The following is a 61,221-nucleotide window of genomic DNA, read 5'->3' on the forward strand; positions in this document are numbered from 1 at the left end:
TCAAATGAAGGACCACTCATAGCACTCTGCTGTCTGAGCATCTTGCGCTCCTGTCGCATTCGTCTTCGCTTCTGCAAGTCTTCAAACACTTCAAGGAATGTACGAAGCAACCAATATGTGATCTCACTGGCTTCCTTTTTTCGTTCACAGTGAAAGGCATGACATTCGAATAAGCTGTTCTCTGGATTGGAGTCAGTCCTGGTAATGATAGCGAACACTTTCGGATGCTGTTCATCAGCTACTCCATAGCAGATATGATGAATTGGGATCAAAACGTGTTTCTCCTTACCGAATGCTCCGTTCAAGTCCAGGAAATGGAACCCCTTTTCCGAGATCTGCAGGGCCGATTTCTTGGGCGACTTCTGTCGGTCTTTTAGCTTCATAAGGGCCTCGACAGGCTCAGAAATGTATTCTCTTCCGTACTCGCCCCTGGCTGGCATCTTACCCAGATAGTGAACGGGAAATACGGGGCACTTCTGCTCTACGGGACCTCTTCCGCTTCGGGGCAATCCGCCGCGATCCTTCTCCAAACTTTTTCGCATAATCAGATTCTTCGACGCCATTCTCCTTCGTTTAATCAACAAGAAGCTAGTGTCTAGTTCCAATGAAGTACCGTTAGTATTCCAAATGAATATGGTCCAACAAGTGTTTTCCGGAGCTGCATATTACCATTATTAAGATGGTATATCCTTTCAACATATAACTATCACCCCTCGATCGCATGGCAGAGGGCTAGAGGAGTGTGTCCTTCTAAAGCGGGAAGTCTATCGACCACAACAGGTTCATTCGGTCGATGGGTAAACTAAATCGTCACGAAACACAATGGCAAACAATTCTTTGACGTAGGCTTTATTCTTCGCTCTCACGATCCTATATGAAAGTCGTCTGACGGAGAGAAAAGGAAAATAAAGTTGAGAAGAGAAGAGAGATTGAATCCTATTGTGACGATTCACTGGTTCGTGTCCTGAACGAAATCATTTCGGGTCGTGCTATAGACAGATAAGATTATTTATATTCCAGAGGGTGGGAGGAATAAAGAATGTCATAATACCAGTAGTCATTTCATATCATAATCAACTGGACAGGAAATGGAGTGATTAAAATCAAAATATTCCTGATACACTGTCATTTAGATTTAGTTATGCTTAGTTAATTTGAAAACCCGTGATGACGGCACAATACCTAACCATTCTGCACGGTATCAGATCTGATATAAACAAATTGCGAAATCATATCAGTTCAAACATGCATGGTGTAGTAAGTCCATAGTTCTGTTTGCCATCGGGTCAAAATGATGCCTCTTTATTATCGCCTTTTACATGCAGACAACAAAATGGACCGTGTAAATACAATTGTATTTCCAATCGCCAATGGGTTGAAATCGTTGGACCTTTGCTCGAGGTACGTGTGTATTAAGTACCATCGACTTTTGAAATAAATAGACACCGACTTTAAGATCCAAGCTATATGCTGAAATTTGCTAGAATTCGTAAATGATAGCCTAACTTCGAATAACAGAAATATAGTTACTTCTATCAATTCAATCTTGCCAACTGAGAACTCCACGATTTTACTCAATGTTCATAGAAAAAGGCCTATATATATACCACTGTCTTAAGGTCTTGTAATAATAGTTTAATATGTGCGTCCAAATTGTACAGTAACAAGCTCAATGATAGGCATATCCATGTCGAACTTTGGTCTCTATCTTGGCATCTTGTTGACTCCAATATGCATAAGGCTTTTGATTGACTTACGACTTATCGAGCTCGCTTGTGATTGAGTTTGTAAAGAGACTGTGATCACAGACGTTTTGCGAAATATTTGGGTACTGAGGGTATATTATACGTCATGTATATAGTCTCTATCATAATGAATAGACCTATTATAAAAAAAAAAGTTTAATATACACACTACCCATTTTACGCGTTAACGTCATCAGTAGTTTTGATCATTATACTGCTTGCTTCACGTCAGGTACCGTATATATACGCTGGGACATACTGAATAGCTTGAGATTTTACCACCTAGCCCATTGACGAGAATCTTTCCTCCCTTAATGATTCGCTTTCTTCTTTGAGTTTCTTTTTTTACTGATTCAACTGGGGGTGGGGGACACAAAATTGATGTTAACGTAGGGGCGCCAATTCGATTTCAAACTCGGGGGATCTTAAAATAAGGGGCACCACATTGATCTTGAATTTGAGGGGCGCCAAATTGATCCAAATTTAGATATCTTGTTTTGAGGTCCTAATCTCCAATTATTTAAGCGCGCTCTTCGCTCTCGTATTGGCATACGTATCCTCTTTACATTTTTTACATATCAAACACACCTTAAAATATTGTTTTCTTTCGGGGGGGGGGCTAGATCAGCCACCGTTTGGTATACCTATATATACTCTGTGTTTTGTACGATGTTGATTTCATTTCGGCGATCGAGCAAAGAAGCACTTCGGTTTTTGTAATATTGTAGTTCGTAGCGGACAAAATAAGGATATACGATTCAAAGCTTTTTATAATTATTGTCAGAACAATTCACATTCAAACAATTACAACACCATATTTTTCTGCTTGATCGTTCTGCTGGATCTTTCCTTTCATCTTGAACTCATAGCTTTATGTTTCAATGTAGTTTTACATGCAGGCCTATAAATGTGGAAAGTACAATATATACCTTCTTTCATTTTGAAATAACCATAGTGCCCCAGTGACTGTACTATTATTGTTTTTAAGGAAATACACTACATTTAATTGAATTGTATTTTAAGCGGATCTTGCTGCATGGGTATAGATGCACGCTAGACACCGGGCCATATATTGTCATGTTGGTGGGAAGAGAGCAAATCACTTTTATTTTATTCACACTAGGTATACACAACCTTATTTCTTTCGAATTTCCTTCCCTTTCTCACGTAATCTTGCTTGAATTCATGGCCCTGGGAAGCGGGGCTGCTGGGGGTGCTGAAGCACCCCCAATATTTTCCTGCATTGCTGCATGTTTTATTTTTCATAGGCAGAACCCCCTATTGGAAATCTATTAGGTATGGTAAATGGCCGAAATGTTCTAAAAAATGACCAACATTTTTTTTTGAAATCCCCCTTTTTTTGCTTGTCAAATTCTTCCTAAAAAAAAACAAAACCGCCTTCTTTTTGTATTGAGCCCCTTCCCAGTTTGTTTCAACTTTTTTGATAAGCAGTGGCGGCGGAGCGAAGTTGAAAGTGGGGGGGGGGGGGCACAGGGTAAAAAAGGCACACTTTCTTTCGAAAAGGGCACTTAAAAAGGGCACATCATAAAACATAATCAAACCGATGCTGTTTTAATACTAATTGGCGTTGTATATAAACACCTATCTGGTGTTAGAAAACGAAACTGGTGTTGTTCAACACTTCTCTGGTGTGGACATATAGATTCCGGGCTGGTGTTAAATCAACACCGGAGTTTTTGCAGTGTATAAAAGGGGCACAAAACATGTTAATGAAGGGCACTTTTCTTGGGCAAAAGGGGGCACTGATTCGAGAAGGCTAAGGGCATGTACTTACAAGAATGCAAGGGGCATTCGTTAACATATAAAACGGGTCCTTAATTCTCAGGTGAAAGAGGCACAGAACACGTTCGTGAGGGGGCATATCTTTCTTGCGTAAAAAGGGCACTATTTCAGTCCTTCAAAAAGTGTGGGGGTGGCACTGTGCCCCCTGCCCCCTGGATCGCCGCCCCTGCTTATAAGAGGTTAACAAAAAATAAATAATTATGATTTTATCTAGTAAGAAAAAGGAAAGTGGGCAAATGAAATCATCAGCTACCCAACTAATTAATCTTCTTGACGGCTAGCGCACGCATAAATGTTTTCACAAAATGTTGCTAAAATTTAAAATCATTTTTGTTTAGTTTGTTTTCTGATTTTGATGAACTTTTCAGCATTTTACTCAGTGAATTTTCCTCTATGTATACTTATTTAGAAGTAACTATTTTCAGGCTTGGCCACCCTTAAATATCAAGTATGACATCTAAGCCTACTCATTTATCTGAACATGAAATTAAAGAAAATCATGGAATAATAATTCCATCTCACGATCGAGCAACCGCAATCATCACCCCCCCCCCCCTCCTACCAATCCATCCCGGCTGAAAATTGCGACGGGCGGTATTCCGTATCTTTCTTTTCCTGTTTTTAGTTTTCATTTCCCCTTCGTCCAGTCGATAGCCACCGGCCCATGGGCCCCCTTCATATCTTAATTTCTTTTTCTCCCCTTTTCATAATTCCCTCCTTCTGTTTTCAATCTTATCCTCGCACAATTGATCTAGTGTTATTCAGTCTCCTTTTATGTTTTAGTTTCGTGCATGAATATTCTTCAGACCAGCTAAAAATTATCTCATTTTAATTGATTTTAATGCACTTTTGCCATTCATTGCGATGACTACATGAATTGCAATGCCTTATAATGAATGAATGAATATATTGTATAAAGAATAAATAAATGAATGAATGAATAAATAAATAAATAAATATAAATTTATAAGATAAATGAATAAATAAATAGTAGAAGATAAGAATAAATATGTAAATAATGGATTAAATGAATGAATAGATTCCCTTGTTTGAGATTTTGATTGATCGATCACTTCAGCATGTTTTTATGTTAACTTAAAAAATATACGAAAACAAGAGAAAACATATTGTTTCTTATTATTGATAACGTTGCCTTAAATTATCTTGTAGTATTTGCTACTGGGCGTTGTGGCGTGCGCCTGTAATCCAAGCTGTGGGGAAGTTACAAATTGATGCAGAGGTTCGAGGTTCGAGCCCGCGCCTGGTCACGTACGTCCTTCGGATGGTGACGTTAAAGGTCGGTCCCAGACGTAAATAATATCTGATTGATCATGGACCTATTATGGATTGATACACGTCTGACAAAAACTCAAATACACACACACACGCTAATTTCAGATCAAACATTAATTCTTTTCAGTACAGAGATTTATATATCATCATCATCATCATCATCATCATCTGGTACGGGATGAAGGCGCAAGCCTGTAATTCCCGGTCGTTTCTTGTATGATTGGTCACTGATCCAGTTCATCAAAGCATAGTATAGGGTCCATGAATACTGTTATATTAATTATATGTTTGTTACGTCACAGGTCATTGCATGCGCATATATGAGGCGATACTCATTTGCATATTCTTGCTCTAGGAATTGTTGGAAAGGGTGAAGAAATTATGTTTAAAATGTCTCACATATAAACATATTATGAGCTGAACAATAATTGTGTGCGGTCGGATTAAAAAGGAAGTTGTTAAAATGAGCGGTTTTGTTGGAGATTTAAGTGAGAAGCAATCAAAAGCTTTGGATGAGGTAAGTGATCAGACGACAGCTTCAGTCCCATAGTATGTTTGTTTGTGTAGTGTAGTGTATCAACGTTTTGACTTGAGATAATTAAAGTCAAGCAAAGTGAAGACGTTTCTCATTCTAGGGGGCATAGTAAGCCAGGGGGCTCCTAGAGAGTAAAAATCATTTTACTAACGTGTGCCTTCTCTCCATATTTTTACCATGTTTAATTTTATGCACATGATAGGTCCAGGGGCACAATCCCTGGCTCTGTGAATGAGTAGACACGTCTAAAAAAGTGAATGATTTTTATGATGGTGGGCCCCAAGTCTGCGCACCTAACAATTTGAGTTAAGATTTAACATGAATTTCTTCTTATTTCACAAAATCTTTCAGTTAATAATGTTCCTTATATTATTAAGAGTAAGTGTACCAAATTTCTCATTTAAAAAAATGAAAGAAAATATAGCCTATATAGCCTAGGATTTTCTTGAAAAAAACCTCGGGCAGTCATTTTCAGACAACCAACAGGTTTCTTGCAATGTCCCATTAGTCTTACTTTATAGTCTAGCTCACTCACACATGCGAGGTTAGTATGCTGTACTTACCTCGCACAACGCATGTCGTTTGACAATGAATTTTGACGTTATCCTTCATCCCACGAATGTAGGGGAATAAAACACACAAAAAATTTCTACTGTATTACTATTACTAACTCCATCCATTTTAACATATTTGATAACTTAATGATGAAAACATATTAAAATTGTTTTTAAAAATGATTTTTTTTTTTTTAATGCTTCCAAATCTCTGCCAAGAACCTCCGAAGATCCTTTCATACTGCGGTAGAACTCACGCAAACAACAATCGAAATGTGAATTTTTCCGATCTAACCATCTCGATTCAAGTCGTCGGCGCATAATAGGAAATTGTACAAAAAAAAATCAATGGGCTGCATCTCATGTAAAAACTTATAAGTGAAGTACGCCATCTTTTGACCAGCGAAAAAAAACATGAGGAAAAAATACTTAGTGCCTAGAATGCAACCAGCAATACAAGCTTCAGATGTAAACAATCAAGCATATAAATAATATTGCGTGCCCTCTCGCAGCTCTCTACATACATTATATCATACGCGAAAAATCCGGATGTGTGATTCAACCTTCTTCGGCATCAAGAGTTATTTATATCATTTTTATAGAAAGACAAAGGGGAAAGTGTGGCTTCATATCGTTTGGTAGAAAAAAGTGATGTAAATACCAATTTAAGATCTAGTGTCTAAATAATAAAAAATTCTATGGAAGTTTTGTGGGTGTTGTGCCTTGTACTTTCCTGTGCACTACGCCCAAGTTGGAACCTTGAGTGAGTCTAGCCTCTAGGAGCCTCCTGGCTACATATAGGGGCCTCAATAAGGTGTAAAAAAGCTGCCATAGGAGACGGACTTTCAAGCACCATTGTGTAAAATCCACAGACTCTAATCAATTCAGACTAATTTCACTCAAAAAGTTCATAACTAGATCTAGTTAGGCCAGCCCTAGACCCTAGTCTAGGTCTAGATCTTGTAGATTTTCAGTAAAATTGATGTAGATTCTCTAATTATAATTATTTTGTTAATACGAAATTGAATTAACTGTTTTTATGATCAAATATTTTAAACAAAAGAGGGCTTCGCAAACCTTGAACCTTGAAGAAGTACTCTCCCAAAAAGTGTACACGCTGTCCTGGAGAGGGTTGTGCTGTGTCAGGTGCTGCCAGTGCTTCAGGTGATGTAGTGATCCTGTGGTGGTATTCTTGATGCACTATATACAGTGTGCTCTAAGGCTACAAACACTAGAGTTAAGCTTCAAATAAAGATTTTGACCACTTGGGTGAAAAAAAAATCACAAAGTTACATGTATACTATATAATGAAGGAATGATCAAAGATGAATGCTGTGATGTGACTTTTCGGTTTTTAGACATTTACCATGTTTTAAAGAATGTGTATTGATCAGCTCTAAGCTGTGATAGAGCCCGAATGATTACAGAAAAGAGAATCCAAGTATCAAATATTTTACATAAATTTCATGTTGACATTTGTACAATATTATAAAAAAAAGTTGTACAATATTAAAAGATATTAAAAGTTTAATCTCGAGTGCCATTTTTTTAATGTATCTATTTCAGCTTCAATCTAGACTGAATGGAGTTGAATTTCCAGGACCAGAAAATGACGATCGTGATGCCTACCTCTTAAAATGGCTCAGGGGTAAGATTTACTGTTCCATGTCCTCTGTTTAAAGGGTCTTCCACAATTGGTAATGCAACTGTTTGCAACCATTTTGGTTATGATATATTTTGCACACATCAATCACAACCAATAATGTATTCATGATATTCTCAGGCTCCCATGGACAGATTTGCACCAAAATATGGTATCAAAATGCTGAAATGCAAAAAAAGTTTTTTTGTGATGTCATCACTTCGGTACTTTATTGTTTCCAGTGTACTTCTTTAAGATCAAGCAATAGGTTATAAAATAATTGAAAAAGATATACGGTACTCAACACAAATGTATTGTGCTAGCTGCATATCGTAAATACCCTTGAGGGCATGTAATCATCTCTTACACTCACAATTTGCATCATTTGTATTGTATAATGTACATAAAATGCCTGTCTTTGAACTTTATTACGGTATTGTTAATTTCATAAGATAAAGCCCTGCATCCCAAATGATATTGATCATTGTGAGTTTCTGAGAGAAGGCAGACCTTCAAACAGAGTAGAGACCTACAAATAAACAAAACAATCAGTTTATTGATAAAAAGAGGATGTAGATGAAAAAAAAGATATTGTTTCTTCTGAAGGTTTCCATGGCAAAGAATGAATCAGTATGGAAGCATCTTGATACACCATGTTTTCTTTTGTAGGCAAAGGTTATGTTTTGACGTGAACCACAAAAAAGCATGGTGTACTGTGGGAGCCTTCATAGTGATGCTAATACCTCGGTCACATTTGCTCTTCGGCGGCCGTACGGCGAGTCGAAAACAGCCGTTTTATTCATTTTTATACAAACCACCTTTATGTAGCTCGTACATAAAATGTTAAAACAGCTGTTTGCGACCCGCCGTGCGGCCGCTGTAGAGCAAATGTGACCGAGGTATGATTCTGAGGGGCATTTAGAATCAGAAGATGTGTGGGATTAAAAATAAGTAAAACAGTGTGTGCAAAACATAATTGAGATAAGTTGTGTTGAATTAGCGGTATTAGCCTAAATCCATGTGTTTTTTCAGTCTAGAGATTAGGAAATAATAAAATGGGAAGAAGTAAATTACGATCATGCTAAATTGTTACCTTTTTTTCTTGTTCATTTGTTTACAGCTCGACAATTTGATGTTGGTAAAGCTGAATTTATGTTAAAAAATGTAAGTATCAAGAAGTCATATTGAAATATGATAGTCTGGATTATAATTCGAATGCGATTAGAATTCTTTGAATGCTAATAAAATGTCATACAAAAATCCAAAAGGGGAGCCCAGATATAAATCAACACCGTTTTTATGAATGGTGCCAATAAAGCATTAGACATTTTTTAGATTTTGTTTTTATGTCTAAATTTGAAATTTCAGGGCTGACTTTATACAATTTGATTATACTTCATACTAGGATAATCATGAAACTGTTGGAAGATTCTAACATTTTTTGAGATTATAGACATATTACAGTCAAATCCAATATTAACAATTAAAAAATGTATATCAATTTGGGCCTCTTGGGACACTTTGTGAAAACTGAATCAAAATATGTACTTCAATTGCCATTGGATATCTTTATTCCCATATTCATTATACATGAATCTGTTTTGAGTATGAGCAAATCCCTTTTTAGCAAGCTGCACCAATAGGCCTGCATTTAGAAGTTTTGGATGGTATTTGGACAGTCATTGAATGGACTTTGAATAGACTGGATTAGACAATTAATTTTGTCCAGTCTTCTGTGTATTAAGTAAGGCTTAATATTAAGATAAGAGATTACAATTTGGTATATCAGCAATTCAGTTGATAATTGGCAGACATTAAAAAAAAACATTCAGGCTATTTTATAGGGCATTACATATTTGGGGTCCCCAAATCATTTATAAGCCTTGTAATTGATTTATTGCCATTCTTCCTCTTGCAATAAGGAGTGTAAACTGGTCAATCAGTTGTAAGATTTGAGAATAGAAATTAGTGATTGATGGCAAATATTTTCTTGCAATACTCCAGGTTAGCAAATAAAACAGCAAGTGTTGTTTATTTCTCTCTTATTTTGTTTCTTATTTCTCTCTCTCTCTTTTATACAGCATCTGTCTTTCAGGGAAAAATGGAATGTGCAATCATTGATAGACAACTGGCATCCACCCGAGGTACTATATTCTTTTTCAAATATTTTAATCAGAATTCTATCCTTATTTTGACGATTTATGTGAAATTTAGCTCTGAAAACCTATGTTTAGAGCCAGAAGGGCATAAGTTCCTGACATACTGCCGCTTCAGTCCAAAAGATGTTAAAAAATGGGAGTTGCTGCTACCCTGTTTGGTGTTCAACGATTAAAGGGATAGAGCCTCGTCGATCTGGCGTTGCACAGCGGCTGCCGGGCCAACGATCAATTGGGCAAAGCTAATTTTCGGAGTCTTTAATTTCATGTCTATTTCGAACAATAAAATATGGATGGATTTTTTTTTAATGTTTTAAAACAAGAGTCCTCTTTATGGACAAAATGTAGATTACATTGTTAACAGGGATATCTAGATGTTGTTCGCCTGTTGTCAAATAATCCTCCTGATTGTCCTCGACCATGATTTGAACCTTCAAATTTCGATTTCGGCACCCATGTCTATTGTTCAGCTATGATCATGAGGTTCCACAACTTTGTTGACCGATTCCCAGGACGCTCCCAGAACAATCTGCGGACAATCCACGGACATTCCTAGGAATGTACTGGGAAACCAAAATTTTCTGCTTCTCGTGCAAACGAAACGCTGAAATGACATATTCTGCTTCCACAGCAATTCCAAGTCTTGTCCGCACTCTAGTGGATGGGTTAGGGTTTACATTTATAAAGTTCAAAATGGAGCCGATTACGAATAAGACACATTTTTTTGTAAATCTCCCAATATTAACAATTTTAACTTAACTCCTTTTGAAATTCATGGTGTGAGGTTACTAAAGAGGCCATTACCATTACCAGCACCTACAGCACCTGAACCTCTATGGATGTCTTGTCTTATTATCTTTGTTAATATAAACTAAAAAGCTGATCTTGATGTGACGGTGATGATGGGAGAGGCCAGGGACAGTTGTAGCTAGCAGAACACTGCATAAACTCCTTGACATCATTACAGTACAATGTTCGAATAGCAAGTCGTGACCCAGGGCATTTCCCAAAACCAAATAATCTCATTTAAGTACATTTTTTTCACATATAGATTGATTTTTTTATTACAGGTGCTGGACAAATACATGGTCGGTGGCTTGTGTGGCTTTGACAAAGATGGTGCACCTGTTTGGTATGAACCATTTGGTTACTTTGACCCGAAGGGTTTGGTTCTGTCAACTACAGGAAATGACCTCATGAAGATGAAGATAAAAATATGTGAAGAAATCCTCTCTCAGCTCAGGGCGCAGACAAAGAAGGTAGGATTAAACAATATCTTGATAGTTTAAATAATTGTTACTTCTACATTATTTGGTTCTCAATAGTTCATTCCTTCACTTAAAAAATTCATCTTAAGCCTGAGACACACTGTATGATCCAAATGCACACCAATATGTCAAGAAAATAATCTTATTTTGCATTAAACTTAAAAGGAGGACGGGGGACAATATCTCAGCCATGGTTCGTTGTGCAACTGCTGCAAAATTTGGCATGCATAATACATAAACTACACTACAAAAATGGTCATATAATTTTGCAGTGTTGTCTTTTTGCTTCCCAGAGAAATTGTGGGAAACGTTGAAGAGGGGGGGGGGGCATCATGGCCCCATAAGTCCTTTTTTAGTGTTATTAATACATCAGCTATTCAGCTTTAATTCACAGCTGATTGGCGTGTCGTCACTACAATTTGAAAATTACTTTGCTTGTGTTCTCAAGGGAGACTCTCAACAGACGGGAATTTCAATTCCAATATTCCCACCACTGTTCCGAACTTGAATCATTGGAATTGGATGGAATGTTCCTACTAAATGCTCGTAACAAAAAAAATACAAAACTGAAACCACAAATGATTTGTTTAATTTGTGCTTGGGTTATCATGAGCCTATGTGTTCTTGGTTCTTTCTCTCTTGAACAAAATAAAATCATATATTTCTGATGACTAAAACAAAATGTTGCATTATGAAAACATTCTCAGAGTCGACAATTATAGACTTGTTCAAGTGATCACGATGAAAGGTGCATTTAATTGGCTTGTTTCCATTGAGAGAAGTCAATCTGCATAGTTTACAGAATTGTGGAATCCGAATATAACATGAACTTATTGTTATAGAATGCTATTCTTTATTAGAGAAGTTATATCTACTCTCTTTCTATCTCCATCTTTATTGATCCTGATTGTTTTACACAGTTAGGCAAAAGGATAGACAGATTTGTGATTGTGTTTGACTTGGAGAAAGCTGGTCTTTCTCACATCTGGAAGCCATTCATCGACCGGTACAACCTCATTTTGCAAGTATTTGAAGCCCATTATCCGGAAATGCTTAAAAAGACCTTTGTTATAAATGGTAAGTTGTAAGGCTTCATCCATTCCATTTTAGAAGTACTGTATATTCAAGCTCCTTCTTTAATATGATGTATTACTTTTAACTTCCTAACAAATATCACATGATGTTATTTTGGGGTTATGTTATTGTTTTATTGTGTAGACTACACTCAATATGTAATGCAGTTTGGTGAGGTAAATGTACATGCTTTTGAGCTGATTCTCACAAAGTGATTAGTTATGAATTGAGATAACAATGAATAATCATTCCATAATTTAAAACATTCGTTTCTTTAAAAACAATGTCTGTCATATGAGTGTAATGTTCAAAATATGTCTAAAGAATTTCTTGGTTTCAATGAATTTTAAGAAATGTTTTTATTCTGGTTGTTTTCCATCCTAGCTCCAGCCTTCTTTTCAATCGGATTCAACTTGATCAAGAAGTTCCTTAGTGAGGAAACCAAGAATAAAGTCTCTGTACTGGGAGGTGAGACATATTAGCCCTAATTCACAGAGGTGGTTTAGTTATATCACACTACAGAAACATCACATTCCTCATTCAACCATGAATTTTAATGCCCTTTGCCAAAAGGGCCCATTTATGATTGGACTTGCTTAGTTTACGCAATTACATAAGCGTATTTATGCCCACAAAATCTGCAAAGTTCATGGTTTTGTACCATTGTATAATTGAAACTATCTTTACGAATTTGGGCTATTATTGAAATTACCCAAAGGCCTTATCTCACTGGGCTTGAACCAAGTTTGTGAGCAGTATCTAACTCCAGAGGAGTGTCTTGGAGACTTATATGCAACCAAATAATTGGGATGTCGCTGTGCTCTATAGTTTGGTGAGATGTGATCTTTACCACCATTCATGGCCGTGATTTTCATGCCGGAAACGCACAGGTGGCCTTTCATTTCAAATTCTCACTTTTCATCATAGACAGAAAAGTGGGAAATGTGGAAAATCATCTATGAAAAGATGCGGAAAGAAGTAGGATCGATGTTTGTTGTATAGATCCATTCAGTGTCTCTTCACATGACATAGCGAAACATAAAGTTAACTGACGCCAAAACATATTGTATATATGCAGTGCTTTAAAAAGTTGTAATCGATATAAATTTTGCGAACAATTCTCCTATCTCATCTAAAATCATGCATTACAGGGATGGCCCTATAAAAATCAAGTGTTTGTTTTATGATAGCCTGTTGTTTGCAAGTAGTCTGGAAAGATATCATGTTGGTCTCTGGCTAGACCTATTGGTTGCTATTATCAGTATTTTCATTTTAAATCAGGATTTAAGTCCAGACTTGATAGGTAGAATATTGGTTCATACTTCTCTAAGGAAGTTCCTGCTGTGCTTTTTGGTAAAGGGTGCTTAACCCACACTTGTTGGTGTGGGTAATCCCTGGGTTTTGTTACATAAAAGTATTATGGTAATTCTGCCATCCATATATAACTTACATGGAATCATTAGATATTGATTGGTTGTAGAGCAATGCAACTATGGTATATTGTTACATTGGGAGGGAAAGTTATTACAATATGGCACTGGCTTATTTAGGCTTGTTATTGAGATCATTAGGTTTTGGTAGTGAATGAGTAAGTTTAATTTGATTATCTGTGTGTTTTTTTTTTCTAGGGAACTACAAGGATGTATTGATAGAGGCCATAGGTAAAGACTTGCCAGCTCATTTTGGGGGAACGGCGTGTGACCCTGATGGTGACCCTCGCTGTGTGTCAAAGGTGAGAGGTCATGTTTACAATTGTGGTCAGTCTCATCTTAGTTGGTCACTTAATCATATTGAAAGTGGTTAATCAAAGCATTAGAAGTATTACAGTTTACAAGCTATTTTTTCCATAAACAATATACATTCTATGTAGAGTGTATTCATGAAGTTGAATAGAAAAGATTTTGAGTCATGCTTGCAAGTTATGTGTCTAAATCTAATTGACAGTTCCATTCAAAATGTTTTATAAAATAATTTCATTGTGGCAAAAATTGAAAAGAAAATTTTAAGAAGACATTTCAATGAACAATACCAGAATTACAAACACAGTAGAGCATGCATATAGAACATCAAGGCATGGTATATAATAATTTGAATAATTAGAATCATTACCAAATTCATAGAAAATTGTGATTAAGATATATTGTATTGATATAAACTGGACTTAGTGGACTACAGTTTTTAATTCTATGACACAGATATGTAGACTGTTGTTCTTTCAATATTAATGGGTGAATTCATATGCATGATTTTATTTTCTAGATCCGATTTGGTGGTAAGGTGCCTGAATCATACTACCTCAAGAATGAATTCATGCATGAAGGCAGACTGACAGAGGTCTTCATAGGTCATGGGTCAAAGTTAGAACTTACGTATGAGGTCAAGGAAAAAGACCATGTACTCAAGTAAGAATGCGGTCATGTTGTGCCATCCGTTGGGTGATTTGAAGACTGTTACTGTTGGTGCCGATGTTGTATTGGAAGCACCATTTGGATCGTGTTTCCTAGCTCCAAAACCTATTCTGAGTTAAACAAACGATCCAGATCACAATATCAATGGCTCAACACCTAGCGAGTGACTTTTCAGGACCAAATTCATTTTACGTTTGGTGCTATGCTCATGTAAATATTGACCTAACACCAACCTCAAAAGGTCAACACTGAACTTGAAATCACCCATTGATTTGTAATGATGTTACTTGAATCATTTTATTCTGAGAGATGCCTCTGAAAACCTGCTGGTAATAAATAGGAGTAAAACGAAGACGATGAGCGACAGGTCATTCGAATATGCCCCACCAACCCTATGGAACTGTCTCCCCTATTTGAAATAACAGTATAGTGAAATTAGTAATTGATCTATACTGTTCACAATGTACTATAAGAAAATTGAAGTTTTCTCCTTAAGAAATCTATATGAGCTACATGTATGAGCTCTACATGTAAACATGTAAACCATTTTTTTTATGTGAAGCTAGATTATTTTTATGCATGAGAGTAGAAAGGAAAAACAGACACATATCCATTCAGTTGGTGATAATTTGCATTTTTCTTTTACAGAAATAGAAAGAAATATAATGCTAATTATTTTTGTATTTTTTTACAATCAGGTGGGAGTTTATGACAAGGCATAACAACATTGGTTTTGGAGTATTCTACAAGCCATCTCCTGATACCAGCAGAGATCAATGGGAAGAGGTGGTCGAGAAGACGAGATGCTCCTGCCATCTTGTACCAGAGATTGGAGGATATTCATGCGATAAGCTAGGAACATGTAAGTATTTGTGTTTTGTACGCCATTGGTGTGGTGCTATGGATCCACAAATAGAAGTTAGGAGCTGATGTTCTTGGACTTACACTCACTAATGCTTTACAGAACGATAGCTTAGTGAAACTTCATGTAATCTACTGTATTCTGGGTATTTTGAGTGTTCTGTAATACCACCTTGTGTCGCATGATGTCTGTGACCTTGCACACAAAATGCATAATAACTCAATCGAAATGCTATTTTAGATTGCTATTCATCTGAACTTTGAAAAGGCATATCCTGAGGTTTTAAATCATATGTTATTGACAGTTTAGTCAGTCAAACCCACAGTTCTACCTAATTCAATGTATAAGAATTTGAGGAAGAAATCATAAACAAGGGGAAAAGGTGGTTCTCAGTTGAGGTTCATTCAAGTATGAGATACATAGTGTGAACTGAGCACAATCTGTTGAAATTTTCAGCAGTTGAAATAAGGGTCTTTGATTAATTTCATACTTGGGTTGAATTTCATGCTCTTATATTTTGAGGTGAGGCGAAAGCAGAGTCAGCCCTCACAAAGGGCCTTTTCACACTTGAATCATCATCGTAGTGATGATTGCATTTTGTCTTTAGAATCATCGGACCTTTCACATGCTCACTTGAACACTGTGATTTGAATTTGAATTCCAGAGTGAAGGCAGTATGTGTCCTTGGTGACTTGTTAAAGCACTGCATCGCAAATACAAACTACGATGAGTGCATGACAATTGTATTATCTAAGGAAGTGCTTAAAAGGTTACGTAAACTCTGCCCCCAAAAGACGTTTTGGAGTTCAAGCCTTTCACACAGAAAATTTGTACCGTAAATTGGAGTGAAACTTAACTGGAATTCACCTCCGGAGTAGAATTTGAATTCGTGATTTTGATTAGCGTTCGCGATTCTAGTTTGGTTTCACACATGCTAAAAATTTGTCATTAGTCTTACTTTTCACTGGAATCATCATTCAAATTACAATTATTTTACAGTGTGAAAGGGCGGAAAGTAAAGCTAATTTTCTACATTTTGATTTTTTTTAAAGTGTGAATGACTGTTTTTGCTCATTACAGAGAACCCTCTCATTTTACTCTAATCTTTCAGATATTGTCCACTTTGACAACAGCTTCAGCTGGGTGAGGGGCAAGAAGGTCTTTTACCTCATTGAGTTGCAGAAGGAAGAAGATCATGAGAGCTAGAACATCTCAAGTCCATGTATTTCCCATGTACATCAAAAGAGAGAGGATTATGTTTAAATCCATTAGAACATCATCTCAGGAGTGTAATAAGGTCTCATGTCCATTTTTTGACCACTATGTGATGAGAGTAATACCTCTAAACTACTGATATTTAAAGAGGAAGTTCACACAGACAGGAAGTTGGTTTTCAAAGGCATAAATAGGAGAGAAAGGTGTCATGAATCTTCATAAAACAAATTTAGAAAAAATATGAATGTTTCAAGTTATGATTTGTAAAGTCATATGCAAGGACTCACTGTAAACATATGTCATGTAATGCAAATTCCATAAAATCTAATTGTTGATTGTTCGTAATTACTGATAATAATTTTCTTATAGTTGCGAGAAGGGTATAATGAGTCTGATGATAAAATTAATGCACAGGTAAAAGCATTTTCAATTTTCATAGAAATTCACATTTTATTGAATTTATATCACATGATTTTAGCTGATGAGGTAAAAAAGTAAAAACTATTTTAAACATTCCATAATTTAGCTATTCTTTTATGATCACCGTTCTCCTTACCTTCATTATTGTGGTTTTTTTTTTTCTTTAACCAACTTTTAAAACTTTGGTGCATTAAATCTGTAGAATACAAATGTTGTGTGACAGTCCAACAGTGAATGTATTTTATGATATATATTATTCCCTTTTCCTTGCACAAATATTTGTTTCCAACATGACATTAATGTTATTAGTCAAGACCTAGATATGACTATTCTATACTCTTCATGTTTTTTGCAATTTCATAATTTGTTTTCATCCAAGTACAATGTACCTTCTATATTCACTTTTCCTTGGACATGGTTTTTTTATGTGATATTTACAACAGAGAAGCTAACTTTTTAAAAATGGTTCATATTTAAAAAAAAATTATGTGTGATACATCTATATATTCGCTTCCTGGTATCGATACATGTATGTGGTATTCCACTTTCCTAGCACAAAAATGTTTTTCTTTCAATATGAACATACAGTGGTCATGCTGAACTTTTTTTTCGATTCCATGTAATTTATGTATATTTTTTGCTGCCAAATTAATTCCACTGTTTCTGATTGCTGTGTTATGCGATTGCTATGAGCCAAACTATGACAACTCTTCATTGATTTAAGCTTTGTATATTCATCTAATTTATAAGATGAAACTAGTGGTCATTCCAGTTCTGCTCCATTGTGAGTTTTGGTAGTCTGATATTGCAAACTTCTCTGTGTTTAAAGTGTTTGTGGAGGTTGACTATATTGTCAGAAATGCTGAGAAAGAACACAGACTTGCAATTTAATCGTTTTTCATAGTACTCTTGCGGTGTCTATAAGAGGTTCCACAGTACTACATGTAGCTAGTTCCTAATCGTGGTTTGATGCAGAGAGTATCCTCTGATTGCTTTTGGAAAAAAGAAGTCATCGGGTGTAAGGAGAGCAATACTTGTCCACTTGGTCTAAACACCACTTACATGTAGTGTATATGGTTAGATATAGGCCTACTGTTCATGAACCAAATGTTCATTTGACAACATAATAAATAGTAATAAGTAGATGAAGTAGAAATTAGACCAACATGACACAAGATTAAATGAGATTTAGACTAATTATGTATGAAATGAAATGTAGTGTCTACACCAAACGATAATGAGACAGAGTTGGTTGTGGACCGAATAGGTTATTAAAGGGAAATCCAACCCAAATGAAAACTTGTTTTTAAAAGGAAAAGAAAAATCAGACAAGTTGATAGGCGAAAGTTTGAACAATATAGGACAAACAACAAGAAAGTTATGAATTTTTAAAAATTGTAAATCTTGGTAATCACTATACCCAAGGAGACTTCAAATTGGCCGCATATGGGATGTCATAGTGATGTAAGGCAAGGACTACTCTTTCATGTACTCCAATACATATTATGGCTAAAATGTCATTTTTCCTAAAAGTTTTATTTCAAATCATATTTTTCTTTCATGAGGACATAAAAGAATATACTACTTGGGTTATATGTAGATTACTGCCCCAGGGGGAATGGGTACTTATGAGAAAACCACAAATCCCTGATAATAAAGTACATGGCCTATGGGAAAGTTGTCCTTGCCCCTTGTCATAATTTACTTCCCCAGTTGCCAATTTGAAATCTACATAGTATTAGTGATCTCAATTTTAAAACAGCTATAACTTTCTTATTGCTTGTCCGATTTCTTTCAAACTTTCACCATTCTGTTTAATTCATTTTTCTCCTTCCCAACACAACATTTTATGACCAAGGCTGGATTCCCCTTTAAGCCCGTGTGGAACTAGTCTAGCTGAGTAGACCAACTGCTTGTAGGTGAATTGAATGAACCGTCTAAATCACTAATCTGGTAATACTTAACTGTGCCATATTTATAGAATACTGTCCATCATGCTAGCCTTGTAACTTGATGGGTTTTTCGTGATTTCCTTTTTACATGAAAAGAAACAGCTAGAAAGTAAATCAGATATCTTGATGGGCCTCTAATCTCTTTACTTCCTTTCTATTTTGGGTATGAGATCATATTGAGCTGTGAGAATATGTACATAAATCGGTTCTACCTCAAAAGCTTAGTTGCAGAGAATTTTCACAGGTGGTCTATTGATGATAAAACATGCTAATACTATGTATTTCATGTGAAATCAGCCAAAGTTTAGAGAGGTTATGAAAGTATGAATCAATTGAGTATATCTACAGATATCTACATGTATGTATATCCCTATCTGTAATCCTAACATGCCTACATGTATGTCCTTGATATGTATTATGTCATTCAGGTCATTTTCAGGACTTATTTTGATCCATGAAATTAATTTTTATTCATGTCCTTAATAAAAATTTGGATGCACTTTCAAAATAAAACTGTAATAGGGTCAAGGGTCATGAAATTAATTTTTATTCATGTCCTTAATAGAAAATTTTATGCACTTTAAAATAAAACTGTAAAAGGGTCAAGAATTATCTGCACATGTAGCTAATCTGTAATCAAAATTGAAAACTTCTTCCCAAACTTTCATATACAAAACCAGTTGTGACTTAGTTGCATCTTATATAAAATTGCCCATTTATGAACTTGTTTTTTTTTCATAATCATAAATTTTCAAGTACTATATTGACTTACATCAGACAGACAAGTTGTATGGATTGTTAATATGTATAGTTTTATTACATCTGGATGATTTTTTAAAAAATATTTTAATGTTATATATCCTCAGTCTTTGGTTGTTTTTATGTGGACATTCTCTTGCCCAATGTTAGTGTTTGATGTCTTCTGTGGTGGTCATTTTGCTTATGGTACAGCTATAATTCTCTATGATGTTATAGTGTGATATGAGATACAACTACATTTCAGGTGATATGAATGTGTATAATTTTCTTTTTTTGAATTCCCATCACAGACAGTACACTATATGAATTTTAATAATGTGCATATGTCAGGTAAAGTTTGGACAATCAGAATTTATTTGTGCATATTTAATGTTTGTATTCATGTATAAATGTCTGTGCACTTTTCAATTGTAAAATCCCTCCCCATTTATTTTTTAATGTAGTTTGTTGTTTTGTTTTGTTTTATTTTTCATTAGTTTTATATATATATATAGCGGCATTAAAACATGACTTTTCATTTCTTACTTTTTTATATACTTGATGCAACAAAATACTTCAGATTTGTGGGGACCACCTCACCAAAGTGCGACATCACAATTTTTTGTGCATTTCATCCTTTTCATAACCATCTCATGATAGAGCATGATGAGAAATTTGTATCAATCGGTTCTTGTAGTTCAAGGCATGATATGGCCACATGAATGCCAAATTTACCCTTTTGATTTCATTGTATATTGGTTCATAACTATTTGGAACCAGGCGTATATTAAACGGGGCTGAGTAGTTATTAATCGGGATACCTCACAAGCCCCCGTGAACCGATTCCCACCACTAAGTTTGAGATTTTGATATTTATAGCAGAATCCCTTGAGAACTATTATCCAAAATACTGAAATGCACAAAAACTGTGATGTCATTGCTTTGGTCCTCAAATATACATGTACATGGTCTTTATATCTAAAAATGTGTTGAATGAAGTCTTTCTGTAATAGGCTTTATTCAGGGACCACAAGATTTGTAGTAGGCTAAAGTTTAAAATGGTTATGAGTGTGTGGTATATTTTATTTTATCCATATTGATATGCAGGTGAATGATATTCAAATTACTTTTCTAAAGCTGCAATTAATCTAAAACTGAATGTATATAAAATCAAATTAAATGGAAATCAGATGAACTTTGAATAATTTGCTGCTAAAATTAGTTATATAGCAGCTTATATTGGATGTGCAGATGTAATTCAAATTATAGTACTTTTAATCTTAATACGTGGTATAAATGTGGTTTAAATGCGATGTGGCAGTAGCAATGATGATCATACACAAGATGATTTACATGCTCACAAGATGGTCGCCATTCACTACCCATTTCAGTCAATATTTATTTGTGATTGGTCAAGCCCACCCCCCCCCCCCTGCATACTGAGCATGGTCCAGGCTGCAGAACTGATCTGTTCTGGTACAGTGTGTCAAATTACTGTGGAACAAAATTGTGCTTTGTACTATTCTAAAGGAACTATTCACATTAAACATGCACCATGTAATGTATCCGAAATGGTAACAGGGACAGCTTTTATGTCGTTGGGTGACGAAATGCTGTTTGTGGCATGTTCCCCGGGATCAGGATTCGGTGTGATGAGTCCTTTACTGTGGTAATTGTCAGTGAATGACAAGTTATTGTTAAACTTCAATGAAACAGTGCCCAATGGGAGTGTTTTATATTTTTTAAAGCATGTTGTCAGTGATAAGCTACTGAAGTCCGTACATCTGATTGGCAGAGAGAAATTTTGTCAGTGGATATCACAGGCGAGGCCCTCTGTGAATATCTCCCATGTGGAAAGAGCTAGTCTGCAGGCACAGACTGTTATTGGCACTTAGCCATAAAGTGGGTCTGAAAATAAAGCCTAGCACAGGTTTTAACTTGCTGTGCAAAATCTGGTTAGGAAGCCATACATTACTTGATTCTATCCAGTTCCCTTTGATATTAAAGGGTTTACATTCAGACCACTATTAGTGTGTTTGATATACAGAGGGCTTGTGCCTTCAAGTTATATAAAGAAATGTAATTGATTTACACTATGCACAATCAGACAATGCTATCAACTACATTCAATATCAATATTGCTTTTAGTTTGGTCTGGATCAATCACAAGTATTTGTATATGACCCTAGTCACCAGCAAATACAGGCTAAAAATGTGTAGTAATAAATAATGTCTTACTAGTATAAAGTGGATGCACTGATGATATATAAATTTCAAAATTTTCTAAGGAAGTGGCACTTCATGGAATTCATGTTACTTGAATGGTATGAAAATCGTGCAATACACAGATAATACCGGGTTATATTTTGATTGCCATCCAGCTAAATGTACATTTGTTATATCACCATCTGTGAAATGGTTTGTATACTCAAAGGGTATGAGGGAAAATAAATATTTAGTCATCTATGACATAATTGTGTCGGAAGTTGTAATGCTTTGTTGAGTCCACCAACTGAAGGTAACTGTTTTGAAGGAGAATGGAACCATTGAAACCGGTTGAATTGCAGAAAACAGAAAAATCAAAGAAATATTTCAATGAGAGGAGTTTTTTTTATAGATAAAAATTGAATGATTTAAAAGTTATGGTATTTGAGATCTCTATTAAATGCTTTGAATATCCTTCCATTGGCAATGCTACCAAGATCTCTGTAGTATTGACAAATAATTGTTGTAAATTACCATTAAAAAATAAACTAAAAAAAAAGTTTGGAAATCTAACTTTGATCGATTATCCCTCCTCGGTTTTAGTGAATATTAATATGCGATTGATACCAATGAATAGATCATTTAATTCTCTTTAAAATGATACCCTACAACGATATGATTACGGTTATAAAATGTGGGGCAAGGTCAAAATTCAAAAGTTGCAAAATGACACAATATTGAAAATCCCTGTTCTTTTTTTCCATGGTGATGAGTGAGTTTCTCAGCGTTTTCTTTTGTTTTCATGCACCTAAACATCAACATTAACATTGAACTCAAACACACCTGCGCAAGCAAACACATAACAAACAAACATGCATGGGTATTTCAAACCACGACTCAAAGTTTAAACATCACCACATAAACTACAACAAAACATAAAAAATGAAGAAGCAGGGGCTTGATTTGAATGGATTTTCATCTCTATTGACACAGACAAAAGAATCATGTTCTTTATTGACCCTTCATGACTATTTCTGCTCATTTTGCAGCTTTTCAATTCAGACCCCGTCCAACACTTTTGAATCCCGCTCTTTTCGTGATGGCATGATCATGACAAGCATGGTACAGTATCATTTTAAACAGAATTAAATGATCTTTTGAATGATATCAAATAAGCATCGTGTAATATTGGCAGTTGAGAGAAATTAATGGCCAAACTCAGATTTCCAAACTTTTTTTTGAGGGGTTATATTAGTGTAGGTTAAGGAATATCCAAAGATTTAGCAAGAAAGTTTTTAGAATGTTAAGTTTTTGATTCGTGACATCATATACAAGCAGCTGCCCATATGTTATATAATGTGAAATTCATAGATTTCAACATTTTGGAGTTCATGCCTAAAAATGTTCTTCTTTCAGGAGTGGATGTGAAAATTGTTCTGAAGTTACAATGAAACCCATTTTCCTTTTTTTTGTGAAAATGACATTTGATCGATTTTTCAAAATACATTCACAATACATGGGAAGCTGCTCGCATTTGATGTCACAATTCAAAATATCAATAACTTTTAAAATCTTGGATAGATTTTCCTTAAACCTTTACCAATATTTTTAAAATTATTTTCAGTGAACTTGCCCTCTTCAGCTCACAATCGCATCTTACCAGGCAGTTTCAAATGCAAAAAGTTAAGAATTTTTTTTTTATAGGATTTCAAGTTTTTATTGAAGATATATATGTTTTTTTTCCATCAATAATAAAGTACTTTACACAAACAGTTTGTACAGAAGGTATCATCCAAAAACACAGAGTACAATAAAATATGATTTGGTCTTCAATGAATACATAGCAGACAAATTTATGAAAACAGATTAATAAAGTAAGTGAATTATTCAGTACCTAATTGTACATGAATGCTACACCCTAGGGGCACTGTCAGTGCAAGATAGCTAACATGCTCATAAAAGGACCCTTAACAAGTAAACACCCTCTGATATCAGAGTACCCGAAACAAATACTTTGTAATGTCTTCCTAACCCTCAATTATACCTCTAAAATTTTGTTTGCAAGATAGGGTTGTAAAACACCCATTTTGTCTCATTTTGCAATTTTGTTATCCTGTCACGTATACAAACGCACATTGTCCGGCCGTGAAAAAAACACCTTTTACATGCTTCTGTGTATATAAGCTCCTGTAACTTGCACTAATACAAAGTTTGTATGCTAATATTAACCTTGCACAACATAATGTGTTACACCCAGGGATTACTATGCAACGGAGCAAGTTGAATTCATCCCCATTGGACACGTGTGCATAAAAAAATCACATTATTTTATTAGCCAATCAGCAGTAACCATTCTTAATTTGTAAAATTTACTATCCCCTTTGATAATGCTTTCATACATTTTCTTGAATTTTGATGTTTTGGAGAGAATGACCTAACTACACTCGGTACATTCAAGGTGCATTCCTAAACCAAATACTGACATAGCAATACATCCTTCACAGCATTTGTACCATCCCATTTGTAGACTTTAGAGCATTTGGCCCGTATACTTAAGTCAGGTTTAGCTTAGACCACAGTCTAACTCTATGCTAAATTTATGGAGAGCCAAAAATTCAAAAATCTTGTTTATATTGTATATTTCTTATGTTTACTATTTTGCTTCCTTTTGCTTTTATAATGAATAGATATACTTCAAAATACTTCAGTTATCATTCACAGACAATTTGGGTGTCGTGTACATGTGAGTTAACAAATTGGATGTGTACTGTTAAAGAATTGTGCCCCGATTGGCTCTCCATAGTTAAACCACAACTTTAAACCAAACCCCGTGTTCAGAAAACAGGCCTTTATGTTTTAACAGACAAACTTTTATTACAAATGGTGGAAAAGACTGGCTACTACAGAAAGGAAATGCAAATCACAAAATTTCATTGTCAACGAAGTTAACTACACTAAAACAGAATACAAACGACTGATATATACCATGCTTAATCTAATCATAATAATGCCAAATGTAAAGTTAAACATAAAATACATGTGTAACATATTATCATTTACTTTGAATACTATAAAAATCAGAAAGAGTTTTCTGATTTTACACAAACATTGCTTGACAAACAAATGCCTATAAAAACATCAGTATCAATGTGCAGCGTTTTTAGATACTGTATAAAATGGAGTCGAAAATAAGATGGTAATTTTCTGTTCCAATTCATCAAATATTAAGAATGTACTAGGTCATATGGAAGTAGTTTCTTTCTAACAATATGACCGGAAGATAAATTTATAAAGATGTGAGATAAGGAAGAGAAGTGAAGAATGAGAGACAGATATTGACCATGGGGGGGGGGGTGGAAAAGAAGTATGATATTATCAACTAATCAATTGATAATTACGATATGAGTGGAAGAAATGGAAGATAAATAAAGATGTGAGATATGGAAGAGAAGTGAAGAATGAGAGACAGATATTGAGGGGGGGGGGAAGAAGTGTAATATTATCAACTAATCATCACCAAGGTATCAGGGGGAAAAAATATTTTATTTTCGGGGGCTACTTTTCACAATCTACTGCCTAAATCTGCAACATTGGATGAGCTTTAACATTGCAGTGAATGGGGATTTTCCAGGGCTATTTTGAGGATTTCAGGGGCAAAATTGCCCCGAGCCCCCGTGTAATTTTTTCCCTGCAAGGTATACATGTTTTGAAATTAATCAGTGAATACATTTTTTTTTTCACAAAGCTGTAATCATGATTCATCAATGATTTCTCATTACTTTCAAATTTCAGTCCTGACTTGTATATAAAAATCAACCAATCAATTCACTTCTACATGAAAACTTTGGCAAATCAATGTTTCAACTCTCGGTTTTGATAACAGTATTGAAAACTACATAAAAAAAATAAGAATGAAATAAGTACACATTTTCAATTACATCGTAAGTGTCACCACTGACAAAACCTCAAGGCTGAAAGATTGAATGCAGAAAACTCTAGTTTAGAATAATTTACACAATAAATGTATATTTAATATCAAATGAATTACACCATAACCAAGGGCAGATTCATGATTGACATTTCAAAACAAGTATTAGAAATAATAAAAATATGTTTATAAAGGACATCAAAGCAATTTTGACAAAAATAAATTTGATAAGAGAATCAGAAACAAAAAAGGGTGAAATGTCAGCACAATATGAGAAAAATTGTTAAATTTCTTTTGACAAGCAAAAAATGGGAGCGTAAGGAGGGGGGGGGGGGGGTCTGCCCCTGACTATTACCACCCCACAAAAATGTAACAATGCCTTAGATTCATGAAACTGCATCAACTAAATTATGCATATCTTTTTTTTCAACGTTTTGCATCATTTGAGCAACAGATAAATCACAATACATGCATGTATTTCTCTAAGAATAATGGTGCTTTCAAAGATTCAAAGTCCATTTCAACCCTTCATATTTTAGACTGATTAAACTGCAAAATCACAATGAAAAATGGTTCAAGTAAAATAGGAAGTACATGCAGTAGTAATAGTATTATTTGGCATAATTTCTTTGGTATTCCCCGTGACCATGAAGAGTTTTCTATTTGTTCTACATCATGTTCATTTTTGTAGGGGTAGAGAACTGAATGATTTTCACTCATTTCAGGGACATTTTGAGAGTTCTGTAACAAAAACTTAAGTAACACATACCGATTCTGAATACCATTAAGCCTCGACTCGATTCAAATTCATATTGCTTACATCTCAATAGATTCATAGAAAAGAATTCATTAAACATTGACACTGTCCTCAGAATCACTGTTTCTTCTGGTAATTATTTCTCAACTCTCAAAGTTTACCAGTCATGTGCCAATAAATGACACTTCATAATACAATCAATTTATACACATAGTATACGTCGAAACAACAAGCAAGGTGGCAATCACATATTTCAATTACTCACAGAAGTACTTGGATTTGAATACAATTCAAGGCACAGCAGTAGATCACATGCCCCAATTTAATCATCACAATTTATCATATTGCCAAATATACATGTAGTAATCTTAGAATGAGTTGTAAAAGGGAGCATAATAGAAAACAAATGAATGGAATGAATATTAGAATACAACAAAGTAGAGAGTACTGACACAACAAAAAGTTAAAAACCCTATGTAGGTTTGAACATTATATAAAGAGCATAAATATTTTTTTTTAATTGAGGATATAACAAAAGGTACATTGTTTGACCTGGTTACACAAAGCTAACAAATTGATCACATAAGTAGGTTTGCACAGTATTTTATACATGGTGATCCAAGCAATCAATCATAGAAAACAGCCAAGTGATCAATTGCTTTATAATATAGGGTTGTGTTATAAAACACTGGTCACATGATACGATAAAAATAAATTTTCTACATGATCAAACCTTGATGGGATCCCTGACACAATAAGGTTTTTACTGACGTTTGATGTAACACACCTGGGCCCTGTTTCACAAATGAAACTCTAAATATCAAACGCAACTAGATTTTCAACCAATCAGAAGTGTACATCTTTGACATGCGTTTTTCAAACACAACTGGGGCGCTGTGGTCTAGTGGTTAAGACTCACGTCTTTCAATCTGAAGGACATAGGTTCGATTCAAAGCCATGGCATGTTTTCCTTCAGCATGACATTTACCCACATTGTGCTGCACTCAACCCAGGTGAGGTAGATGGGGACAGGCAGGAAGTAATTCCTCAAATAGCTGTGCGCACCACAATTGGTAGACTTGCTAAGCCAGGGTAATAGCACAGTGGATACGTGTGATAAACAAATCCTTTATTAATCATTATTTATTCATTTTTTGCAGTGGGCTCCTGGATGATCAGGAGAAACTTTATTATTGAATACTACCAATACTTATTGATTACAAATTTAATGAGACAAGGCCTTCTTTTGTCCCATGACTACTGTAAAAAGCTAATGATATAGTACTGTAGCATATGATTGGCCGAAAGCAGATTCTTTAAAAGAATTGTCAGGTTTATGAGACAGCTCCTGAAGGTCTTTTTTTGGCGGGAAGTCACTTGATATCCCTTCCTGCTTTTCAAAGAAAACAAATATTCATATACATTTACATGTGATAAAAAACACTTGAAATTACATACTGTTTTACAGTACTGTCAAATAAACTATGACTTTGGTCGCCGTGGAAAATTTACCTCTTTAAAGAAAACATACAAATTATCCCACTCCTATTACACAAAATATAGCAATCACCAGAATGCCTAATTTTTGTATTGGCTTGTGCATAATAATCAATGCAATCAATTATAAAAATCAGTTTTGCAACCAATACTAAGATCTATGTTATGGGGGCCTGATTCAACAGAAGGTACATGTAGGACTGACAATCGTAGCCATGATTTTGATGCATTATAATGTTCAATGTTGTTGGTAATTAGTTGTGGCTCAACGAAATTGCAGCGGGATATGCTTTTATGCTATTGAGATTTTCGAAAGCTTCAGAAGTTCAAACAAAAATAATGTTTTCATCTATCTCATACAGCAAGCTGATGCATCCAATATAATAAAATCCACAGTAATTATCCACCATGAATTTTCTTTTGGAGAGAATGTTACATTCATGTGATGCTCTCAATTTTCAAGTGCTATGGCCATGGCCACGAGGGAATTTCATTAACATATTTGTCATCGAACAAGTCGCCAGAACTGCCAAATTTCCCTTGATTTGATTGACTGAGAAGTACAGATATCAGACTTGTTACTATGGTAACTATCAGATCAAACATACTTTGCCGGATAAAACATCTGACAAGTCCATTCCTAAAACACTCGAGGGGGGGGGCCCTCGAGGTACAGGATCCTCCGCTTTTGTGGCGCGATTTAAACTTTGTTGAAAAACAACAAATTTGGCCAATTTAGGGATACCCTATGCTTTGCATACTTTTTCAATTATGCAAGAACTTATTATGCCCCCTGGAACCAATGACTGTGGGGAGAAGCATAAATAGTCTCTCTTGAAATATATCATTTACATTAGAAAACAAATGTGATATTTGGTTGTTGGTTGTCTACGAAAAAAAATACAAGTAGAAATCTTGGTGCTGTAGCAAAACACACCGACAATATCAAATGTCTGATTCCTACCTGCAACATACACATGTATGAGGTCATTCTGGTTGGTTGCTAGGCCTTACAACTATCAAAGGCAGTACGGGTTAATTAGGAATCACATGTAAAAACCTGTGTCACATGCTATACCTCAGGACTTCTTGATTACAGGACAACCTTGTACAATCCCTCTGATGATCCTGAAGATACATGTAGCCTTTTGTTTTCTGCAGTGTTTGAATTCACTTGGCCTACTATCAGGTCGTAATTGTGTAATACATCTTCTAATACCATCGTCATGGCTAAACCCACTTGGTCTACTAGTAGATGGTCTAACACTCAGATCATCTAATGTCATCATCATGGCTAAACCAACTTGGTCTACCATCAACAGGGGCTGCGGAACGGTTTTCAAAGTGGGGGACTGACCATGCAAAAAATTACAATCATATGGTCATTTTTAGGTTTTTGTACACGGTTTTGGAAAAAATAGGGGGGGCCTGAAGCCCCCAGCCCCCCCCCCTCCCCCGCTTCCGTGGCCCCAGATCAATCGGTCCAATTTTCACCTTGTCTAACCATCACGCATGTCGCGTCACAATAACGAATTCACCATTTCTATAACAAGTTTGCAATCAACCAATCATATTGAATGACTTTAGTAGCTTTTAACTATTATTGCAAATTTGTTATCATAACAAGTTTTATGACACAGGTCCCAGGTATAATATTCCCTTACTGTCATCTAGTCGAATGCCCAGATGGATGAATCTTGACTTTGTCTATATTTTTACACTTTGTCAAATGAAAATGTGGTTCTTAAACACTTCATCTTTTCATATAGACCAAGTTGTGTAAAACCAGGGGGCCGTTTCATAAAGCTGTTGGTAAGTTAAGAGCGACTTTAAGAACGACTGGTGATCCTTTCTTACGCGCTAAACCATCGCCAATGAATATACCATTTACCACAAGGAAGGATCACCAGTCGTTCTTAAAGTCGCTATTAACTTACGAACAGCTTTATGAAACACCCACCAGGTCAATAGATGAAGTGGGTATAGCCGAACTGGAAAAAAGAGGCAAAATGGTAAAATTACCTTAGTGGCAATCATAAAATGGTCAAATAGTTGAACTGGTAAAAGACGAAGTAAGACCATGTGGGATAGGACCAAATGGAAAGTGGATGAATCGGATGTGGACCAAGTGGCAATTTACCTTTGTGTGAATAAAATTAAGACCAAAGTGGTTTTAGGAGTCACCTGCTTGAGATTTAGAACACCTAGGTATACTTCAAATGTGTTGCCTCAAGATCACAGCCTTATACCTCGTGGAAATGTCTGGGGGGAAACAGAATAAATAAGAAATATATATAAATGCCAGTTGTGGTTACAATCTCAAAATGACTTTTTACAGAACCCAATATAATGACCACCCAAGTGCCTGTTTGTATGAATAAAAAATATGTGCCAAAGGATTTTGGAAGAAATTGTGTAATTGCTGAGTAATAAGCAAAATAAGCGCGGATTCGGGCACTTCCGTCGGGTCTTTATTCCAGCAATAGTAATATGCACTGTCCCACGTGTGCCTATCTGTGTTGGCGATCTTCAATGTGATCGTTTTTCAGCTTAGATTGTATGATTTCACAAAGTTCAGTTTATGTAACTGTACCAGATCTATATCCACGATGATACAGTTATACTTAACCTTGGTTTTACTGCAACTACTTTCATTTAGCTTTAAGATGCATGTTTTTCCTGCTGTCCAAGAAATACAGCAGATTGAGATTTAACAATAAAGGAGAAAAAAAATTGTTAAATTTATTAAAATCGCCCAGAGTCAAGTACAAATTCAAGTGATTTACATGTAGATCTGCAGTATAAAAGTACATTATACTATGTACCCATACCAACATTTGACATAATTCAGAATAAGGAAAATATTTTATAATTAGATGCTTTTCAAGACTTAAAGACAAAATTAGTGAATGAATACATAGATGAGTGACCTAATAGACAAATAAATATCAATAATGATGAAGATGATGATAACAAATAACAACAATGTAAACAACCCAGAAAAATTTAGACAAAATATGAAGGTCAAATTTTATGAGAAAACTAATTATTACTACAAGATTGAAATTAATTGTACACATAATAATAGGCATTTGTATAGCGCCATCTATCTAGAAAATCTATTCCGAGGCGCATTATTATTATTATTACCCCAGCTTTAGCTCGAGCTGCCTTTCAGCGCGTGTGCATTCAAGGAATTAATCCTGCTAGGTACCCATTCACCTCACCTGGGTCGAGTGCAGCACAATGTGGATAAATTTCTTGCTGAAGGAAAACACACCATGGCTAAGATTCGAACGCACAACCCTCTGGTTGAAAGGCGAGAGTCAGAACCACTAGACCACGACGCGCCCACGCCCACACATATCCAGCTATTTACTAGCAATTTATAGCAGGACAACTGAGTAAAACGAGCATGACAAGTACACATCACCAATAAGCAAGTTTATTACATGTACATTGACAGTATTTTCTGTCATAGCACCGTCATCATGTTCCAAAAAAAAATCAACAACCATAGAATATTATTATTAATAGCAATTAATGTGCAATGAGTGCAATGTTTACTATGATTTCATCACCGAGTGCATTATGAGATGCTATTAAAATGAACATGAAAGAAGCAACAGATGAGCAGAAGAGGAAAATTGTTAGAATGTACATGTTCAACTATTTTTACCGTTAAATTCCCAATATCTATGCAATAAACAAACATCAGAGCATTGTTTTCACACACTGAAATTTCTAAAAAATTTTTAAGTTCCACTTCAATCTGAAAAAATATCAACTTCCTCATTTGGAGAGCAGATCGAAAACAAGTGACAAATTAATGTACATGTGCAATTCTGCATTAAAGAAACGGTGTGGGGCAAAGACATAAATCAAAACAAAATTGGTTAATAGAGAGCACCTGGCTTTTATACCAAATTAACGATCTTTCAGGAGAGGGGATACTTATGTGTGAAAAAGTATTTCAAAAATAATAAAAAGAAACTTTCAAATTAAATCATTTGAAATTACATGTAATGCTGCAGCTATGTGATCATTATTGGATAATATTGAAGACTTCGTCATGTCGATTATATACTGCAGCTTGACTGAACAAGACCAGTTAATAATTGTTACTGTAAAGGTAAGTAAGCCACAAAGAACAGACTTTTCTGTTATTATTATTATCATTATTAAACGTTCATGGACATAACCACACATTGATGCCTAACACAAAATGGTTTACCCATTTTCATCTGGAGAAGAAGTAAGGATCGGAATCTTCATGATTTAACAAGGAATCCTGCTTGCCACTAAGCAATTGTCTCTTCTTGGATGATCGTTTCCTAACCTTCAATAAATGCTGGCAGAAGGAAAAGCAAGAATCATGGTGTGTGATGAACGGTGATGCGACATTTGCCCCTGCGACATTTGCTCCAGGCTTTAATTCGTCAATGGTATAGGGTTAGGGTTGCAATAGGTTATATGTTATGTTCAGGGTAGAGTATACATGTAGTATGTAACCCAGGGTTTAAGTTAGTCGTTCGATTAGTGTGTGGAATTAATAGTAGAGCAATTGTCGCCAGAGCGATGTAATGGAATCGTGATGAAAAGCATGCACAATGAAAGCAAAGCCAAATATTCTACAGAATGAGATACTGCAACTGATATTGCTTTGAACAATGTATGGTAGAAGTATACCATCACAAACTACTTTCTCTTTGGTCTATTGTCTAAAATAAAAAATCTGATCAGGTTCTTGTGCATTGAATGGATTTCTTATTCCCTGCTGATACATGTAGGTCTTCCATGCAGCATTTCTCAAACAGAAATAAATAGCTTGAACGGATGTAACCCAAGTCTGCAGAGAAACTTTTTAAAACTTTGTATCCAAAGTCAAGGGCGATAGTTAAAACTTATACCTCTTTCTCATTTTGGGAATACTGTATTTAAACTCTGACAGCAACTCCTCCCTTCTGCCCTAGAAATACAGGTACAGCAGAAGTCAAGAATCATTAAAATAAAAACCTCACCAATATTTGAAAGTGATATTTCTCAATTCTAAGCAAAATGTGGCCCTCCATTTTCAAACTAGTACAGTCCAATTTCTAAGGTTTGTTAAATATAATTTGCAATATCTCATAAAAATTATGTAATAATCAATTCTTAGAAACGTAACGAGAGAAGCACTGCATGGTCAATATATAATGTCCTACAGGAAGGAAGAATGAATGTAACTAACTGTGGCACCAGTTGAAAGAAAAAGGAAAGCTACCCAAACTAGGCAGGGATTCAAGTATTTGAAAATGAAAATCGGCAAATCAATATCGGAATTCAGGAAAAAGAATGTACAAGGACAAGAAGAAATTGTCTTCTTTAACAATCAATCAATTACTACATCCTTTAAATCATATGTATTTACACAGGGACCACTAGATTCCTAAAATGAATATGAGTCAAAATCATCCACGAGGCATTAATTAAGAACCATTGAAGTGTCCATGTGCGAGCAAAAAAGTAAAGTTTTAACTGAACTTCCAATTACTTCATTCAATTTGTGTCAAATTACATAATTTTGCACTAAAACGGAAGTTTCCAATACACTTTATAGCATAGTCTACATTTGGGCATATTTATACATTTTTAACTTCAGCTGAAAATAAACAAATAATAATGAATAATCAGAAAATAAAATACTTTGACTTTTGACACTTTTCATGAAATATACCCCAGGATATTTAAAAAAAAATTACATTCTACTCCAAGTGTCCAAGCCACAAATCCCCCTCCCTCTAACAGTGAATAAAGACAAATTTTGAAATGGAATTCATGAATGGAATGGGTATGATCAGGGTACCCTGCTTTCAGCATAATATGTACATGTAAACGGGGGAGCATTTCATGAAAGGACTTGTCGGACGTTTTATCCGACAAGTCCTGTTTTATCCGACAGTTACCATAGTAACAGTGCCTCACAGCCAATCAAAATCAAGGAAAGATGTCAGATCTGACAACTTGTCGGACAAAAATCTTGATGAAACGCTCCCCAGGGATGTACGTTATAAATGCTGAAGGGGCCTACAGAAAGGATTTTTTTCCCTCCACCTCATATATTCTTACAAAGCCATGAGAAGTTGGAAAGTAAATATTTATCTTGCCATAATATCATGAAAAAAATGAAAAGAAAGTAAATGCCCCTTTCAAAAACAATGAATGGAAAAGAAGGATTTACAGTTGATGTTTGCTGTAAACTTGCTATGCATCATCTACAAGGAAAGAATTACTTGCATTCAATGACCATATATATATATATATAGAAATAAGTACATGTGTAAGTTCTCCTTCCACATAAGAAAATAAATTATTATCTTTACCAGCGATGATTTTCTTGGTGCCGTCAATCACGTTAAACCCGTTGGAAATCCAATCTTGTCATGTACTAGAAAATTATGATCGAGCATGATTTAAATTGTTTTATTTAATGAAGAATTTCAGTGAGTGAAAGGCATGTTTTCTTATGCAGACTTTTAGAAAAATCTTGAATAAAAAAAATTGAATCCTTGATATCAATTTGGAAAAAAATTATACACACAAAATTAATCTAATTATAAAGAATATTGCATAACAATTATAGAAAAGAGAACAAATATCACGATGAAGTCATTTCTTGGATGCATGGATATTTATGATGCAATTTCAAGTGAAAATTGTTTCTAAAAATGTAACTTGTTTAAAATAATTAGAAATCTATATCACCAAAAATTACACAGAAATAATTGTCAAATGGATTTGATGAATGGAGTTCAAATAATGAAATTCAAATGAATGATAAATCAAATATAAACATAAATCAACAGATCTCTATGTTTTACAAATGGACCCCAGCAAAATAAATAGATTTATTATTTTGTTACCATCAAATGATTTTTTTAAACTGAATGTGTAGTACCAAGTGAGCTAGTGCAAAATTGCATGGATAACATTCATTACAATCTCCCACATATAAACTGATGTCAATTGATTTTGAACAAAGAAAAAAAATGGTACTGTGCAAAAGTTGTAAAAATAATAAGGCAAGAATCTCATCTTCATTGTCATACTGCAAAAGCTGTGGTAAGTGGTAAAGTATCAAGGAAAAGACTTATCATTATTATGATGATTTAATTTAATGTATGTGAAAAATACAAAATACTTTTAACACCATTAATGTGAAAAGGGATTTAAAAAAAAACGTCACGGAATAGTAAAATAACTTCAGCGGCCGTTTCATTTTCAACAACATTGCAAAATGGTGAGAATATGTTTGGTCACATAATGCTACTATTTAGGATATAAAAGAAAAACTATCCTATACTTACTTCATGAGCTGGCTCATTATCGATCAATTCTTCATAAAGACTTTCACCCCCTAGCAAAGCATCATTAGCACCACTATCGCCTGTTTCATATCTGATACGACTCGGTCAAGGACAAAACCTATCTTAGAAGATATACAACCAATTCATCATATCAAATTATGCTTTCAGGTAATATCTAAAGATTAAACTCTTTTGGCAATCTCATAGTGTGGATAAAATCAACCCTTCCTTGAATAAGACCATAATTGTATGGAGTGCAACTATCAACTCCATTCATTGATTAGAATTTTTTTTTAATTCTGCACAGAAAGGTTGCCAAAAAAATCTTATAAAAAATGAGAAGAAAAGGATAATAACATGAATGAAAAAAATGAATTTTCCAGAACATTATTCTTTGTTTTTTCAAAATGAATATTGAATAAGAAGTATATAGAAGTGGGCAGTAAATTTCTTATTTAAGGTGAGATTAAGCCCTTGTTTAATAATCAGAATTCCTCTCTTTGCCTCCAACAACACATCATTAAATGTACCAACTATAAAGGGCTATGATAAATAATAATTTGCAAAATCATCTGCAACCATGATGCAACTGTGCAATGCTTTCCTTAATTCTGATGCAATGAAAAAGTAACTTCAAAGGCCCTTAACCTGTTGGAGAGTGGCTGATTAAGAAAGAATATGCGCATATTCCAGACCCTCCCCCCTATATGTACATGTAGCCTCTGTTTCTAACAATTGAATATGCATTCTATTAAACTTAAAAAAAAACGTTTTAAAAAAACAAAACAAAAACGGAAAATGAAGGAGACAGTCTCTGACTAAATTTGTTTCAATCTTATCTGATATGGCATTATAATCAAATTGAAGACATGATATTATGGGCCGACTAGTAAGCTCTGTAATTGTGATCTTATTTCTCAACGTCATTAAAGTTATCTATAACTTTGCATGCAGGGGCTCATATCAAAGCGTACAGATGAGCAGTAATCAACAGATACTATAACAAGGATTGATATCATTTGCAACTGTAAAACTGAAATAGGAAATAAATGTACTTTGCGGTTGTGCCTCATAAATAAGTTTCATATAAGCCAACATAAATTTCACAAAGGATACTTCCTCGAGGGCTTCTTTTTCTTCTGAAATCTTCCGGCCAGCAGAGATAATTTTGTCTTGGAAGCTAAAAAAGAGTACATTAAAATTAGATGAAATTAAAATTTGTTTATAATAGATTTCATAGACAATAACCATTGAATAGGTTAATTCATGGCATAATCTGAGCCCTCCTGAATGAATTATTTTTGTCCTACTCATAGTAATAAGTATACAAGGTTGGCATATAAGTCGGTTCTATCAGACAGCATACTGTTTGCTGAAATATTCCTTGAGCCCACAAGAAATGTTTTAATAATGACAATGATAAAGTAATCAAATTTAGGGATTTTAGTTGAAGTTGTGTGTTGACAAGGACTCACATTTGCCCATATGGTTGAGTTTGTTCCTGAACTCAATATCTTCCATGGAGAGTCCTCCAGAGGCACTTGTTGCTCCATTGGTCATCCCGCCCCCTGAGACACCAGATGAAGGAAAAGAAGACCCACTATTTTCTCTCCTCATGCCAGGCGGTCTAGACGGGAGCTCTGGAGCTGGTGTTGCAGGGAGGGGGCGATTGGCAAGGTCTGGAGGCTGCCGGTGAAGAGGGGATTGCGATGGGCGTGGAGGAGGAGTAGGTGTGGGAGTGGACATAGATGATGATCCAGATGTTGAACTGCTGGTGGTCCTCCCCTCCCGTAATGCATCATGGTAATCTGCATGAGGCAAAATACAGATATAATTTAAAATGATGGCTTTCTTGATTACTGCGCTTGCTGAAAAATTGAGAAATCAATCTGGACAAAGTCGGATGGTTGAAAAAGACATGAGAATATATGCATAACATAATGTTTATATTTGCTAATTAGTACTGAATATAGAGTCCATAAGCACCCAAAATAATGCAGTTTAATCCTGACTGGAGCAGAAGAGCTTTTATGCCCTATACTTCAATGAATAAAGTCCTGTTTAAGAGCTACTGTATTTTGCAGCTGATTCCTAGAACGTATGTTATTTTCCCAGCTATAGCTTGCTGCTTGAAACCACAGCACTTCTAGGAGTCAAGGAACAAAGCAAAAAATTACCCATTAATTTCACCTGGAGAGCGTTTCATGAAAGGAGTTGTCAGACGCCTTTATCCGACAACTCCCGTTTTATTTGACAGTTACCAAAGTAACAGAGCCTCTCAGCCAATAAGAATCAAGGAAAGTTGTCCGATCTGACTTGTCAAGACAAAACAATATTGATGAAATGTTCCCTAGTAGTGTGTACATGTACATAATTAGGGTAAATTTTGAGAGGTAACAAAAAAAAAAAACAAGTGGAGCGCCTCTGGCAGTCTCACCTGCATCACGCGATTCAATATAGCAGCAGTGCTGACTTTGAAAACTACTATAACATAATTATTCACAAAAAAACACAATTCATATTAATGATACAATACTATGTTCATTGACAATAAATGACAATTGACCTTGATCATGAGACCTAAGACTTGTCAGTGATACTTGATTACCACTATATCCATATTTTATAAACTATATCTATAAACTTTGAAAGTTATGATGGTAATTCAACAAATACCCCCTACATGGCCAAAGTTCATCTACCTTTGACCTTGGTCATGTGACCTGAAACTCGCACAGGATGTTCAGTGATAGTTGATTACTCTTATGTCCAAGTTTTATGAATCAGATCAATAAACTATCAAAGTTATGATGGTAATTCAACAAATACCCCCAACTTGGCCAAAGTTCATTGACCCTAAATGACCTTTGACCTTGGTCATGTGCCTCAAAACTCGGTCAGGATGTTCAGTAATACTTGTTTACACTTATGGCCAAGATTCATCAACTAGGTCCATATACTTTCAAAGTTATGACGAAATTTCAAAAACTTAACCTTAGGTTAAGATTTTGATGTTGATTCCCCCAACATGGTCTAAGTTCATTGACCCTAAATGCCCTTTGACCTTGGTTATGTGACCTGAAACTCAGGCAGGATGTTCAGTAATACTTGATTAACCTTATGTCCAAGTTTCATGAACTAGGTCCATATAATTTCAAATTATGCTGTCATTTCAAAAACTTGATCTTCGGTAAAGATTTGATGTTGACGCCGCCGCCGCCGTCGGAAAAGCGGCGTCTCACTCTGCTACATATGCAGGTGAGACAAAAAACACTTCCAAGAGGAAAGATTCAGCCCTCCCTTTTTACCTCTCTCAAGAGCTGACAGGAATTCAGGATCCTGCTGAAGCTGATGAAGGAACTCCTCATTCTGGAGCATCAGCGCTAGCTTTTCATCCTCCAGCATCTGGTTTGACTCTGCATCGTGCTGACCCACGGATCTCCGTCTACTGGTGTTCTCATCTAATCTCTGCTGAATGCCTGGTGTCATCCGAGGCTGCGACTGTATTGCCAAAACATGAATCACAACTGATACACCTGCATCTTTGTAGCTTCTTGTAATTAAACTTAAAAATTTAGGGACCCCTCTGTAAATCAGCGTTGAAATGTTATCAATGCTTAATAGGACAACCCCTCAGTGATAAATACAATACAACCAATATGGACAGGATCAGGGTCACTGTGACCAATGTGTTTCTGTATGCTGGCGTTTTCAATCTTAAGACTAATCTCTGCTGGATGGAGGTTGTGTCTGTGTAAAAACAACCTAATACACCATCAGTATACTGTTCATAAATCTAGGTTGCCAATGCCGCCCTGATCAGTTGGTCAACTGAGATCAAGTTCTTTTGTTCAGGTCAGTGTTGTTCTGACCAATGGATCTCTGTCTGCTCTGCTTGCCAGGACCTACCTGGGGATGACTGTCGTAAAAAACAAGTCACTATTACAAATACAGCGTCTATATATTATTTTGCACATTTCAGCTGGAATCTGTTCAGCATCGTTCCCCCAATAAACCTCCAATTTCAGGAAAGACAAACAAACATGAGATTGGGAAAGTGTATGTCAAATATGGCATGCAGCAAAACTTAAAGGTGCACCTGACTTCTATTATGCTCCCTATGTTCAATAAATTTGGCTTCATGAAGATTAAGAACATACACTAAAAATTAATCATATCTCTACAACTTGACTCATAACTTACACGAATGACCATTTCCTAACTTAATACAAGCATTGTCCTCAAATTCAAAATAACTTTCCCACACTCCTGATAAAAATATCTGATCAAATCAAATCCTCAATCCCTTCAATTTGTGGCAAGGAAATACCAAATCTGAAGCAACTCACTGTTTGAGATGATGGCGAAACAGCCGTGCCCGTCGGCGAGTCTCCCGAGACCGATAACCTCAAGAAATCCGATGGTAGATTGCCGACCATCGGAGGATTCCATTGCCTTGAGGTCTGCATCTCCCCCATTCTCTGCATTACGTTCCTGTAGTTATCCCTCGTAGCGCTGCTCACACTCTCCTCTCCACCCATGCTGCGGGTCCTACGAGGGGGAGGGAGCTGGGGGGCTGTCCGCGGTAGGCTGCTGGAATCGCGACTGCTTGGCACGGGAGGGGTTCCTCTGGCAGTGTTGGACTGGGCATTCGTGTTACTGTTGAACTGTGAAGCATATTCCAATATATTAATGAATGATTATGATATACATGTACAGAGAAAAACTTGTAAAATGTACACTGAAATTTTCAATTGGACCAAACGTCAGTTTTAACCATTCACTGTCAGGACATGAAATGAAAAAAGTGTTCCAAGTTTCCTTTCCTTGACATACATGTATCAGTTTCCAAAGATTATAAGCCAATCATATGAGGGATATCAGTAAAAAGATCAAGGAATAACTACTTTTCAGTGTTGGCAACATGGCCCTAATCCCCCCTGCGGCCCCATTATTTTTCAAGAGGTGAACAGAAAAAGAGAGGGAGAAAAAAAAAAGGAATAAACAGGGGATATTCATTGTTTATTCCTTTTTTTTTCCATCTCTCTCTTTTTCAAATAAAAAAGAGTATAATAAAGAGGAGTCCAAGTCCCATGACTCCATATCACCCACTATTCAATTGAGAAAAAAGAAGATGTCATCTATGGGACCGATCTTGCCCCCTCTACCATAAAACATGGCACCGCAACTGAACATACATGTAAACGGTGCCAAGGTATGAACATGTTCTACAATGTAAAATGTAGCCAGACAGGTAGTGGTGAATTGACCTCCTGTGTCAAAACAAACAGATAGTATGGAAAGTGTTCTTGAGAATAATACAATAACATACTCACTCTTGAGAAAGGACTATCTGGTTCCGGAGGAGAGTACGGAGGCGGCTGATCAGGGAAATTATCAGGGGGAATCATCTGAAAGATAAGGGATTCGGTCACTTCAGGAGTCACATACATGTATCTCTCAAACATGGATTACATGTACATTCTATATGGTGGAGCAGTTTATACCCATGACAATAAATTCACCTATTCCCTGTATCTCATTTTATGTGTGAGTTGAACAGTTCATGAGTCCAATACAATCAGAAACATTCGTGCCCTTCAACATGTAAGACACAATCAAAGATACATAGACATGTAATTTTGCAACCACCTATCTATATTAAACACAACAGATTTGTCTTCACTTGAATATACAGGGGTAAATACATTTCACATTAAAACATGTCTTACAGGAGTCTGTGCATAAGATTAAGACTGCATATTCATATGTTTTTGTGTCTCCCTTGGGTTATCTTGTTATAAACATGGGTTTCAATGTACCATCAATCTACATGATTGTATGATAGATAGTAGCTAACCGATATGTTCTTGATCATAATGATATCTTGTACAGTTTATCATCAAATTATAGTTGTTAGGCAGAGACGTACACATTCATGTACACATACATGTACAAGTACCTTGAAAAGAGGGAAATCTTTCAGACTGTATTTCGGAGCAACCTAAAAACAGCAAGTACAACATTCAACTCCCTCCAAGGCATATTGCTGAAAGATTTGTTCAAAATCGAACACAACTTTAGAGATCATACACAACTTGATCTTCAACCAATTACAACCGTGTATGTGTGACTTGTGTCTGATTTTTTTTTTTTTTTTTGCATTTGAATGCAAATCTTCCTGCAAAAGGACCTATAAAACACACTTTACATAGGAGGACTTGTAATTTCCAAAACCAAAACAGGTATCAACAAGCTCAGCTTTCTCTCAGATCAGCCACTAAACACAAAAGCCCGTATTCTGAAGTCGGGTTTGACTTAGACCATGGTCTAACACTGTGCTAAAATTATGGGAAGCCAAACGTTTCAAAATTTTGTTTACAGTGAATGCTTCTCATGTTAACAATTGTCATACTCATCCTTCCCAGGCAGTTAATAATGTTTTGGGAGTAAAATGAGCTGATACATTGAACATATACTGTTAGAGATTTATGTAACAACTGGCATTCCATAGTTAAACCACAACTTTAAACCGAATTAAACCCGAGTTCAAAATACAGGCCAAAGAGTGATTCATTGAAAGGGTAATAAAGGTTGTCAGCTTACCTGTGGTGGGAGGTGTGATGGGGGTACAGGTATAGCCGCTGACGACGGGGGCATGGCAGGTGGTGGTGCCCTGTCGGGGATGTCGGCGTTCAATTTTAAAAGCTGATCAATGGTCTCATCTACCTTACCATTGTTGGATCTCAGAACAGTCTCGATCACATCCCGGTCCATCTCAGGGAACATACCCTACATGGTGGGAGAAAGAGAAAGACTTTATTTTAATATTCATGTGCTTGATCACAGATTCAATAAACCTTTTCTATTAAATAGACTCTGTCATTACTATAAATACAGGTATTGTACATTGACCAAAATATTTTAGTCTGTACTAGCAAAAGGTGTATGTAGATAATTGACTGTATGTTATACCGTCAGGTATTACAATGTAATTATCATGACTCATGAATATTAAAAGAGAAAGTCTACCCTAACAGTAACATCAAGTTGGTTTTACAAATTAGTTAAAAATATTGGTGACAGTTTGATGGAATTCTATAAAATAATGAAATTTGATCTGGTGATATCACATGCAAGCAGGATGAACTGTGAAACATGTGATGCCACCAATTCAAAATTTTGACAAATCGTTTGTTGGATTTATGCCAAACAGTATTTCCATGAACTTACTAGTAATATTGGGTGAATAAAACAATATGAAATATTGCAGGACCTAATTTTTTATGCGATTTACAGTTAAATCTATTTGAATTGGAAAAAAAGAAGAAAAATTATACACAGCCCCCATCCCCCATACATGTACACTACACAGTACCCCATGTTTAGCTTGTAATAAAAAAAAATCGAGTTCATACTGATTTGAGCACAAATAACTTGCAAAATTCATATCATGTACATGTGCATGACCAACAAAACTAAAGCCTGCTTGAGATTTTTTTTTTCCTTTTAGCACAAAACCAAAAACAAATAGAACCAACCTTGAAATCAGACATTGCCTGCTCAAAGTCTAGTTGCCCCTGTGGGGGCTGCTGTGGCATCTGTTGTTGTGGCATCACAGGAATGGCTGGGACCGCCATCCTAGGAGCACCCGCTGCTGGTGCAGGGGCAAGGAACCCCCCAGGCGGCTGTACTGGGTACCCGGCAGGGGCATAGAATGAAGGTTGCATGGGGTAGCCCGGACGTTGCACCGGCACTGCAGGATAGGCACCTGCCTGGGGAGGTGGAGGTCCGTATGTGATGGTGTTGGGGGACGAGACTACGGGGGCGCTGTTCCTCTTTTTCTTGTTCTTCTTGCTGCTTGACGATCCTCCAGGGGTGGCCATTTTGAAATTTGTCAATAATCTAGACTTACAGAACAAGAACTTGCTGCACTGCTTCAGTTACTCTAGTGGGTGGGGTTTTTTTTCAACCGATTTGATAAGGTATCGAATCATAAAAACACTCCATTATAATCATGGTTGTCATTTATTGTGTGGATACATACATGTACATGTATTGTCCAAAATTATAAATCTTTTTAAAAGCTATAAAAAGCTGCCGCTTGATGTCTCTTTAACTTCTGGTGCCCTTGGAAAATGGTGCATCTGGTGTAGAATAGGATACGTACTTCACTGTAGATGGAACTTCTTCTTGTTTCAGAGCAAAATATTACCACTGATTCATTGACGAAACAACAGTCAAGTCAATCCATCCTATTGAATGGCAAAGAAAAAGAAAAGAAATAAAATCTCCATGAATCATAATATTGCATTGTCAATATTCATGATTTACAATCTACTAATAGATGTTAATCAGAAACTTACATGCAAATGCAATCCTATGTACATGTATGTCACTCAACCATCTTTTAAAAGCAAATTCAAATCAATACTTTGTTACATGGTTCACAGGGCAAGCTGCTTGTACATGTAGGTCCAGAGTACAGCATAGCCAGTCCTACCATTAAAAAAGTCAATAAAGGGTATTGCATGGATTCTTAATATAGGATTGGATAAGTGGCCGATAAGGACAATACACAAGTATCTTTATGTAAGTTCTTGTACATGGCTTTATACATGTACATGCAGTGGTGCTAAAAAGTAGGTGAACCTCACCAGAAAATGAGCATACTGGTATTTAAAGTGTTCAAGTTTTGCCATGTTTGAGATGTATTTAATTATGAAGTCAGGCGATAAAATAAATTTAATGAAGTTTGCTTCTCTGGGTTCGCTCAACATTATAGTGTTGTTGCCTAAATAAAACACTCAGCCTGAAGTAGTGCATTTTGTGGTGGGGTTCACTAAACTTTTGAGCACAACTGTAGTGCATACATAGAGTTAGTATTCAAAATATTAAACAACTGGTGCAATGAACCGACACAAGGAAAGGCCAAAATAACAATTCATAGAAAGAAAATTACCTCAGGGTTGAAGAAATATATAATAATTGAAGGTATTAGTCACTGGCGGATCCAGAGCGGCCATTACATGGCAAAACGATGTATCTGCAAACTCCACATTCGGAGAAGAACCACTTTGAAGTTACAGCTTTTGTCTTTCTTCAAAAGAAAATTTCCCAGTCTTGAATTTAGTTAGATTTATTAGAATGAAATTGAAATCATCTTCCTTGAAAGTTTTTATGACATTCAATTTTTCATCAAAATAAGTGTTTTTATGTAGATACAGCATTTACCCAAAATATCCAACTGTCCATATTAGTCATACGATAATGGCAAAATGATGATCTGCAGATACATCATACTATTCATACAGTTCCTACGGCAATATCAAGGTAAAAAGTGTATCTGAAGATACATCAATTAGTTTCTATGGTTGAATCATGGCAAAATGATGTATCTGCATATATATACATAATTTTGTGTTTTTTGGTCAAATCAATTTAGCCAAAGTTACAAGCCTTTAAAACTAAAGACATGACAATTGGTAAAAGGGTGTAATTGGAACATGTACAGCTTTAGTACCATAAACTTCTCTGTGACTTTTGGGGGCACAATTTGTGGAAAAAGATTAATGTTGCAGATACACTATTTTGCCAAAAACTAGTCTCTGAATATCGTGGCACACAATTTGTATGTTGTGCACAGATACATTTTGTATCAACTAGTCTTTGATGTTCGTGGCTCACCGATTAAGGTAAAAAGATGTATGTTGCAGATACATCATTTTGCCATATACTGTATCACGAAGATGGGTGCGCTCACTCATATGAAAAGTGTAACTAACAGAAACACTTTTTTACCGAAAAACATTGCACTCTACTGCGGCATTTTATGAGTGTATCTGTAAGATACATCCTTTTACCATAAAACAAGTTGGCAAATTTGTAAAAAGTACTGCAGATAGCCCAAGCTACATGTATCTTGAAAATTAAAATACATGTACCTGTAATTATGAGAGTAAGATAAATGAAAACAGCTCCCTGAAAAACCCTCCCCAATGTAAAGACCTGAAAAAGTCAAAATTTTCAGATACACCGTTTTGCCATATGACGGCCACCGGGGGATGGGGGGAGTTTGGGGGTGGGATGGGAGATGCAAAGCTGGCCCGTGCCCCCCCTTTGAGAGGCATAATTAAAAAATGTAATGTAAAAATGCTGTTAAAACAGAACTGTCCCCCCCCCCCTTTGAAAGTGAACACCTTTTTCTTTTTTTTTTGCTTGCCAAATTTTTTTGTGGACGAAATGTCCTTATTTTTTTGTTGAAAAACTTTTTTAATTCATTTTTGTTTGCTTGTCTAATATTTTCTTGGGGAAAATGAGCCCCCCCCCCCCCTTTGGAAAATCCTAGATCCTTCCCTGTATCATTCATAATTCTGTTTTTCCAAAAATAAAAAAGTATCAGCCAAGCCTACACCTAAATGCAGTGTAGGGAATTTTAAATTCATAACAAAAATATCATGCAAACATGATTGGTACTATGGAAGCAAGATTGGAATTCAATTAGTCGAAAATATGCTACTTTTACAAATCAAATAATATTATAAAATCATCTGCAAACTTCTGTCAATTTTGTAAGAGAATGGTTAGGTTTCCTGAAAGTGGAAATATGGAAGCATCGTGGTCTAGTTTCTGACTCTCGCCTTTCAATCAGAGGATTGTGGGTTCAAATCCAAGCCACATCTTTGGGCCTTGATATTGATGAGGGATTGCACTGGAAACTAACGCTGTTTTTTTAATGGGTTCATTGTGTGTGAAAAGATGGGCAGGTACAACAGAGATATGACAGTAAACAATCAATGTTCAGAATACCAATTTATGACAATCAGCTCAGTCTCTTATCTTGTGCAAAGTTATGACAAGATCAGAGCGCTGTTCCCCCCCCCCCCCTCCCATTCCTCAACACTTTTGAAATTTAAAGAAAGAAAGAATTGGAAAATTCCATTTTATCTCTTAAAATGGTTCCATGTGCTATACAAAACTAGCACAAATATTTAAGACTCTAAAATCTTTGCACATACCTTGGCTTGTTTATTATTTGATGTCAAATGATTTAATATCGTATCAAGTTGGTGCCAAAGTACATGTACAGTACATTGCATTCAATTCTCTTTCTCGACTTTGAACTACCTAATAACAACAAATATTTTGCTACATCATGGAATCATGCATCCTTGAAGGTTATACACATACAGCCTACCGGTATTAATAAAGTAAAGAGCCTTTGTATTTCTGAATTGACAAAAAAATCTCACAAACAAATCTAGCTCCTCATAAAAAGTATGCCAGCTAGTAAACAATGTAAAATTTTGAGCATACTGATGGAAACTGAATGCAATAAAAGACTACACATGTATTGTACAGGACTGAAACATTTTTTTTAAGAAATCATCATTCAGCAGGCCAAAATAGGGGTCTAGTACTCCAGCCTGAGGCTGAAATTAGTAACAATAGGGTAAAATTAATCTAATAAAATCCTGAAAATTACATTAAAATCTGTTTTGAAAACCATGTTCATTCTTAGCAGTAAATAAAACGTTATTTTGACTGCAATGAAATCTTTTCATAATTTCTTTGTAATTTTGAAGTATATGTATACTATGTACTAAATGAACGATGATTTCTTCAGTTTGTATGAATTTAAATGATGGAAATTGAATGCTTATATAATATATTCACAAGTTTTTTTAATTTTAAAGTTATAGCTTGATCAATTTTACATGTACATCCGCACAAAGAGTATATCTTTTAGGAACATTTTTCTTTGTTTTTCTCTTAGATTGTCTTGTCTTTACAAATCTAGGAAAAAACATTCTGTATTTTGATCTTTAGGAATGTTTAAATTCACAAAACAAGTAAGTTATATTTAAACTTTTTATTTATTTGACATCTACATGTATAAATTTGCCAAAATCCATTTTAGCATGTGGGATTAATAGGGGTTGACTTTAGTTTCCATGCCAAATTTGCTCACAATCTTAACTTATAATCAATAATATCCTAGTTTCTCTCCACAGATTTTTTTCCTGATTACTTTTATCTCTGATTATTCATGTTACATTTTATTATGGATTGTAATGTTATGCCTGTTATCATAACCAGGTTTCATTTTTTTTTTTTAATTGTGTACAATTCAGCCACTGGCTGCGAGACACAATTTTAAATAAACCATGAATGAAAATAAATTTTTTAAATAGGTGTTAAGATTGACTACAAGTACTTTAAATGATTCATTGGCTCACACATGCAAGAATCAGTGGAGTCTCCAGAATGTCTGTAGGTCTGTATGCTGCTTTTTTCTTCAAATAAAGTGAAGAAAAATACGTAGTTTGGAACCCTAAAATTACCTTGGGTGCAGAATTTATAGGAAAATTACTTTAAAAATGAAATTTAAAAAAGTCATCAGATAAGATGACAAATAACCATAGCTGTAGCATAACCAGATGTTTCCAATTCCTACCATGTATGTATTCTGCTTCTAGAATCCAGTGTAAAACAATAAACTGTATGATTGCTTCTAGTGAGCAAGTATAAAAATACACACACTGGACCTGCTGGACTTTTTTTTAAATTTGACAGAATAAAGCCATACTTGGCAAGACTTCCAATATATGTCCTCTCCACTAAAATTTAAAAAATATACATGGACAAGGTTTATAAAGCCATTTACATGTAGGAAGGAAAAGTTGGATACATAGCAAAAAATTGCTTTACTCCTTCAAATTATCAAGTGCGTGCAATTCCAAATGGTATCGGTTTATTTAGTCAGAAAAATAAATCCCCTATACTCTTGGAGACTAGACTAGTCATAATATCGGCTTATCGGCTTAAGTTCCCCTTAGTCTATGTACACAGGGGTCACCCATCTATGAATCGATAGAACATTCCAAATAACCATGTATTAACATATAACATTGAATAATAACATATGAGATTAATCGCACCGAGCACAAGCCCAGAATGTCTGCATTAATTAATTAATTGTTTCTTTTGTATAGGTTATGGTATATCATGCAGTAACATGTATTTTATATTACACATTTTTAATTTTCTCTTTTCAAACTTCGGAAGGAGAGGTCTGTTGACAGGCATCACACCGTCTTGGTTAGGTATTGGGGGGGCCTAGGCAGTGCTTGCTTTTTATTAGCAATCACGCGCATGCTGAGAAGCCCGTTCAAATTACTAAACCAGGTTGGCCAGAAAATACTATTCAAACAATCAATGATTTGTGATGAGCCGCCTTTCACGATCTCATATAATTGTCTTAAAGCAGCGCTGATCCATAATGCATCAAATTTTATAACCACAAAAACGACAAAGTAATCATAGGCATAAATATTCATATCTGAATGACACGCACCTTAAAACCTAAGTTAACAACAACAACATTATAATCACTGTGAAACACAAGGCTTACGGCAATTCCTGCTAGCTCAGTGAATAAGGCGGCAGACTGGAGATGCCTCGTTCTGCATCCAGAGGTTTGAATCCTAGGCAGACCGGAAGTAGAAAAAAATAAATAAAAGAAGGGTGTTTGTCGTAGAAAGTGGAGGGGACGTACAGAAGTCTTTCCCCATAGGCTGGTATGTATCCAATTTTTCATTAATATTTCTTGGAAATGATTTTCCATTATCATACTGTAAAGTAGTCAACAGGACAAACAGTTAATAGGCCTAAGGCATCATTTATAATGTTCACAGCAATACTTTAATCATAACATAATTAACTCTGACATGTTCGGTAAGGTAATCCCGTTCAAACTATGGAACGCCAAGTGTGTACATGCTACGACACTACAATCCTCCTATCTTGCGGATTGAACTCAACAACACAAATATGTGATTTGCTCTTTAACACAAGAGAAACATTAACGTTGTGCAAGTACTGTTTGGTTAGCTTATTAACTTGTTAGCTACTAAGCCATTGCATGCACGACTATATAAGTAAACCAGAACATAAACAAAAACAGAAATTGATTGTTTGATAAATCTGTATCACTTGACTATATGATAAGATGTGTCGCTTGATGAGAATAATGCTTTCATTTGCATAAACGGAATGAATGCATGTAGTGAGTTGTTTGTCATTGTTTCTCTTAATGATGCTACATGTATGTATTTGAAACTTCATACTTTCATATACTGTGTGCTTCAATTTTACTGTAGAAACAAGCTGCATGGATTGTGTGAACACAAAATAGTTTTGTATCAAACATACTAACTACAAATGTCAAAACAAACTTTGTTATTCATTTCAAACTAAGCTAACAACAAACTATCTGACCTGTTTTAAACTATACTACAAATCAATTTTGTTTACTTGTTTAAATTTAATGCAGAGAGACTTTTCTCTTAAAGTATACACCAAATAATGTCTTTTGACTCTTTTCCTTGACACTAAAGCAAATAACACTGTATGTCTTTTCCTTGACACAAATAATAGCACATGACTAAATTCCAAAATAATCATAAAGAGACTTTCTTCTGTTAGTTTGTTCTACTCTGGTATCATGTTCATATACATATACATATATTACTTCCTTTAGCACAAAATATGATATACCAACAATCTTATGTGAGCGTGTGTGTCTACTAATACTATTCAATTTCCAACTATTTCTAAATACATGTTTCATCTTGCATATAATACAAATGATGCACATACATAATCAAATTCAACCTGTTACATACATGTACATGTTGATATAGGAAATAATATCTTTCTCCATAACACATAGAATTAAGTTTTCTTTCACATATGTTTGTACTAAAGTTGAAATTTCAACAGATTTTTTTTTTTTTTTTTTTTTACAACAAATAAGGCATATTGTATGCATGTACATGTGCCAACAAACTCAGTTGCTAAACTGTTGCTCTTTGAAATAGGTCTATTTGTTTTGGCATTCTAACAATAACTTCAGATATTGGATTCTGCATTTTACTGAAACAATGCTGGTTGATCGTAATGAATCTTGCATGCGGTGCATGTACAAATTATGCATATTGATATGATCACATATTAGTAACATTAAACTTGCATCGCAACATGAGATATAAGGCCAAAATGATGACATTGAATAAAATGAGGGACTGCAATCATCAAGTATACAGGTACATGTAATAAACACAATATTAATTGTGATACAGTCAAGTATAATAGTCATTCAGATATCGTGGAGGAGCATGAACGCGAATGGGATTTCTTCGTGCTACCATAGGAGATTGGTTTTGAGGATGGGGGTTCGCTATTTGTGGCAATAGCATATCGTCGTAATCACCTGTTGCCACACAAGTGTCATGTCGACCTTTCAGGACTTTATAGCATGATGAATTTCGCGTTACGCGGTATGAGCCACGAGATGCAACGATTTGCGAACCTTTCATTGCTACGACCTTCAATGGTCTGGTATCAAAAGGAGTGGTGTATTTACCAATATGCCCATCACGCTTAACAAGGACATAATCACCAACTTTGATTTTTGATTCACCGATTCTCTGATACTTTTCTGCGTTTGCTTTTTGCTTCTCCTTCATAGACTTATCACGATTGCGAATTGGACCGTCGTTTTCCACGTGCGATTGCGGTTCTGGTAGGCGAGTGCGGATTGGACGCTGGAACATGACCGTTGCTGGTGGTATGCCAGATGTGCTATGTGGAGTAGCTCGGTAATTCCTTAGAAACGTGTACAGCTCGTTTCCAAGATTTACGCTCTGCAGTGGATGTGCGAATCACCTTCTTTAGGACTCTCATGAAACGCTCAACTTCTCCGTTGGCTTGTGGCCATCGTGGAGTAACTCTGCGATGGCGGAATCCGAGGTATTGCGCAAACATGCTGAAATATTCACTATTGAAAGGTGGTCCATTATCTGTGCGGACTACTTCTGGAACACCGAATATTGCGAAAACGCGATCCAAGTGAGGAATAACAGCTTTGCTCGAAACAGACGTAAGAATTTCAACTACTGGAAATCGACTATAATCATCAATAATGACAAGCAAATGCTCTCCTGTTGGAAGATCGGAGAAGTCGATGCTGACTTCCTTCCACGGGTGGGTTGGAAGTGTTGACATTTGTATTGGCTCACGCGTTGTAGAATTGCTCGTTGCTTGGCATGGAATACACTGACTGATCTTGTCTTCCACACGCTTATCAATACCAGGGAACCAGACTTTTTCGCGAATCAGCTGCTTTGTGCGAACTACACCTTGGTGCCCTTGGTGTGCGATTGTGATGATGCGATCTCGAAGCATAGACGGAATCACAATTCTGTGATCACGGAGTAACACTTTTCCGTCTTTTGCGACACTGAGCTCATTCTTCACATTTTTGAAACACTGCAACTCTTGTGCGACTGAGTGCCAACTATTCTCTTCAATAGCTTTGATGCATGCTTGCAAGACAGGATCAGATGTGGTCGCTTCCACTATCTCATCCATGCTGATCGACTTTGGCACTGCATTCTCAATGATGAAGTTGATGTGCTCTTCCGCGTTTGGCTCAACAGTCAATGTACTAGACGATGGATGTCGCGATAAGTAGTCGGCTGGGTTGGTTGCTCCTGGTTGATATTCTAGTACAAACTCATACTGCTGAAGATGAAGCATCCATCTTTCTATTCTCGCTGGTGGAGATGAATGAGATCTATTGAATAATGGCACAAGTGGCTTATGGTCTGTGATAACCTTGAACTTGCTGCCATATAGGTAGAGATGGAAGTGTGTAATGCCCCAAGTGACGGCTAGGGCTTCGCGTTCAGTCTGTGAATAATGCTTCTCAACAGATGTAAGTGAACGGCTTGCTAGTGCTACGATGCTGTTGGATCGATCATCTCCCTGGACGAGCATTGCACAGAGCCCAACGGGGCTGGCATCTACTATGACAGTTGACTGACGACGCGAGTCAAAATATGCCATGTGGCAGTGCTGTGCGATCGCGTGCTTGATGTTGTTGAAGGAGTTTGTGTGACGCTCTTCCCATGACCATGGCACGCTCTGTCTTGTCAGATCGCGAAGAGGTTCCGACAGCGAAGCAAGATTTGGGATGAACCTTGCGCAATAATTGGCTAAACCCAGGAAACTTCGGACCTCCTCTCAATTGCTGGGCGGTGCTGCTTCAATCAATGACTTGACTTTTGTTGGGCTGGGAGATATGCCAAAAAAACTCAACTGAAGACTTGTTGAATTCGCACTTGTCACGATTCAGAGTTAAGTTCTTCTCTCGTAGACGTTGCATGCACCTCATCAGTCGTTCGTTGTGTTCTTGTTCATTTTTGGCATACACCAAGATGTCATCACTGATGTTGATCACGCCTTGAAGACCTGCAAGTGCAGATTGAATTAGATTCTGGAATTGCTCCGCTCCGCTGTTCACTCCAAAATTCAATCGCTTGTACTGATACAAACCAACATGGGTCGAGAAAACAGTGAGATAGCGTGATGCTTGATCTAGCTCAATCTGATGATACCCTGCATTAAGATCAAGCTTCGTGAAGACTGTCGCTCCATTGAGGTGAGCTAATATGTCGTCGATAGTTGGAGTGACATGTCGTTCCCTCTCAATAGCCTTGTTGACAGCTCTCATGTCGACACAAAGTCTGATTTTGCCTGGTTGCTTTGGTTTAGGCACAACTCGAATTGGAGAAACCCATGGCGTAGGCTCTTGATGCACGGGCTCAATAATGTCCAAGTCTTGTAAATGTTTCAGTTCAGCTTCAACACTACGCCTAACGTGAAAGGTATTCTGCGATGTGGCTGAGTTACAGGAGTGACGGATGGATTTACATGCAGCTTGCATGTGACTCCAGTGAGCTTGCCAAGTCCACTGAATTGATCACTGAATTCATCAATAATCGATGGTGCAGCATGAACATTGTACGTTACAGCGATCATTTGAAGCTTTTTCGCAGTGTTCAAGCGTAGGAGTGTTGGACCGTTGTGCTCAGTGACAAAGAATACAGACGTTTGCGTCTGTGTCTTGTGGCGTACTGGAAGAGAGATTTTCCCCAGAACATCAATGGGACTGTTAGCACCAAATGCATAGACTTGTCTGTCTGTTGGTTCAAGTAGTAGCTCCTGTTGGGAGATAGTGTTGAATGTTTCTTTGCTCATAATATTCACTGAAGCGCCGGTGTCGATGACGACAGATGTCATAACATTGTTGATGAGCACTGATACTCTGAGCAATTGATTACTCTCGTCAGATGAGCCAAGAGCAAACAGATAGTCCTCAGAGGTCGAATCTTGAGCTAATTGTGGTTGTGACGATGGTTGTTGGGACATTTGATCCATGACATTAACTTCCGCTTGTTTGAGCTTACTTCCGCACATTTTGGCAAAGTGATTTGGTTTCTTGCAGAATGAACACGTTTTTCCTTGTGCCGGGCATTGATCACTGTGAGGATACTTGACACCACAGTTGCGACAGACTTTAGACTTCGATTGTTGATGTGGTTTACCTTTAGGTTTCCGATTTGGTTGATGTCTGTTATGGTTAACGTAGTGCACATCAAAGGTTGTTGCCGCACTCTTCGAGATTTCGCTGGCATGTGCAGTAGCTGCTTCAGCAGCCCTGACGATTGTAACTGTTTGTTCCAATGTCAATTTTGCTTCACGAAGAAGTCGCTGACGAATGTTGGAATTTCGCATTCCCAGGATTATTCTGTCTCTAATGAAAGATTCTGTCAGCAATTCAAACTCACATGTTTCAGCTAACGATTTGAGGGACGTGACAAAGCTTTCGAACGATTCGCCCTCTCCCTGAACTCTAGTGTTGAAAATATAGCGTTCATAAGTGGTGTTGGCATGCCCTTTGCAGTGTTCCTCATATTTATCGAGTACCTTTTGGAACACTTCAAATGGAGTCAGCTGCCGTGTCCCAGGTGAAGGTGTTATAGAGGTCTACCGCCGGCTGCCCGATTACGGCCAGTAGGGTGGCTACCCGCAGGGAGTCGTCGCGGCTCGCTATCCCCGTCGCCAGCTCAAAATTGCCGAATGCCTGTTTGAACTTCTTGAAGCTCGTTGCCAGATTTGTTGAGTCTATCTCCAGAGGGAGAGGCGGTGGAATGGTGAAGGTTGCCATTTTCTCTCGTCGCTAATGTAAAGTAGTCAACAGGACAAACAGTTAATAGGCCTAAGGCATCATTTATAATGTTCACAGCAATACTTTAATCATAACATAATTAACTCTGACATGTTCGGTAAGGTAATCCCGTTCAAACTATGGAACGCCAAGTGTGTACATGCTACGACACTACACATACATGTAGAGGGGATTTGGCCATGTGTCTTGAGGTCGCCTACTTTTGTGTTACATGCTGATTTTTGCTTTTGCATCGCTTTTTTAACTTCAAAAGTTTCCATCTCACCAAGTATACATACTACATGTATGATAGTACAAGTATATTATCTGAAAGGACCAGTACGACAATACACCAGACGGTGGACTGTACTGTTTCCAGAAGAAGAAGAAAGGAAATTGCTAAATGAACCCAAATATGCACTCAGAAATAGAATTATGCGTAAGTCCTTAGTGTTATATTGTGTTGAATAGACAACAAAAATTGTAATCTCATATTTGTGATTATAGTAATTTGTAGTCCCCCAGTGACCTTTTTTTCTGTACAGTAAAGACCTTATTTACAATGTATAATCTTATTGGGTTTATGGTCAAGAAATTTCTTCAAAATCAACCAGAACTAATGGATTCAAAAAATAAAAAATTAAGAAATATATTAATATTGTGTGTGCTATTTTGCCTGCATTGCCATGTATATCTACATGTACTGTGTTCATCTGATCTAAGCCTAGGTATAAAATCACATTTTCTGTTTTTTACACAAAAGCTACAATGAAATTAAGAATAATTGAAGAAAATCTTTTTCAATATGGAAGAATTGTTATGAAACTTGAAAAAAAATTGACAATTTTTCTTTTTCTTTTTCAATGTTTTTTACCGAGTTTCTTTTATATTTACATGACAATGGCATTGCCAGAATTATTTTTCAATCAATTAACACTACAGTTAAGACTAAAGGAGATACAGTAGCTTTAATTTGTAGTCGGAAGTCAATTTTTCACAAAAATATCAATGTTTTACCCAGAATAGCACAGAATATATTGAGAATCCATCAGAAAATATTGAGAATCCATCACCCATGGTGCACCGTCTTCAAAGAAATGTAACTCAAGTTCTATTTATCATAGACTAGAGCAATGAAACTCTTTCCGGTTCCATTCAGCTATGATTTTTTTTTTTTTTTATCTTGGGAATCATATTTTTTATCCACCAGCACATGTGCTTGAAAACTTAAATTTTGTATTTTTGAGCATATTTTGTATGGGCCCTCTATAAAGTAAAGTTGGTCTAAAATAAAAAAGAAAAGTAAAATACTATTAAATAAAAAATAGGAACTAAACAATCTCTCTTTAAAAAAAATAATTAAAAGAATTCAATTTTGCTTAAGACTTACTAAGAGTCAAGATGAAAAGCTGTCATGGAAACTGCCAGTATAAAAAAATCAAGCATACATCCCCAGGCCTAACCCAGATAGCTCCCGCCCGCGCAGCGGGCGGGAGCCCAGAAGCTTACCGTGTATTTTACCATTGTCACCGGACTAGGGTGATTTATGGTCTAAATATTTCTCCAAATGAATTGTGAAAACGGAAAGGATACAATTACCACGATTATATGGATGAAGGTCTAACGAGTGGCAGATTCCTGACATCTGGGCACAGTCTGGAACCTCAAAAAAACTAAAAGTTATCTCCTTCTACCCAGTCTCGATCGGCCATTTTGTTACGATTTTTAACAAAAATGGCCGATCGAGACGGGGTAGAAGGAGAGAACTTTTCGTTTTTTTGAGGTTCCAGACTGTGCCCAGATGTCAGGAATCTGCCACTCGTTAGACCTTCATCCATATAATCGTGGTAAAATTGTATACTTTCCGTTTTCACAATTCATTTGGAGAAATATTTAGACCATAAATCACCCTAGTCCGGTGACAATGGTAAAATACACGGTAAGCTTCTGGGCTCCCGCCCGCTGCGCGGGCGGGAGCTCTCTGGGTTACCCCAGGCCAAGAACAAAAGAAAATAAGCCAACAATCATTGCCAATCTTCAACTTACAAGTTCAACCAGGGAGGGAGTCTAAGTTAGTAACAAAGCCAAGGACACAGGGCCTAAATGGATGAGTCATTGAGTGTGTTTAATAAAATAATAGAAATTAGAATACTTTTTACAAGACTACAAGTACAACCACCGAAATTTGCCAAACAGAGTCTACAGTCCACACAAATGAAAAAAGATGGCGGCTTGGAATACATTTGACCGAATGATCAAACAAGGACTTGAAAAAAGATGATGATAAAACAAAATTATTTTAAGGTTGGTAAACGTACCTCTCGCAAAGGATGCTGGTTATTTATCTCAAGTGCAATTACAACAGAGTCTATCACAACAAAGTGATATCACCTATTCCATTACGTGCATAAGATATCGCACGCACTGATCATGCAATGGACTTTATGGTAAAAAATCTTGGCTAGGCCTTGGGAATATCAATAATCTCCTCGACTGACCTCGTCATTTATTATTTTTGAGGGAATCAGTTGTATGATCGAATCGATGTACACCTAAATGAACTCTTAACAGATGTTGGGGGTGTCGTCCTTCACGTAAACTCAGCAAATGGATGAAAAATTGTAAACTTACCGCGCGTCAAAGCCGTAAGTGGAGATTTAGCACTTCCTCGTCTAAAACCTCCACTGGATCAAAGCGCAAGCGCAAGCTTGCTCGACAGCTAGCTATCGCGGGACTTTCCCTTGGCAAGTTTTGTTTTCGTTTTCATACAGACCCTGCCCCCAAAATTTCCTCGGCCGAGAAAAAAAACCCAATAAAAAATAATTGACAAGAAATGCAAGTAAACCTGAAAATATTTTGAAAAATCTTTAATACAGGCCTATTAGACCAACAACAAAAAAAGCAAGCTGCCCACCTAAACCACAGCAAGCATAATGATGCTGGAGGCCGTTTGAAGAATTAGAGGAGATCGAAGGGAGTCTGACTTACATGTATTTTATTATTTAACCGTTTTCTTTTGAAATATTATCACTGTTGTTCGAGTGGCCGACGGTTGTATTCTACTTAAAAGGGAACTTTATAGCCCGGGCTATATAGTAGAGCATTTTTTTCTTTGCAATCCTATAGACACTGGCTCCTAGCAGGGGCGGAAATCTCTCCCAAAAGGTAGGGGGGACACAGGGCATGCAGATCCAGCCTTCGCCAATAGGGGGGGGGGGGCGGAAATTTGTTTCAGCCATATTTTCCCCGATCGGCAGCACGAAGATGATTTTTGTTTGTTTCTTCGAAGGGGTAGTCCTCATTAGTCACTTCTTAGCTTTGTTCTTATAAATTAATATATATAATGATGCGAGCGCAAAGCGCGAGCTAATTTTTTTGGAAATTTTATGTATTTTTTCCTAAAATTTGAACTGATTTTGGGCAATGTTTATTATCCTGAAAAAGATGTGTATGCAACTTAATAATTACTACGAACGCAACGCGCGAGCAGAAATGAACTGATGGAAAACATACCTGTTAAAGTAGCATTTAACAATCAAATAATGATTTTTTTTTTACATTTTCACCTAAAGAATGGAAATTCTAAGCACTTTATGTAACTCAAGCAGAATAGGTATATATGTAAACAATTAATGCGAGCGGAAAATTTTGAGATTCAGTCCTATAATATTTACTGTACGGGACACTCTATTCATGTTTTGTCAATCCTTAAAAGGATTAGTATTAATAATGCGAGCGCAAAGCGCGATCAGAAAATTTGTATATACGTTTTGAACTGGTACCTGTTGAAAAGGTACCTGTTAAGGACTACTTGCACTTAGCCATGAAGGCGTTACATATTTCAACAATCAAAAAATGCGAGCGCGAAGCGCGAGCTGAAATTTTTTTAACTTTCTAAAGAAAGAATGGAAAATTTTAATCAGGTTTTGTAATCGTGAACAGGATAGCTATAACTTAACGATTGATGCGAGCGCGAAGCGCGAGCAGAAACAAAATCGAGATTTAGACCTAAAAATGGGCCACTCTGTTCATGTTTTGTAAATCATCAAAAGGATGAGTAATATGGGGTCTTCCTACATTAATAATGCGAGCACAAAGCGCGAGCAGAAAAAAATTGATATTGTGATCTGAAACTGGATAATGATTTAAATTAGAGAACAAGTTGAGTATCTGAATAAACATGCGCGAGCGTGTTTCATATTTAGACCTAGAATGTAGGCATTCAAAATACAACTTTAATCATGAAAATCATGAAACTTTGATATTCCGATCTGAAAAAAAAGTGAATTTCAGCTTTATATTTTAAGCACTTTGTAGAAAAATTGTAAGGTGGATATGGATCGCACTTAAAAAAGAGCTGATATTATTATTACTTTGAGTTTTGACATAAGACCGGGACATCCTTACGACATGTCATCATATGAAAATGATGACTATCTTCCTATTCCTCTTGCTAAGCGCGAGATGAAACAAAAGGGACAATTTAATTATTAAATTAATATCATATTTATTAATGCCTAATGAGGGCGCGAAATCTGATGATATCATGGCATAAAAACTGGACATTTCACTTTTGTGATTACGAATAGGATGCATCAGTTAATATATTTTTAACCATTAATGCGAGCGCAAATCGTGAGCTAAAATTTTTGATAAACTGTCATGAAAAGGGGTAAAATTTTAAGTAGTTTGTTGTATAATCAATATTGGAACATTTATATAACTCGCCAATCAAAATGCAAGCGTGCAGCGCGCTAGCTGATACGTCTTGACAATCAGACCTAAAAAGGGATATTTTGGAAACTTTATGGAATACACGAAAATAATAGGTACCTGATAAATCAAAATTGCGAGCGCGCAGCGCAAGCAGCAAATGTTAACATTCAGAGAATAAAACTGACATTTTTACAGAGCACTTTTTAAAAACCAATTTGTAAATTACACAAATTAATGAAAGTTCGATTTCCGAGGTGAAATATGTTTTGTATATTGACTTCCAAGCTTGATATTCGAACTCCATATTGAACAAGATATGTAAATCACCTATAACAGGCAATGCGAGCGCGAAGCGCGAGCGAAAATTTTATATAGTGGCACGAAAGATTCTTTTTATTTTCCAAGTCTTCCCCTCATCTTATTTTATGCACTCGTCGTCCTCTTCTTTTTCTCCTCTCTTTTCCCTCCTTTTTTACTTCTTTCTTTCCTTTTTTTTGCGCCGCCAAGAGGGGGGGGGGGGGGCCCTCGGCCCCCTGGGTCCGCCTATGGGGACAAGGGGCGGGAAAATTTGACAAGCAAAAAAAAAAGTTATCATCGCCAAAGTAAGGTCATCTCGTCCCAAAATACATGTTTTATTTCGATTTAGAATGATGTATTTCTTACCATCATAAAAGACCAAAAATAGTAGGGGGGACATTTGGTATTGTGTCCCCCTACTATTTTGAGTAGGGGGGACACGTCCCCCCTGTCCCCCCTGGGATTTCCGCCCATGGCTCCTAGCTGTAGAACAATTAACGTTCAATTTTACATCTTAATTTCAGTTTAAAAAAACCAAATCTATAGTGGAGCATTTTTTGTTGTTGCAATCCTTACACTGCCTCCTGTACGTATTATTTTTTAATCTTTAACTTTCCATATCGTAACGTGATTCTTCGCCGCAGGCAGTACTTCATTTCAATATAGAATCCACACCCTGAGCCACGTACACCCCCATGGGGGGGGGCGGAAATCCCAGGGAATAGGGGGATGTCCCCCTACTCAAAATAGTAGGGGGGGCACAATATGAATATCAAATGTCCCCCCTACTATTTGTGGTCTTTTATGATGGTAAGAAATACATCATTCAAAATCGAAATAAAACATGTATTTTAGGACGAGATGGGATGATAACCTTTTTTTTATTTGCTTGTCAAATTTATTTTCGTCGAAATGACCTTAAATTTGGGGTGATAACATTGTTTTTGCTTGTCAAATTTTCCAGCCCCTTGTCCCCCCTACCTTTTGGGAGAGATTTCCGCCCCTGTACACCCCTTCATTGCGTTTCCCCACATCAAAGTTTCCAAAACCTTGGAGGGGGATAATTATCCAGATATAGGCCAAAGCTATATGGAACAGCCTTAATTCATGAAGACATTAAAAGACAATTTATATCCTAATTCTGAAACTAAAACTTAAAAAATAAAAACCTAAAAAACAGTTTTCGTTCAATTCTTCACAATTCAATCTAAGAAATAGGGGAGATTATAAGTCAAGGTTACTAGCTTGTCACTAACTTAATTGGCTCCTAGTTGACCAGGCTTCATTTGGGGATGATAACCCTAGCTTGCATACGTAGGGGCTGTGAAGGGGGAAACCCTGTTTCAATCCCAGGAGCAAGTGATCCCTGGCTAAATTTGGTTTGGGTTGACTGCCCATTCCATCTTATTACTAATGTCACATTATTTGATTATGGTGTATTTTGTGGCAGTCATGGGCCACTTTTCAACATTTAATGATAGCAACATCAGGCCCAATAAAGAACAATCTAAAAAAATACATCTTGAAAATCGCATTGAGCATAGTACAGAGTGGGTTTGGTTCGTAGCTATGTACAAGTCGAATTTATACTTCCCATTTTAAACCCCTTTGTAACCGCAGTGAAGGACGATATGGTCCTATATTGAATACTAGTACTCAATGGATTGAACTGAATTATGGATTTAAACACTGGAAATTCAGTTGTGACGTCACATGCGAGCACCCCCTCCTACCC

At 36.2% G+C, this 61,221-nt stretch overlaps 3 protein-coding genes across 7 annotated transcripts in view; 1 reads left to right on the forward strand and 2 right to left on the reverse strand.

The window, feature by feature from the left end:
* The window catches only part of LOC129254397 (uncharacterized), a 6,395-nt gene extending 4,724 nt beyond the window's left edge, over positions 1 to 1,671 (reverse strand). The window contains exon 1 of the mRNA XM_054892862.2: positions 1 to 1,671. This exon is cut by the window's left edge and continues 4,724 nt beyond it. Within this exon, the coding sequence (XP_054748837.2) occupies positions 1 to 563 (563 nt within the window). The 5' untranslated portion in view covers positions 564 to 1,671.
* A 3,404-nt stretch (positions 1,672 to 5,075) lies between these two features.
* LOC129254396 (SEC14-like protein 2) lies at positions 5,076 to 19,759 on the forward strand. Its single transcript, XM_054892861.2, has 11 exons — positions 5,076 to 5,358; positions 7,497 to 7,578; positions 8,693 to 8,736; positions 9,654 to 9,716; positions 10,799 to 10,987; positions 11,917 to 12,073; positions 12,455 to 12,538; positions 13,699 to 13,802; positions 14,330 to 14,472; positions 15,177 to 15,340; positions 16,452 to 19,759. The coding sequence occupies exons 1-11, from the start codon at positions 5,305 to 5,307 to the stop codon at positions 16,544 to 16,546; spliced, it is 1,179 nt and encodes a 392-aa protein (XP_054748836.2). The 5' UTR covers positions 5,076 to 5,304; the 3' UTR covers positions 16,547 to 19,759.
* An 8,719-nt stretch (positions 19,760 to 28,478) lies between these two features.
* LOC129254395 (CUE domain-containing protein 1-like) lies at positions 28,479 to 57,211 on the reverse strand. 5 transcript variants are annotated; one of them, XM_064115454.1, is made up of 12 exons: positions 57,105 to 57,211; positions 48,813 to 48,885; positions 42,940 to 43,653; positions 42,005 to 42,190; positions 40,735 to 40,809; positions 39,748 to 40,065; positions 38,707 to 38,899; positions 36,874 to 37,206; positions 36,515 to 36,578; positions 35,399 to 35,489; positions 32,287 to 32,403; positions 28,479 to 30,314 (listed from the first exon to the last, which is right to left on the reverse strand). In XM_064115454.1, the coding sequence occupies exons 3-11, from the start codon at positions 43,282 to 43,284 to the stop codon at positions 32,293 to 32,295; spliced, it is 1,716 nt and encodes a 571-aa protein (XP_063971524.1). In that variant the 5' UTR covers positions 43,285 to 43,653; positions 48,813 to 48,885; positions 57,105 to 57,211; the 3' UTR covers positions 28,479 to 30,314; positions 32,287 to 32,292. The 5 variants fall into 5 exon arrangements, with proteins under 5 accessions (XP_063971524.1, XP_063971530.1, XP_063971533.1 ...); XM_064115460.1 differs by having other exon boundaries at positions 48,756 to 48,885; positions 57,105 to 57,159; XM_064115463.1 differs by lacking the exons at positions 32,287 to 32,403; positions 48,813 to 48,885; positions 57,105 to 57,211 and adding an exon at positions 34,415 to 34,479.
* Positions 57,212 to 61,221: the final 4,010 nt, after the last annotated feature.

This window comes from Lytechinus pictus, chromosome 2, assembly GCF_037042905.1.
Source record: "Lytechinus pictus isolate F3 Inbred chromosome 2, Lp3.0, whole genome shotgun sequence".
In the NCBI taxonomy this organism is placed as follows: Eukaryota; Metazoa; Echinodermata; class Echinoidea; order Temnopleuroida; family Toxopneustidae; genus Lytechinus; species Lytechinus pictus.

Excerpts from the sequence above, each read along its gene's own strand:
- LOC129254396 (XM_054892861.2), top strand. The coding sequence starts at position 5,305 with ATGAGCGGTTTTGTTGGAGATTTAAGTGAGAAGCAATCAAAAGCTTTG. Across the intron at positions 12,539-13,698 it reads TAAAGTCTCTGTACTGGGAG|GGAACTACAAGGATGTATTG; the intron begins GTGAGACATATT and ends TTTTTTTTCTAG. Across the intron at positions 14,473-15,176 it reads GAAAAAGACCATGTACTCAA|GTGGGAGTTTATGACAAGGC; the intron begins GTAAGAATGCGG and ends TTTTACAATCAG.
- LOC129254395 (XM_064115454.1), bottom strand. The coding sequence starts at position 43,284 with ATGGCCACCCCTGGAGGATCGTCAAGCAGCAAGAAGAACAAGAAAAAG. Across the intron at positions 40,066-40,734 it reads CAGATAGTCCTTTCTCAAGA|TTCAACAGTAACACGAATGC; the intron begins GTGAGTATGTTA and ends TATGCTTCACAG. Across the intron at positions 37,207-38,706 it reads CCTGTCAGCTCTTGAGAGAG|ATTACCATGATGCATTACGG; the intron begins GTAAAAAGGGAG and ends TGCCTCATGCAG.